This window comes from Pyrgilauda ruficollis, unplaced genomic scaffold (assembly GCF_017590135.1).
Source record: "Pyrgilauda ruficollis isolate IOZ18807 unplaced genomic scaffold, ASM1759013v1 scaffold55, whole genome shotgun sequence".
In the NCBI taxonomy this organism is placed as follows: Eukaryota; Metazoa; Chordata; class Aves; order Passeriformes; family Passeridae; genus Pyrgilauda; species Pyrgilauda ruficollis.
The window spans coordinates 1,418,594-1,490,682 of record NW_024527155.1 but is presented as its reverse complement, the minus strand read 5'-3'; positions in this window follow the sequence as shown (position 1 = coordinate 1,490,682).

Sequence of the window (72,089 nt, the reverse complement as noted above, 5' to 3'; positions counted from 1 at the left end):
TTCTCTTTCAGCAAACAGACAACCTTTGGTAAGCTTATTCAGGGGCAGGGAAAAGTTAATTTGGCCACATCATGTCTGCCACTGGATTCCATATGACACGGGGAGTAAGAACTTTTGGTGAATTTGTATTTCCAAATCAGAACAGCATGTTTTCAGACATGTTTTGTTGCTCCACTGAATGGGGCTTCCATGTGAATTCTGCATTAACAACACATTGAGTGAGGAACCTCAACATTTCTCTTCTGTGCTGCTTTCCTTTGCTTAACCTTGTCTTCATGTGAAACTTCAAAAGCTCATCTGAATTTCAGGTTGATGACATCTATGAGACTGAAATTACATCTTGTCATTGAGTATGGATGGATAGAGACACAGTGGGTGGTACAAAGCATATTCAGTGCTAGGGGCTGCTATTAGTCTAAGAAATTTTCTGCTTGAGTTCTGTGGCTGAGTGCCTGCCTCTTTATGCTTGTGAAATAATAGAAAACAGCCGCAGACCAGCACAGATCCATTATGCAGTCTCTTGTGGGAGTAGACATTTTGTCTAGTAACAGAGTTCGTTCCTTCTTAGAGCAACCCTATGCAAGGTTTTAATAATGAAAACACATCTAGATGTCTTTGCCAATCTTCGCTGTGTGTTTATCTTAAAAGGAGTTAAGAATAAAATAAGTTAAGGGAAGGAAAAAAATTGATAGCACAAGAATCCCATTTAAGTTACTGCTATTGAATCTCATCTAAGCTAAATAGTGCAGTAATTAAAGCAGTATTTACAATGCTATAAAGACAAAGCTAATTACTGGGAAATATGAGATGGATGATGCTTTTTCTTAGGGAAACTAGTGAAGAATCAGGCCAGAACAATAAATCCTTCAACAACCTCATTTGTTAATTATGTTCATAATCCTCCTGCTTGTAATGATCGTCTAATTTATTACCACCAAACAGGAAAGTAATGTGAGGTGAAACAACTGAGGCAGTCAGGTCAGTCAAGTTTGTACTGTGTGCAGGAAGCAGGGCTGTGGAACAGTGATTTTGTATATTGACTTCTGCCAAGACAGCTGAGACTTAAGCAGAATCTGTCAGAAGGAAGAGGCTTCATCTTAGATAAAGCTGTGAGTTGTTGCTACACAGCAGATATTCATGGGGATCTTCTCAGAAGACCTTCCTACCACAATTTAAAATAATGGGATTCCTAACTATTCTGAGTTTCAGGAAGGACAAATAAACCAGATTATTCTATCAAGCAAATGGCAAGAAATTATTTTAAGTACATAACTAGCCCTTAATTAAATATGGTACATTACTTTTCAAAAATCACACCAAATTAACTCCGAGCTTACATATTGGTTTCTATTGTCTGAAGGAGTCATTTGGCTGTGGGTCTGAAAGAATAATTTGAGAAACTGATTTTCTTGTATACCTGTTTTTTTTCAAAGTAAGTGAACAAGTTCCTTTTTTGATGGGTTCTTAACTAGGTAGGTAGAAGCAAAGGTCACCATAGAGTCAATTAACTAGTTCAAATAGAAAAAAATGTAGGAAGGAATGGTCAGTGTTGGTAGTAGAATGAGGTTACCCAATAGAGTCTTCCTATGTCTTGTACCTTTTGGCAATTAAAACACAAGAGAAAAGGCAGATTTTCCCTCAGAGAGCTTTCATGTCTGATGTTGAGCCTTTACTGTCCAAGACAGAGTTTCCTGACCTGACTATTAAGTGAATTGAACTGCAAGTGGAGACTGTTACAATCCCATACAGATGTTATCTTAAATCCCGAAAGCAACTTTGCTGCATCAGTGTGGCTTTGCATGTAGACCATCGTCTACACTGTCCTGCTCATTGGTTGAAATTCATTTGTGAAGCTGCAATGCCATGGTGGCATGGTTATACAGCATTTGGTGGTGATCTGTGGCAGCACAGGACCCCTGTACCAATTCCCACTATGCTTAAATCAGATGGATCTTGAGAGAACAGAAGGCTGAGATGCCCATGTCTGGGAACCATTGTGACCACCTGAGAACCACTAGTATATATTTAAATCTCAGTAGAAATCTAAAATATAAAAAGGAAACAGGGCAAACTAGGAGGACAACGATGTAGAAACCAAAAAATGTCTCCAGAAAAATAGAGCCTTGCTTTTGAAACTCCTGAACAAAACACAGAGTTGTTTTTTTATCAGTCACTGTCTATGAGCCCCAAGTTCCCCAGGTACACGTTATAGCTTTCAGCCACATTACTGAGGAAAGCTTGCAGCCAGTGAGAATTGCCTGCAAATGTGAGGCTGAGTAGGACCTGCTGGTCACAGAGAGCATCTGGCACAAAGCTAGGAGAACAGGTAAGGGTGGGAACAAATAGAAACAGAATTAAAATAATTTTTACAGGTCTGAGAGCTGAATGACTGATTCTTTCCCTGAGCTGTGCAGACATACCAGGGTAATAAAATATATTTTCTAGACATGACATACCAGCAGTGAATCACTGATGGTGACGACTGTTTTATTCTTTCTGCTTTCTAAGCTCCACAACATTATTACCCTTTTGCACTGTCAGATATTAAAATCATATTAACGACCAGGAACTGTATTAAACTGTCTGAAAATGAAATAATATGGCAGCACATTTGAAGGTTAGAGAGAGCCCTTGGGTGTAATTCACTAAACTGTAATCTACCTGCCTGCTACTCCGCAGATGAAGCAAGAAGCATTGTTTGTGGGAAACTAATTACCACCAAGATATATGTTGCCTTACCCCCAGACAGGCACACAAACACTACTCTGTGCACCTCAAGCTGCTGTTGAAGCTGGACACCAGGGAAAGGATAGTAATGCGTGTACAAACCAATGTAACAGAAAACTTCTTCATTGCACCATCGCAGTCTTCTGTAGCATGACCATGAAGAGGAATGTGTTGCTCCAGTTACATACAAAGGTATGTGGGAGAGGGAAGAAAACCCATTGTCTAATGATCAGAGAAAGAATTAGAGAATTAGAGATACAGTCCATTGCCACAGCAAAATAGACAGTTACCAGGAGTAGTTTAGGAGCTCTTTGAGAGGTTACTGAAATCCTCTAGAAGGAAATAGTTTAGTAAAGGTAACAAGACTCTCAGCCAATTCTGACTATTGGTGCTTGTAAAAAGAGATGTTTGTGCCTTGCCCTTACATAGATGAACCAAATTTAATTACTGTTTAAACTTACTCTTCTCTATAACACAGGTGTGCCATTAATCCAGATTCCAAAGAAAATATAAATCAATCAGTCCCTTGTGGAAGGGTTGTACTGTCATAGATGTGCCATAAATCATGTTGAAAGGTGATGCCCAAACCCTTTCTGAATTTCCATAATTTCCATCTAATTTTATCCTCACCAAAATGAAGACTGTCTTATCTGGCAGACGATAAAATGGAGACAACTTCATTAATTATGTTTATAACATAACTGAAATGAAAGTGTTTCTATAGAATTTAAGTTTGTTCTAAAAGGGTCAAATAATTTTTTTATTTGATTTTGAGAACACAGTAGAGGGAAAAGGCAGGGAAGGGAGAAAACCATTTGAATATTTCCCCCCATGTCTTGAGGGATTTTTAAGCTCTTGCTTCTTCATGGTTCTGAGTGACAAAATCTGTAAGAATTAAAGATTTTGTAAATAAGGGTGTTTTACAAAAAGCTTGGTGCTATCCACAGACTCTTATTAGGTCTCATTGCTGAACAAGGTCACAAGTCCTACAGATGCTGTGCGTCAATGAGCTTGCTGCTGCCTTACTGATCTGGAAGCAACTACATGATGCTTTCTCAGTGACAGTTAAAGTGACAGGAATATTCATTATCATCCTATTTTTCTAATGTGGAAATATGAAGATTTGAAATACTTTGCTCTGCAATGATATCAACTACAGAGAAAGGACAAGACATCTGAGGTTCACTGTAGAATTCATAGGCAAAAGAGGCAAACTTGTTCAGGGAGTAGTGAGAGGGACCCTCCCTATACTGAATATATATAAACTTTGACAGGAATGAATTCTATGTGTTATTTGATGTAAATAATCTAGACAAAGAACATCATCAACTGTCCGGATCACTTACAGTTGTAGAGTCAATGCAAGTAACACATGAACATTTGTGATCAAAACTCAGAGCGCAGTACTTCAGTAAAATGATTTGCTAGTTAATTGTGCCAATTCTTTGTGTGTCAGAACAGCATTTTAATTTCACTTTTCTCTGTCCATCCGAGTGCCAGCCAGACATGATGTTCTTCTACTAATGCACTCAGGTACTCATGGATAACTGCTACAATAGACAATGATGCATAGGTCTCTGCACTTGCATTAATCTGTTTGGCATTATTGGTATCTCTTTGGTACTACTTACTGAGAAAATATATGTTTTTCTGAGTGAAAGATATTGAGAAATAGCTTTTTCTGGCTGTTTTGCTACCCCCTTGTATTGTTTAATATGCCTGTCAAATCTATCAAATTCTCAATGCTCATATCTTCTCTGTTTCTCCACTGCAATTGGCTCAAAATGGCAAGCAAAAAAATGCTGAAAATTCTAGCAGCACTCTCTGTCAATCACAGAAGTTCTTGATTATTGTGTAGCTGCTATGGTGGATGCCACAACCCACTCATCTAGTCTTCTGTCTTTCCTAGAAAAAAAAGCATTTGTCTACTATTTCCTCTTCTTGAACCATGGGTAGCTTCTGCAAGTCTGGAGGTATTAAATGGCAGTTACATTTTCCCTGCTAATAGAAGATTGAGGTATTATGGTCATGCTAAACAGAGGTTGAGTGAAATGTCTTAAAGAATTGAAGTGTATCACTTTTGAATGAGGAAGCATAAGTCATTACATACTGCAAGAGAGAGTCACTTGCAGCTAATAAAATGCAAGGTTTATGTGCACTGAGACAAGGATATACATGGTTCTGTTCTCTAGAAAAAGTTTTATTTTGTGAAATCTCTCTTAGATGGCATACACTGCTTAGTGGATGTCATATACTTTTGCTTTCAGTAATCTCAAAATACATTCAAACACTTAAAAAACCCCATTCTCCTGAGAGGTAAAATTTGTATTTCCTAGTTGAAAATGATAATTTTAAGTCCAGCTTCATGTAAATCCAATGAGGAAAAAATTACAGTGCTTTTCTGTTTCATGCAGATCATTGAACTAAATATTGAAGTACTACTTCAGATATTGTTTGGGTGTTAATTAAGGTAAGCTTTGGCTGAGGTCTCCGGGAGATTAAAACCCTAGTTCTCAAAATATAATCTAATTGCAAGTATACAGCAAATGGATAGTCTCAAAAGTATTTGTAAGATAGGTGCCAGAGAATCAGCTTATGTTTTGGATTTCTGCTTCATTTCCTGCTGTTCAGTGTCATGCTCCAGTTAACTACAGAAGGATTATTAATATGTGAACACAGTTGTTATTTAGAGTGATATTGATAAGTCATTCCAATTCATGAAGGATCATTTGTGATACAACAGCATTTGCATATTAGGTTCACGGACCTAAAATGCCTCACATGGTCTTCAGGACTGAGGCAAATAAACTCACATTTTGGCAAAACCCTGACATTTGGTATATGCTTTCCAGTCAGAATTAGGGTCCTGGGAGAGACTTGCTTACACCATGTGAGAGCATCTCTGGCCAGCAGGGTCTTAGGCAGCAGTGGAAAGGTCTCAGGGACATTTAGTTTCCCACTTTGCCACCAACAGACCCAACAGTCAGGAGGCTGGTGGAATAAAACTGCGATTCATGTGGAGAAAAAACCCTTCATTTATTAGATCAAAGACCCATTCTAACTAATAGCAGCCTGGCATCCTTTTGAATGAGGCATATCTCTTCTGCCTTTGAAATCATAATGTGATGCTGTTTTCTGCAATCATCAGAGTAATCACAGTATTTGACATAAACTCTCCCAATATTTCTGCTGCATTCAGGATTCTGTTTTTTCCCCTTTTCAGAGTGGTTGATTGGCAGACACAGCTCAATAGCTGCTGCATTGCACCCTGTAGTAGCTGCTTTTCAACAGTGTCTGTTCAGTAGTTACTTCAGACATATATACATCATTTACTTTATTGTGAGCAATTGATATCTTTTGGAATGATGGTGACATGATAAATCAGAGTTTCACTACAGGGATGTTTGAGTGAGAGCTGTCCTGCCTTTTGAACATTTCATTTTATGCTGCTGCTCTTGTAATTATCATCCAATGCTTTTCTAATTGCATTTTGCTTTTAACAAAAATGACTATAAAATAGATAGAAATTATCCATGCCAAATGACTGTTTTTCCTGCATGCTAAACCTCTTCATAATTGCTTCCTCTGTGGGAACATAACTTGGAGGATTTTTATGTTGCTTCGAAATTCTAGGTCTTTCTGATTTGAAATTAAAAAATGGAGAGCTCCCCTTCCTGTTTAGCGCAATTTCGGGACAGGCTCAAGGCTCTGTTGAGCTATTCAGCATTCAGCCTCAGCATTCAGAAGGTTGGGGCTTTGGTGTAAAAGCTCCTCCAAACATAAATGTCACTCCATCTCCCTGAAATCATGCTTGTAATCCATGATTTATGTCAAATACCTAATACTATGTCTCCCTTGCGAGTCAGTGTTAATAGAGCATGGTTCCAAAAAAAAGAAATTATTTTTCTGTCAGGTCCTTAGGACAAAACCAAAAACTGCATAGAGAGAGGCCTAAATAGAGTCCTAATGTCCTGATGTCCTGAATCTGTTGTGTTTACCAGCTGCCAAAGAAACGATAATGAAAAAATAGTTCCTCTGAGTCTGTAAGTTTATAGTTCATCTCAGCAGGAGATTGAACCTCATGGGTTTTGCAGGTAATATCTGCAAATGAAACCAGACACAATGCAAACTCCCCTTCACCTCTGTGTTTGAAAGAGATTCTGGAAGGCATTCACAGCCCAGTTGGCCATTCTGTACCAGCACTGTCATGCTGGTGCCACATGACCTGTAACATCTGTTCCTTCACCAATTAGACCAATTCTAAAGGATAAATTAAAAACAATTCTAATTAAACACAATAATGGAACCATCAATCTGTGTTACTGAGGCAGAACAAGGATGTAATTAGTTATTGATACAAAAAGATTTGCTTAAACTGGTTTGGTTTGCTGTCAGCCACCACAGGTTTTTAGCGAGTTTATACAGTACCTGAAAATAGCCACCACTGTATCTTTCTTTTAATAGAAAGATACACACAGGAGCAGATTCTTGTAAACTACTCAGTCAGTAATTCCATGTTCCTCATGCTTTAGGGAAGATGTTTGCACATTTACTTTAATACTATCTCTTTTGACTGGCAATGCACTGCTTCCACTATTCAGATGATCTATTTAACATATATTGTATTCAGAGTACAAGCAGCCTTTTCTTTAAATATCTGAAAACATGGAGAATAATTCTTTACATTTCAACATTTACCAGCCATTGCTATCAGACTAAATGGTGTTTTAAACTCAGACAAAATAATGCACAGTCAGATTTAAAAGGAGAACATAGAGAAAACATGATGACTGTATATGAAATGCAAGAGGATGTAGGCAGTTTTATCTGAATGGGAAATGAATGTCTCTTCTTTGTATCACAGAAATTGGGTGTGGTTTTTCTGTTGGGGGGTGAACTGTGATGAATACACAAAGTGCACAAGATTGCATTGATCAAATTCAGATGTTTTACTAAAATGAAATATGGAAATAGCTGGAAGTCAGCTGGCCCTAGTAAACCAATGTTGCATTTTATTTCATTTTCTTTTAATGGTTTTAATTAGTTTTCCTTCACTATTTGCTCTGTAGCTGTCCATGATCTTATGATAAGAGTAGTCCCTATGCTTACCCACATCATATTGTTTGGACTCTGTCTTAAACAGAATGAATTGTGCCTATTCCTCAGGTATTGTACCAATTCTGTTATCATAGATATTTATTAAGCTGCCATATGTGCACCATTTTTAGAAGTGTGCCTTCTTCATACATCTACAGCTCTCACAAAGGTTGGACTGTTCATCAAGGAAAAAAGCAGAGAAATTCTTCCAGGAGTCTACTGGAAATAGTTTGTAATCTCTGCTGTAATTTGCATCTCCACATCCACTTCTACTTCCCAGGAAACAAAAGTGAGTTCTAATGGAATAAAGATGTATATATTGCAATAGGGTAGCAACTTCCTCTGAGTTCTTCTAAACTGTGAAAAGTACCTTTTCCCCAAATTCATTTTATTACAGGATGAAATAAAAGGAGAGTGTAATCTGATAGTAGTTTGTTTCTCAGTAAATATAAAAATATAATAAAAATATTTTTAAAAGTATAATAGCTTTGTGTTTTGGTGTAGATTTTATTCAACCTTCAATTTGCCAAGGTGTCCATAAGAAGCCTAATAAAAACTTGGACATTTAGAAAATAAAAATATAAAATTCTTTTTGAATAGCTGGGGGAAATGGTTTGTAAAATGAAGGCATATGGGGTTATTTTGTTCTGACATAAGTACACTTCTACTGAGACGAACACTGTACTCAGTCACGTCCTTAATGGAAAGCAAAGCCAGCACCAGGTCTCTGCTGCATAGAATTTTTCACCTGCTACCAGAAAACAATTAACTCTTTGTACAACATGGAGGCTTATTAAAAAACACTCTTCCATCAACCTGGATTTATTCTATTAAATCAAGACCAAACTATTTTCCTTATACTTACCTCTGTCAATCTGAAGGAGAATTGCAACTAATATAAGAGACATTTCATTTACAATCATAATTTAGGCACAGAGTCTTAGTTATAATCCACATATAAGAAGCCAGTGAATGACAGATACATCATACTAAATTTGTGGCATGGTCATATCACCAGCCTGTTTGCTGCTGTTCATCTATAAAGCTGTCAGTTTGTGACCACTCTGGCTACAGACAGCTTAGGCCTGATTTAAAATTAAAAAAAAAAATCTACTGAATAAAAGGCTGTTGTTAATTTTAAAAATCAATTCCACTGCTCAATATATTGGTTAACCCACAAGCGTTCTAGTCTGTGGGAGCAATAGCAATTGCTAACACATTAAAAGACCAGCATGTCTCTGTTGCAAGGCTAACAAAGACCCTACTCTGCTGTGTTTTTCATTTTGTTTTGCACTCCCTTCAGTGAGGCTTAACTGTGTAGAGTGAGGCTTAACTCAATCTGTGTAGAAAAAAATAATGTAAAAAACCATCTGTATATGATTTAGATCAAAACAAAGATTTATGGCCTTATCATTGCTTTTTGTAATCTAACTCTCTGAAGTTCATTCTTGCTTCTTTCGGCCTCCTTTTTTAAAGAGTAAAAGGAAAACATGGCAATTTTATTCCATCAGACTTAAGGCTATGATAAGTGCTAAAGAATAACCAACCAGCTAATGCATCTGAGATATCGTTTGTTTTATTCATACTAATGCATTTGTGTAATAAAAACCTGTGCTTTTGCCTGCCTATTAGAGAATAGTTGGTAGAGCACAATAGTCTCTCAAATTAACTGCAAAAATAGAATTTAAGAATTTAACTTTTTATTCAGTTTCTGGGTATAATCTTCTATAAGATTACTTTCAAATTTATAATTGCACTTGGACACAAGAAAATAAGGAATCATGTTACAAATTACTAGAGAGGGAGCTGCTTGATGGGAGTAACACTTGTAGCTTCTTTGTGCCATTCACATTGCATTTTAATCCCAGAATTGCCAACCATCAGTTCTAGTGAGTAGCAACCACTGCTTTACATGAGTGTAGACCAATTTTTAAGCTTTGGGGGAACAGGAAACCGCATACATGACACCACATTTGTCACAACATACAAGAAAACCAGGCCAAAACATATCATTAGAAGCAAGTTAGACATGTAAGTAACACAGGCATAGCTGCTTGGCTAGTTAGCAGTGTCTTCATAGTGCCTAGGAGCCTAAAATGAATCATTGTCCAAAACAAATGTGAGTTAACTCAGCTGCTCTCTATTGGCATAGATTATAACTTAAACCTATCACCATTCAAACTGCATTTCACTAACAAATATTTTCATGCATCCAGAAAGCATTACGATTTTATAAGCAATTTCTCCCAGGTGTTGTGCCATTGCATGCCATTCATCATGAATTTCACCAAAAGATATGAAAAGTGAATATTCAGAAGGAAAATGTTTCTGAGCAGATGTGCAATTCACAGGGGTAAGTATTTTGGTGAATGTTTGGATACAGTGAAAGCAGCAACATAAATTTTTATTAAATTATAAATAGAATTTCCCTCACCACCAAGAAAAAAAAAACATGTTTTGATTCAATTGGTAATTTGCCACAAAACAAAATTAGATCAATTTAATTATTAGACCAGAAACACCATTATATATATATATAGTGATATATATATAATGTATAGTGCATATATATATACATAGTATAGTGATGTTTCTAACTTCAAATACAAACATTTTAAGGAAGAGTTCATTTTCTATAAAGTAAATATCCCTTTGTGTTGACAGATGATATGGTGGCCTTCGAAAGAAAAAAAAAATCCTCTTTGTTCTGGGTACTGGACACAAGTGCAGGGTTTCTGTGTTTGGAAACATTGAGGATATACAGCACTAGGAAAACAGTCCTCCCTTGTTAGAATAGAAAATAACTTTCAAATTCTGCTCCTCTACTAACTTGTAGAACTGTAGATTGTAGCATATGAAATACAACATGGGAAAAACTGGGGACTTTGCTGGTGTTCACAGCCAGCTTCCATTATCACACTCCCTTCTAGTTTTGCCACTATTGCAGACTAAATCAAGAAAGACTAATATTTTAGAAAGATGCTATTGATGAATGTCAGATAATTTCAGACTATCTATGAAATGCCTTGGTGACTTTCACAAAACATAGAAAATGGCCATAGGGGCTTTGTAAAGAGTGTACTGTGAATAAGGGTCTGTAGCAGTTCCATGAGTTGTGCCCATGCAACTATTATTTACTGCTATCAATAACATGGTTGGAACATTAAAGGACATAGATGAAGTGACAGCACTTGCTACAATAAGGTTAGAGCTGAAAAGCCAGCTGATTATGTTGCAGAACCACAGTGTAGGGGGTAACCAGAAGAGAATTTAGTGTAGATTGGTACCATTCATTTTCTTGAGATAATGTCACATTAATATTTAGCTGGCTAGATTAACTAGATAGGTAGAACTTAGTTATTTGGCTGTTAAGAGGACTGTACATAGTAGAATTTTAAATAGGAGCTCAAATTCTGAATCAAAGGCACAACTTTTAATAATTACTTAACAATTAATAAACTATTAATAGATACCAAAACCAAGTTATAGACAGGAATATAGGGGCTCTGGATTTCCAGTTGGAAAGAAACCAGATTGTCATAAGCCATAGTTCCAAGCAGTGAGTTCACTGCCTGGCTTTGGATCAACTGAATAAATATCCTGTTTGCTAACACACTGGAGTTTTGCTTTGGTTACTTTCTGTATACTTTGTAATGACTTATAAGGGAAAGATAACACATTTCGGTCCATAAACCTGAGTGAGAATAGACCAAAGTGGTGATTTGGACTGTTCAGAGACTTTTTTTATTAAGGGTCATTTACCAAGAACTGCAAGTGTAGCCTCTATACTATTCCCTCCCCTGGAAAGAACACCCAAAGATGCAAACACCAGAGCAAAGCTTGGCTGCAAAGCTACCAAGAGTAATGCATGCTGAGTTATGATTCCCTTAGGATATTCCGCTGTCATATTTTCCTGTAGAATAAATGGGAATTTATGTCATAAATCCGTGGCAATTTGGCATTCAATGCTCAGTCATGGTTCAGAACTCTATTCTGGGAAGGTGATTTGCTGTCATAAGGTAAAGTGTGTAGTGGAGTTATGTACAACCTACTCCTACTTACTTAAATCATTATCTAAGACTCAGTGAAATGATTGGATGTATTTACACTATATTAAAAAAATAAATTGGATGAGGTCCTCCTCATCCAATAAATTGGTTCCTGTAAATTTCAGTATATGAACAGACTGATAGGACTGTGATTTAATTTCTCCTTAATTAGTGAAGTCCTTTTGTTAACACATCTATCTCTCCCTTGACAGAGCAATGAGGAAGGTATGAATTCTGTACCTGAGCTCCCTGAGAAGGATCAGGTTTCTTAGGCTGGAAATGACCTGGAGATCATGTTTCCAAGTACTTTGGTGTTTCATTAACATTTTGGCTTATAGACAGGAGATTTTCAAGAGCATCAGCCTGCTTCTATTATGTGGTACCTTTGTTATATAATGACGTGATTAAAATGGAACTTTTGTAAAATATAGTGTATAATTTCATGAAGAGGAAGTTGCTTTGCATTTTTTTCACTTTTCTTACAATTCTGAAGCAGGATGTGGACTGGAACTGCAGTTTTCAGCCTGTAAACTGGGGACAATTGGCTGGGAGGTACCAACTACTGTTTGGTGTTGGGTTGAGCATTGGTCATTTGTTGGTGAGCAGTTGTCTTGTGGTTCTCTCATCTTATTTGGGTTTTATTCCTATTTCCCTTTTTTCCTTTTCATTATTATTACGATTAAATTTTAATTTATTTCAGTTCTTAGACTGTTCTTATCTCAGCCCATGGATTTTACCTTTTTCTGGTTCTCTTTGCCATCCCACTGGGCATGGGGGAGTGAAAGAATAGCTGTGTGATACTTAGTTGCCAGTTGAGGTTAAACCATGACAGTATTTTATAACTTCACTGCTATTTATTGTGTCTGTCAGAATGTCTTAGATGCTTCATCTCAGATCTAGACCCCATTGCTTTATGCAGTGTAAAAGGGCTGAGTACTAATTTGCACTCCTTGTCTTGACATTTAGTACTGTGTTCACCATTTAATTTCCTCCATATACCATACTTGAAATGGCTGTTTCCTGATAATTTTTGAAGTAAGTTCTCAATGTATAATTTGAAAATACTTTGGAAACCTGCATGAATTAATTATGTAAATAGCACTATATAAATGATAAAGGATAAAGGCCATATAATTTAATGTTTTTTGAGATGCTTTCCAGATTATTTATAAAAGTAGAGGTGCAAAGTGGGTTTAATTGCAACACTGGGTTCTAGCTGGTGTCCCTACCCATTCACAGTATGGAAGTAAGTTAATTTTTATCTAGTATACAGCTTTTAAAAAACCCAAACAGAATGCACATCACATTGAAGCACATACCAATTCTTCCAAGAGAGAAAAAAAAAAATCTCTTCTTTCAGTCTGATTACTTCTGACTGTCTCTGCAGTAATTACAGATCAGATCAGCTAGTTGCAGAAGATAGAGCACTACATTTCCTTTAATTCTTATTTTAAAAGGAAATCTTCTGCAAAAAATATTACTTGCCCTCCAATGCATGGAAAGTAAAAGGCTGAATTTCTTTTTGAAAAATGCTTCTCTTTCTTTACCACCAGATTTCTGATATGTAAAATATATCCCTGCAGGGCAAAGAACAGAAGAGCCTGCAAAGTACTCTGTAGGAGATTCTGTGCCAAGGGTTTGGGGGTTTTTGTGCAGACTGTGGCAAAATCTGGGCAGATAAATCTAAGTGGGAGCTATGGGACATAATTGAGTTAGCAACCATATGGGTTTGGCAAAGAAAAACAGGTTATTTAATTATACGGGAGAGAGGGTTTATCACAAAGGGTTAGCTCACAAACAAAATGGCTTTGGTCAAAGATTTATTGCTTGAATTATTTAACTGGTTTCAATGAACGTGTGATAGTGCATTGGAAATGAACTGGGCATCTCCTCAAATTTCTGAATGGCCTAATTCTCACCTCAGCTAGAGAACCTTTATTGCTACCTGGATGTTCCCAAAATAAAGGACCTGTTATCCCTTATTTATTAAAACTCTTTAACTTAGAAGAAGAGAAGAAATGTATTCAATATAAATAGTTCAGTGTAAATGCTTCTGTATCATCTGGAGATGAGAGGAAAAGTGAATTATTTTTAATGTGAAACTTCCAAGCAGAGCACTCTATCTCATTTCTTTTTAATTATATTAATACCTAAATCCCACACAAACCAAGAATATAAATCTAAGCAATAATATGGTATATTAAAATCGATATTGATTATTGGGAGTAAAAATGCTTTATGAGAAATAATAACAACTCTTTAGGATCCCTAAGGAAAAAACATTGTAATAAAACTAGAATAAATTACTACTATCTAATCACTTTTTAAATAACTAAAATTCTTTAGTGGAATTTATTTTGTCAGAAGAGCTGTTGCTTTTAAGCACAGAGCAAACATCTGCTGCTGCTGCTGCATGCAGTTAGAGCATGCAGGAGCTGTGTCGACAATCTGCTCTCCTGATTAACTGTTCATTGACTCATTATTTCTCTCTCTGAACTATTTTTTCACACTTTTGCTTTATCTTGTGCCTTCTACCTCTGTCTGTACAATCCAAGATTGCTCCTAAGGACCTGAGAAGAGTGGGGAAATTCATGTGGATCAGCTGCCCTAGAAGTGGCCTTTGATCTCACTTGTGCTAACAAATTAGGATTAGATTGCCCTTTGAAATATGTATCTTGTAGTCTTGCCCTTCTTCTGTAGAAGGAAGCCCAGAATGTCTTATTTTGAATGGTGCATTACTTTTCTCCAATATCTGTTAGAGAAGATAAATACATTAGAAAAGACAAATCAAAGAATTAAACCTTGCATTTTGACTGGGAAAAATGAGATTTGTGATGGCCATTTGCTGCTGGGAGAGTTCAATGACAACTTTACACTAATTTCCAAGGCAATTTCATCTTCACTCATGAGCTTTCCTATCACTGAGAATGGTTCAAGGTCTAAACTGTCATTCCTGCTCAAACTTCAGATATGTCAGGTCCAGACACTTGAATGGTTCTAGTGGAAGGTGTGACTTTGAACTCAATTCAGTATTTTATAATAAGAAATTTTAGTGAGCAGAGGACAAACTTGATATGTTTTCAGTAGCCTGTGTTGCTAGGGAGATGTGTTATAATAGAGTGTTAGGAATCCAAGTGCACAAAGGCATCATGCCTTGGTCATCCTGTCATGCAATGAAGACATGAGAAAAGTATGAATACAAAAATCCCATTTCTCACCCATTCTAAAGTGACTATTTGATATCTATTTAGTCAATATGAGCCCTTTTGTTCCAGAGACCTCTGATTAGTTGCTAATTAAAAGTTGCACCAAAATAACTTTTTCAAAATCAAGTATGAATTATTTTGTTCCTTCTAATACTTGTAACAGATGAGAGATAAGAGCTGGCTACTGTACAATGTTATGGCACAGGAAGAGGCTGTCCCTAAATAAGTTAATCTGAAATGAAAGCTGGCACCAAAGGACTTGAGTTACTTAATGCCACCTCACCCATCTTCACTCTAACCACTGAGGCCTAAAGAAAAAGCGGTTGAGATTGTCAATGTGACGTATGAAATACTGATATTGCAGGGTATTTTGACTTACACACTTCTGACAGCCTTGCTGAAATGATGGAATTCTGAAAGAGTAATCTGTATTATTTATAGCAAGAGAGATCTTTGTTATTTTTACTGACATGTTATGGGACAAATTGAATATTCAGTAGAACTTGCTTTTACCTTCAGATACAATCTCTGCTGACAGGACCAAATACTTATCTGTGGCTGCAAAAATTATGCATTTCTATCTTGTTTCCTGGCTATACTCTTTGTACACATGCATGCTTAGGTACACCAGTGAAAGGTGGGAGAACTGAAGAGGTGTGCCCTACTGCAGATTATTATCAGGAACTACTGACTGGCTCTGCAAACCTCATCTAACCATATCCCAGCATAGTGAGGTGCCACAGGGGAATGTGTCCACAGCATGCAAACAACACTGGGGCATCACCTGGTCAGCAGGCTAAAGACTCATCAGTTAGCACTGGGACTACACTCAGCCTGGTGTTGTACATCTATAGCTTATCTTATGACAGTCATAGCTCAACAAAACTAACATCTTAAGCAATAGCAGAAAATTTCCTGATTTTGAAGGGTCTTGCTTTTTCAGAAATATGATTGACTTCTATTACATAAGAACAGATTAAAAACCACACCAGCTTGAGGAGAAATCAACAGGAAAAATTCCTGTGTAGGTAATATTTATGTTCTACATATACTTCCCTCTGGTTTGGTTTGTCCCTCAACAAAGTAATCCAAACAGGCTGCATCACAGCATCCCAATCTGTAATTCCTAGGTAATAATCCAGCCTTAAAAAGAAGAGGAAATATTCTTTACCACTGGCTTAAATTCCTCCATTTACTTGAGCAGGAGGTCACAGACACCTCTCAGATGCTATAAAACACATTCAGTGATGCAGTGAATTTTTGAGATAGATCCCCAAATAGACCCCTTATACCACTGTATGCAGACTATTTATGTTTCAAGCTGCAGTCAAAATGCACCACTGAATGGCATTGCCAAAACTGGATTCATGACCAACAGATACCTTGAGAAAATTAGTGACATCTTGAATTGGTTCAGATGTTATTGTTTTGCATTAAATATATATTATTTCATGCTTACATGTTTTGTATATTGTTTTGCATTAAATACATATTATTTCATGCTTACATGTTTTGTATATTTTTGTTTTAATGAACCAACAATTTGAATGGTAGGCAATAATCCACACTGGATCTGAAAGAAGCTTGTGTGGGTGCCTGTATTATTTAGACAAATAATTAAATATACCAGTCCACTCCATTTGGAAACGTGGAGTTCAGGCTCATCTCTGCTCCTCATATAACAAGCTTCTCCTCATGGACTTTTTTCCACCTTCCCTGAGAGTGTGGGGTACATGGTCATTGTCTCTGAAGGCCTGCATGCCTTAATTTGTTCATTCATTCATTCATTCATTCATTCATCATAACCATGTGCATTTCTGAACTACGTATTTATTTTGATGTATATGATACACTCAGACCCTTCTATGCTTTACAAAAAGAAGAGACTAAAAAGAATTTTTAAAAAACCCCTGCAAGATGGGTCAATGTACTGTAATTTTTAAAATTCCAAATTATATTTTCTTTTTTCTAGAGAAAAAAGATGTTTGAAGAACCCTCACTGGAACATTTTACCCATTACAAGAGTGTCACCACTGTCTGGTTGCATAGAACAGAACTTAAATCAAGGTATTTGAGTTGGACAAACTGTTGTTGGACATAAATGAGATTACATGAACATCGTGTTCCATGGTTCTATAAAAATTCTATTTCTGAGCAATCAATTTGCTCTTGGAAGCTCCCAGGTCTATTTTTGAGCAAGAACTGAGTCTCATTTTGCTAAGATTTCTTCTTCTTCTTGTGAGATAGCAAAAGGGAAAATTAGTACCTTGAAGATACAATGACCTTCACACTAAAGATTACTCATAATAGAATTAAAATTGTTGATGATTTTCATAATTGTCTTTTTGATTTTATATAATTTTCAATTCCTTTACTATAAAACATTATTCCCTTCCTCACCTTAGATGCTTCATTATGCATAATATTGCATATTAACTCTCAAATACTACATTATTTCTGTGTCATTTTAGTGCTCAGTTTGGGTTCACTGAGTTTGTAATAGGGAATCTCCTGTATTTTTCCAACAGTTGAAGATAGCATATCATATTCTGGAAGACTACTGAGGCTATTACTTTTGATTTGATTTCTCTATAACTATGAAGTATTTAACTTAGGTCAATGCTCTTAGCAGCAGAATTACCCCCTTACTACTCTTTTTTTCTATTATCTTTACTAATCGAAGGATAATTTCCATCTGAAAATTGTTCCATGTCATGTCTAAGAAGAATTGAAAATTCAGCTGTGAAGTGTGCACTAGTTGGTTAAAACAGTGTTTACAGCATCACTTTATGATTTCAACATGACAAATCCATCTCCAAATACTTGGAAAAGTAGGGTGAGATTTTATAATATGTTCTGCTTTTTGTAAAAGAAAACCCCACTAACCAGTCTTTGCTATGACTTCTTTATTATGCTCTTATCTTCAGTGTTCATCAGAGGACATTTTGATGCTATCCACCTCTCAGAATTGATGCTTGATTTTGCAGCCTGGATTTTCAAGTTAAATTACATTGATCCTTTCTTTGACTCCTGTGTTAAAAATTATCCTGAGTGGTTTTAGCATAGTGATCCAGGAAGATTTAAATTTAAAATGAATGACCAAGGGTTCAGCTTTAGTCCCTGTCATATTAAGAATTATACTGAAAAATCTCCAACAGCGTTCCTGTGTGCTGGAAAAATCTTTTGGATGACACCTTGTCAAAATCCTCACTTTTTTTCTTGCTAGTTTTATGTTAAGTTGCTGTCTGCTGGAAACAAGTTTAATCACAGCTGGAGTTCAAGCCAAGGTATATTTCAGAACCCCCAAGCAACCCTTCAGAGCTGTCACATTACAGAAATGGTGCTTTTTTGCCTCTGCCCCACATGGGCAGGGCCAAGCTCCAGGTCCTGCTGATGACAGATGCTACAGTACAGCCTACGTCAGCCTGCATTGGCTGCTGCAGTCAGAGCCATAGACTGGCTTAGTGACAGTAGCGTGTGACTGACAGTCACACCAGCCAGCCTGCAGAGATCATGGCTTGCCTGGGGGAGTTCAGAATGCCCTTCTGGAGTGCACACACCAACAGTCTGAGCCAGGAGCAGTGGTGGAGTCAGGAAGATCCCAGCCTGTAATTTCACCTGGCCACTCAGAAGATATTGGGGATGTAGGAGCTGTAAGGGCTGAAAAAGGAATGCCTTTTAATCAATTCTTCTTTTAATGGGGATAGTCAGGGGTTCACTTCTGTGGTGAAGTCTATCCATGTTCTTTCTTCTCAGTCAAAACTTAATAGATCAGGTTGCTCAGAGCCCCATCCAACCTGACCTTAAGTGCTCCCAAGGATGAGGCATCTACCACCTCCCTGGGCAACCTGTCTCAGTGCTCCACCACCTTCACTGTAAAAAATTTCCTCCTTTTATCAAGAAAGATCCTTCCTAATGTCTAATTTCTAAGATTACAAACTCATCAGTTCTATGAATGATAAACCAGGTTTCACCATTTCTACTCTCAATGTACCTAATGGAATCTGAACTTCTCTCTTTTTTTCCTACTTATTTTGTTCCCAGTCCATTGTCCAAAACTTAATTGAAAACTTTCTTTACTTCATATGCTTCTAAAAGTCTTCCAATATCAGCTTTCCTGAGAAGCAAGAAAAATTATCTAGAATAAGTACCAAGTCTTGTGGTAGACACAAAAATATCTATGCCTGCTTTGCTTCAGGAGGCATTTTTCTCATGTGAGGTCAATGTATCTTTTCTGCTGTATTTTTGACATTTCTAATATGCCAAGCCAGTATCTGTAGTATTATTATTCTTCATTAAAGTTTTTATAATTTTGTTTTAGCTTTTTAGTCCCTTAATGGCTTACAGGATCCTTTTTCATTAGTTTGCTCCAGTAAGCAGTGTAGCATGATAAAAGTAACTTATCATATAGGGATGGAACTTTGATTTCAGAAATGGCCAACCAATCTGTGCTAATAGCTTACATTATCTCCTGAAGGTTTTCAACCTGACCTCTTGTTTTTGAGTCACGGTTCAAACTGGCATCTTTCCACCTGGCTATTTTCAGTTAAGTATGAATTTCTCATCTCTGTTTCTTTTTCTTGTTTGTGAGGATGGTATTGATGAAGACCTCAGAATTATTAGGATTTGTCTGTGTAGCCCTCTGCATTAAGTCCAGGGTATACTTTTCCCTACACTTTCCTCTGGTTTGGAGTTGTTTGGGTTTTTTTAATCTTTAACCCAGCGCCTTTTCCTCTCCCTCAAGACTTGCCAGGATTCTCTAGATACTGGCTCCCTCCCAGATAAAAATATCATTAAATCTTATTAATCTCAATAACATAAAAATATTTTATATTCTACAGAAAAAGCTCACATTCCAAAGCAAATCAAAATAACAATCTTCACTAAGCTCCTAAAGTAGTATTAACTATTCTGAACATGTACACTGATGGTATAAGGGCAGAGGCTTATGTGTCTCTTTTAGGTAGCTGTTTGGCATCAGCCATATGGCCTAAATTTTATTCCTTGGCTGGTTATTGAAACATGTTTTCTTTTTTACATCTTTATGCAGTACTTTTGGGTCTCTGTATGATCACAGCATTCTGTTAGTTTCTTCCTTTGCATTAATAATTTCTCTGCTTGTTTGTCTATTTCCAAGTCAAGAAACCTCTACTTTCTTTCAGCCCTCAACTTTCAGGCAAAGAAAACTCAGGACATAAATAGTATATTCGGTGTGCTTTTTTGGCTTTACTCTGTTATTTCATTAAGAGCATCCCTATTGTCTGGAAGCCTACCATTAGCTCATCTGCAACTGCATGCAGCTAAACTCTACACTGTACTTACTGCATAACAAGGGTAAGCTGGCTCCTGGATGGCCTAAATTTTTACTTTTATTTTCCTACTGCTGGGTTCTTTCAGCACCGTGCTGTTTCTGGCCACATAATGTGCATGTCTTTAGGGTCAAGATCTCTTAAAGACCTAATTTGATGACATTTCTCCCTGGTATCCAGTGTTAGGATGTACATGAAAGGTTCAAAGCTACACCATGGTTGGTTTAGGTATTAGTAAGCATTTTTTTTACTGAGAGGATGGTCAAACACTAGAACAGGCTTCCCAGAGAGGTGAGCAGTGTCCCAGGCCTGTTAGTGTTTGTAAAACATCTGTAACATTGTTCTTTAACTTTTGGCCAGGCAGTTGGACTAAATAATCTTTGTAGGTTTCTTACAACTGAATCTATTCTATTCTATTCTATTCTATTCTATTTTATTTCATTCTAAATAAAGAAGTAAATAAATACTTATTGCTTTTATAATGAAATAAATACTCCTTAAATACTCACCATGAGAAGAGCTTCTTCTCTGGGGCAGCAAGAAAAAGTTTCACACACTCAGTGAACTTGTTAGTGACAGAAATCATACAATCCATTAAAGGTCTTCTGCAAACCCACTGCTTGTTGATACAGGTTCAAGGCTCTTGTCACAGTATTCCAGGCAAATTCAACTCTAAAACTTCCAACAGCTTTGTGTTTCTACGCAGTATAATTCTCTTCACAATTTATTTTCTTCAGACACAATGCAGTATTTAGGGTAAACTAGCCCCAAAAATACAAATTTAACTGGTTTTACATAGCAGTACTTGGGTTCCTACAGTCATTCTCCAAATATTGGTATTTGGGGCTGTACGATTTATGCATATTATTCACAATATTATACAAATTATGCTGTTGTGCTGGGAGGGAGAAGTGCACACAAGATGTTCTTCTAAAGATAAAGAAAGGATTAGAGACTTTTGTGATGCAGAGTCATCATGCTCCTCAAAGCTCTCGAAATTCTCAAAATTAAATTAGAATTCAGAAGAAAAATATGAGAAGCTATTTCCCAGTGTTCACATATTTCAAGATGTTCTTTTCCTTTCACCTTTTTTATTCTTCATCTTCTCCTATGGTTGCTAAATGACTTCCTGATCTCTAATTTTGACCCTACTCTGAAGTGCATGCTCCTAATTCTGTACTATTATTCCTGGATGATTAACTGGCTTGTCAAATAAATCACTATGAGCACTCAGCTACCATTATTAATCTATTAATCACTTTAGCAAAGAAGATGTTAATGCTATTCTGTCACCTTCAGACAATTCTAGAACTGAAACAGGTTGTGGACTTGAGGTTGCATTCCAATGTGACTCTGCACATGCACACCAGCAGCAATATAAAACAAAGATTATTGATAATTCAGCATTTTTGTAGAGAGATAAACTGGAATCAGGCCAGCAATAGTATATGATATGAAGATTTATTTTACAAAAAAAGCACTATTGCATGCTTGTCTGCCTGGAGTTGACCAATGATATCATCATCAGACCTCATGGTGAGAAATGGGGGTCATGGTGACACTTAATGCCACCAGGATGAGCAAAGTCTAAGAGCAATGGCCATTGTCACTCCCACAGTATCATTACATCAGAGGCATGGCTCTGAAAGGGGTCTGTTCCACCTTTCTGAGATAGGTCATCTTGTCTTGTATCTTTCAGCCCTGGGTGCCTCAGGATGCCTACCCAAGGCTTCTTTCTGTTCTTTGTTCTCCTCAAGTTTCTTCCTTGTTCTAACCTCTACTTAAGTCTTGCTTTTGCCTTGATGCCTTATTTAAGATCTGCATCAACCCTTGGTTTTTCTACTCTTCATACTCCCAATCCATCTCCATTAAGGCTTATTCACAATTAGAATGTTACAAATATTTAGTGAACTACTTTATCTTAAAACTAACCAAAATGCTCAGAAATAGATTCACCTCCTCTTCCCCAAAAGAACTTAGGCTTTATTGCTGTGTTAAATGTATTGAGATAAGGAAGTGAAATCACGTTACACTAAATTCACAAGAAATCCATTGACTTAATGTCACTGAGAGGGATTTACATTGTAGAGAGATGGAGAATTTTAAACTACACACTTTGTTTTCATTCAATATCTTCTCTCAATTCCACTGTCTGAGTCTGAGGATTTTGAATGACAAAATGGCTACACAGATTTAGACAGGTTTAACTGGCATCAGGTTTTGGATCTTTGATTCTTTTGTATATCTAACAAATCACACTTTTACTGGAAGATTGCACTTTTGGTCTATTTGCTGCAGGAGCAAAAGACATATTGCTTTGATTCAGTTTTATAACCCTTCCTAAGAACAATACATATTTCTTTATTTATACTTAGGCTGACTCTTTACAAATCTCAAGAGAGTGTGAGACATTCCAGAAGAGAGATGTTGAGAAAGACATTTCTGAATGACTGCATCTTTTCCCATTGAACAGCATTAATTTTGCTATTGCATAAGAAAAAGTAGTTCTATGATTCTCACTAACTTTTTCACCCTCTGTGAATAAAAGCATAACTAACTAAAGCAAAAGCCATATTTCATGACTAGTAATAAATGGGTCTTTTTACTTGGCTCCACTCTAGTGAATGAAGTACCATGAACTGACAAATTTAACTGAAATTAATAGTATGAACACATTATATTTGGATTCTTCAGTCCCTGGTTCTGGTCTCCTAAGGTAGAAATAAGACAAGCGCAAGAGATTGAATGCAGCATTCCTTTTATTTAAAATCTGAGACACTCAACTTCTCTAATAATTAAGGCTGGGATAAAATATGTTGCATTTGCAGTTTCAGGCTTTGCCTTTTTGTGTATTTGTTTCTACCAAAAACTTGTGCCCAACCCAAAGCACCAGCAGGACAGCATTAGAAATGCATAGGATTTGCTGAGGCAATTTTATTAGCAGGCATTGAAATAACAGAATTGCTGGGAGTCAGCAGAAGACCTCGGAAAGTCCTCTCTAGGAGCTCTTCTAACCACTTCATGGGTCATGGCAGATAGTTTCTTCTGTCTACAGAGCACACAATGTGTTAGGAATCCCTCAGCTTTTGAGACGCAGAGCTTGGTTCACTGAGCTCCCTCATGTCCGGCAGACCAAGTGCAAGTAACTTTCTGGCAATTCAGAAAAAGTAACCACAAAAATAAAAAGTCTCCTTCAAATCAAATAAACCATAAATAAGCTCCAAGGACAAAGGTCTATTTTGAAGACTGATAGCAGAATCTTATTGGCATCCTATTGGGAGGGGGATGCTAAGAGTTGTGCATATTTTTCTTTTTTAGACACATCTTCAGAACAATTTGTTTAGGCTAATAACATGAAGCAAAGCAATGCTTGATGGCAAAATAGTACTTGATTTGCTCGGGGACAGGTAACTTCAATTTTCCTTTGTCTTATGCATTTTATCAGAAGATTTGATATTCATTTTTTTCTATGTAGGAACTTTGGCTCATTCAATATCCAGAATGAGTGCAAAATTTTACAGATTCAGCATTACACATGCTTCTGAGGTTTTCTTTCATAAAAATTCTTGATTTATCTACTGGAAAAAAATGTTCCTCATGTAATTTTTCTGCATTTCGTATTACGTATACGAGATACCTATCCAGTTACTGGGGTGTCTACTGGAGTATCTTCCACACTCCAAGGCTTTCAGCCATGTGCTCTGACCTCAGGCTGTGGGGCAGGAAAAAATATCTTGAATCCTCTAGACCCTTCTCTTCTCTTCTCTCTTACATAGCCAGCAAATTTCTGAGGATTTCTTGTATCAAGGGTACATATTATACATGCTGAGGACTGCATGCATTCTGTGCTAAGAGCTGAGAGTCCACACAGAGCAAATCACCTCAAAAGTCATTGCCAAAGTATTTAGTGATCTGGGTTTTTTCAGTTGCTAGCAAGGTAAACTTATTTTCATACAAGAAAGCTGCCATCATAAGTGTCAGCTGGGCCACTGTCCAACAGAATTTGTAAAAGCCACAATGGAATAACTTTTTAAAAAAGTGAACATTCTGGAAATAAAGTCATAATAGTATAATAACAAAGTAAGAAGATTAACTGAGAATAGAAACAATGAAAAGGAAAACAAGCCTGTCCATTAGGAATTATAAAATAGCCTGAGTAGAGATCCCTAGAATATATACAGAAGGGACTTTGTGGGAAAACTCTGGATTTTTTTAAAGTAGATCCATTCCTTTTTTCCTACTGAAGTTGATTTTAAGAAAAGATTTTTACTAGCAATATTGGTAAGAAATACATTACAAGCAATGATTGCTGATTGTTTACATGAAGCAATTTTGCACTTATTGTTGTTAACCCAACATGTTAAAAGTGGTAAATCAGGCTACATAAATCATTGCTGTGGAAAATGGGACTAGATATGAACTCACTACACAACCTCATCACTATTCCATGTCTTAAACCAGAATCAATGAGAGCTTAAACATTCTTGGGTAGCAACCTGTCCAGTTTGCTCTTAGAAAACTTCACTGATTGAAAATCACAAGCTCTCTAGAAAAACTGTGCTACTACTTAACTATCCTTACAGCAGAAGGGTTCCTTAATGTTTAACCTCAATCTCCCCCGCTGCAATTTTAATCCCATAAAACTGGTTTAAAAATCATGAGATTTAAAAAGTAATATCCTTTGGGATCTCTATATTATTTGCCTTCTAGTGTTTGATCCTTTCATATTAACCTTTCCAAATGTCTCCTAGCAGCCATGAAAACTTGAAGTTTATTTTCTCAAAAGAAGAATGAAAGTTGGATTTCTTGTAAAATAATATAACTCAGTAAACTGGGATTTCAAGGGGAAAAAATCCCACCCAAAATTGCAGGACTTGTAATAAATGTACAAGAGCAAAAAACTGTCTGTGAGAAATACATTATGAGTGGTGCGTTATATTCTGTTAATCTACATCATAATTAGGTATGCATTTATACAAATTAATGCAAATTTAAGGCCTGTTTCAGAACTCCCTTAGACTGGTGAAAATAAGGAGAAACATTGTTAAAGTCAGTGAAATGTAAACTGACATAAAGTAAGAGTAGATATCATACTTAAGAATGAAAAGTTGTGGAGTTTCTTTTGTAAAAGAATAACTCTTTGAAATGATTTCTATGAACTGTTTCCACTAAAAGAAATGCTGGACAGAAATAAGCATGCTGTGCATATTTAGGTATTATAAACCATATCAGCTGGAACAAGAAAATTTGGAGCTAGATTAATTTTTGAAAACATCTCTAATGTTAACTAATGTGTGTTCCTGAAACCTATTTATTAGACAGCACTAATGCAAAGAGGTAATATAGCTTGGCTACATCTCTGGGAAATTAGACATTTAAGTTCATTCTCAGTGCAACTAATTGTACCTTTAATTTTCTATAAGTAAGGGAGGAAAAAATAAAATATGGCTTAGCACTTGTAATATGCAATTTTTAACCTAACTAGAGGGCAGCATCTCTCAATCTTGCATTCATTGTATTGTTAGGGAAAAAAATGCACAATGTAGTTGCGCATTTCTTTGCTTTTAGCAATCCTTCAGATCATCACTGTAGTGCTCTATATTTTCTTTATCTGACATAGGACTGAAGAAAAAAGGCTGTAAGACTTTTAGATGTGCTTATACCTTCCTATGCCAAAATTATTTCCTTTTGTATTTGCAGATGTGAGTACACTGCTGCTACTACCCATGTCTGACTTGGGAATTGGATTACTGCAATACACTGTGCATGGAAATAAAGTATAAATCATACTAGGAGGAGTGCTGTTGCAGGAGGCAGCGAGCTGAAACATGGGTGCTGTTTGTCAAATGCAATACCAATGATTGGCTCTGACCTATAGAGACTCTTGTGACTTCAAATCTGAAGACCAGCAGGACTTTGCAATAATGTCACAGGTCCAATCAGTGACCATGTTAAAGTACCCAGGTTTTAAACGGTCTTCCATCAATGAGTCCTCAGGGATTCATCCTGACTATCACCTACCAATCCACAGATCTTCAGGATAAACTGCAAGTCACCTTTTTTGCCATAAAACAGATGTCACTAGGGTATAGCAAATGGAGAAGCTAAAATGAAGTAATAGACTAGAAAGTGGAAGTGTTTGTCTAGTTCTGCCACTGACATATTTGGAGAAGACACTTTTCTTCCTTGTGCCTCTATTTTCCTTCTATAATTTATCTGCGCAGCTAAAACAAAACATGTGAACATCTATAGCTATTTTTTTTTTTTACTTTTAGATAGGCAACAACAAAAAAAGAGCTAGAGAAAAACATATATAGACAATCCTTAGAGTTATCATCCACTGAATGAACCTTGGTGCTCTTTTGCCCCAGTATCTTTTCTTTAAAATACATCCTCCTCCAAGTATAAAGCTAATGCAGCAAGAAGGAAACTGGGTTATAGACTGACTTTGTAAACTTTGATATCCATGTTGGACTATTCCAAGGAACAACTGGTCTGAGACACTTTTCATTATATATCCTCCCAGCTTTTGACAGTCAATAATCCAAATAATCATAAAATGGGTTGGGTTGGAAGGGACCTTAAAGATCATGCAGTTCCAAACTCCCTGCCATGGGCAGAGATGACACTGACTAGTCCAGGTTGCTCAAAGCCCCATTGAACCTGACATTAAACACTTCCAGGGATGGAGCACCAAGTTTTCCAGACAATCTGTTCCAGTGCCTCACCATGCTCACAGTGAAGAATTTCTTTCAAATATTTAGTTTAAACCTTTCCTCTTTCAGTTTAAAGCCATTCCCCCTTGTTCAAGCCCATAAAATGCCCCTCTTTGACTTTCTTGTAGGATTTTTTTAGATACCGGAAGTCTGCTTTATGATCTCACCAGAGCTTTTTCTTCTCCTGAAAGAGAAGAGGCTGAACATGAACTCTCTCAGTCTGTCTTGACAGGGAAGGTGTCCCAGCCCTCTGGTCATTGCTGTGGATCTCTTCTGGTCTTACTCCAACTGGTCTACATCCTTCTTGTGCTGAGACCCAAAAGGTGGATTCAGTACTTCAGGTGAGGTCGAGTGGAGGGGGAGAATCTTCTCCCAGAGACTGCAAGTGCCGGAGCCAGTACCTAAATGGTTCTGTGTTTTTTGCTCTTTGACTTACCCTCAACACAGTACTGTGATCACTTTTTGGAATAAATCCTGCTTTTGCTTTCCACTATGCTCTCAGAAAGAAAAGCACAATAGATATTGGTATCCATTGTGCTGCTTGTGGTTGGGGAAGAATTAATTGTTTTCACAGTGCTTGGTAAGGGGTTGTATTTTGGACTTCAGGTCTCATTTTATGTTATAATAATCACTCATTTTTCTTGAAAACATAAACCCCTGCCAAAGGTCCAACACAGAGAGTATGCAAAGTGAACATCTGTATTCTTTATCAGATGCCTAGCACAGGAATATGCTGGAAAGCAGATTTGATTGCTGCTATGGTGCTCTGTCTCTCGCATCTACTCAGTAGCGTATCTGAGAGTAATGGCTTAAAGGAATAAAGACAGGGCCTGTCTCCCTGTGTGTCTGACCCTTCCTTAGCTATGAATCAAAGAATCACCAGGAAAACAGAACCCAAACAAAAGCACATGCTCAAAGAGGAAGATTTTGATTGATTTTAATGAAAAGATCTAAATGTTTCTCTTCTGTTGTAGCATGCCTCTGACCTATGTCACATAATAAAAAAAGAAAAAACTTGGGCATTGCAGGCCACTAAAACAGAAGTTTTATTATGCTGAATTTATTAATCAACCAAACTACATTAATTCTCTTTTTGCTGGAGATACCCATTTTTAATCAGACATTAATATATTGCAGAACTGTATAACATTATTGTTATATTATATGATATTGTATATTATAATATTAATAAGGAACTATCACGCTGGAATGTCTCCCAGCAATTGTGATCTGATTTTGTAATAAAATAAATAAACCCAGATATTCTTACAAGAATATTCCTTGTTTACCTTGTGAAGCAATGCAAAAATGACCAGGACTTATACTTTGCCTCTCATAAAAATATGGCAGAGACCAACTTCTGTGACACTAAAAACCAGAAAAACATTGGTCTGGAAAGACCCCAACAGAGAAGTGAAACCCATTCTCTGCTGAAGCTATTAAAAATAGTGAGGCAAAACCTGACGTAGACCAACCTCCTTCTATACAGGCACTCTCCATTTGTGATGAGAAATAGCCCAATTATGCTCCATTTCAGCATGCAGAAAAATGATCCAACCAGGTAACCATAGATAATAAATCCAACATGAATGAATGGTCCCAGTGCCATTGGTTGCTAGACTGAGGGAACTCAGCCCAAAAGAAAATTAATGGTTTTAGCACTCATTGAGGAGAGATCCAAGACATTAGCGTAGCGCAATTTTGTCCCAGTTCAAACCCCGTTACTGAGAGGAACAAAAGAAAAATTATTTAATTTCTTGGTAAATATGTAACACAAACAGAAAAGCTCCTATGTAGCATAGGTAGACAGGAGAAAACCCCCTAACCTATTTGTTGACAAATCCTTCAGAGCTCAAAATCACAGCTGGGAAATGGGGTCAAAGTAAAGTCCTGTGAAAGGGCTCCCAGTTCTAACTTTTCCCAAGTAGCTGTATGTGACTAGCAGAAAGGTAGGCTGGTAATCTGGAGTAACAAAGCAGTTCACATCCTAACACACACGGCAGTTACATTTCTGTAAGTAGAAGCTACACCTTCAGTTCTCGATCTCAACAATTGTTCAGTTCCCTTCCACCAGTTAGGAGCTGAAGTGTGAGCTGGCTTCTCTTCAAGGATAAAAACTTCCTAAAATTAATGGCAAATGAAGGATGCCAGAGTTTTTATGATATGGTGGAAGAAAGGCTATTCAGTATATCTCTAGCTTTCTTATATAGTTTGTCAGTCACTGATGTGAGGGATTCTCCTACTATTTTGGAGATGCTTTCCTGCCTAAAGAATCTTTTCTGAAAAGGAACATAACATGAAGTTTGAATCTGAAAATGCTTCATAGTCATATACTTTGTGATTTAAGATTGCCTCCACTTAATGGAGAAGAAAGGAAAAGCCTGAAGAAATAATAAATGCTGTAGTGCAGAGCAGTATTGAATTAGACCCTGTAGTTCCCAGTCCTGCAGCAAACCATGCTCAGCAGAGGCACATTGGAGGCAGCACAACAAATACTGAAGAGATTAGAATTTTGTTAAAGGAGCAGAGACATAATTCTTTATCAAGCCCCAGAATTTACATAAAGAACTGTGACCAGGTGATAGATTCTGGAAAATGCAGGACAAGTAAGAAAACTCTCAAGGCTTTTCCTGTCTTATATGAGTCTTGCTGCTGAGTGACAAGAGATGACCTAATGTATTGATGGTTGTGGAGCTTTTGCCATATATCTGAGAAAGAGAGAAATAGAATGAGACAGAAAAACAGTCTGTCTGCTGCATTTTGATCAGGTAGACAGAGGAGATCTGATGTTTCTCTTTAAGCCTAGTGTTTCTGAAGGGACACATTTCAGATCTGCTATGACCCCCTGGAGGCACATTGGCATTTCTGGTTACATGCTCATCATTGTGCTTTTTAGTTTCTGGCTTAGCATAGCAATTACTGTAGTACACCAAATATTACCTAGATTACACTTTATCAAAGTGTTTGAAAAAGTAAAAACTCTACCATGTATGCCAGTAGTACCAGCAGTGGACATGCACATGTATGGGGAGCTGGAATGTCATAGAATCAGGTGTTCTGGAGTAATTTATTTGGACATTTGCCCCTGAGCATTTAGTAAGAAATTCTAGTTCTCTTTTGTTGTAAACTGCAATCCAGGTTATTGTACAGACCTTTGAAATGTACTATATATAATAGAAAAGCTACATTGCTGATGACCTCTCTCTGCAGTATTTCCACTGAATGCAGGACAAAGTGCATTTCCTTTTTCTTTCAGCTTTATTTAAAACTGGCGCTGGGGACTTTATTTTTGTGAACTGCAAAGAAAATGCCTCTTGATTATTCCATCATGGTGCTGTTCTCATGGATGCAGTAGAAAATAATAACTTCTAAATTACTGAGTGTCTTAGCTCATAAAATTTGACTGTACAAATGTACTGTATTCCATGCTACTCCTGTTGAGAACTATATAGATTATTCTGACAGAGTAGGTGGATGTTCTTCTATATACTATGATAACATATTGCATCACTGTCACACTGTGGCTACTGTTCTTCTCTACCTATTTGGACTTCCAGCTTCCTAAAAGGAATCACAGCTAGATTTCTCTTCCTTCTCTTCATTCATTAGCCAAAGAAAAATGAGCAACAGTTAAGAAGACGCAGGCCATATTTCAGTTAGGGATCCCAGTAAGGACTATTTGTCTTGTAAAAAAAGAAGAAATGCTCTTCAAGCAGATGAGTATTGCAGAATCCTAGATCTTTGGCATTTCACATTCAGGGATCCACTCCTTTGTCATTTGTTCTTGCTATGCTGCTGCTTTGGCCCTTATCATGTTAGTTATATCACACATTTGACAATTTATGTGGAGCTACTCAATGAGAAAACCAAACATACCACAGAATGTGATGAATTCTCTAAGATTATCTACATAATGCTGTGTTGTTTTGCTGTTCTACATATTGAAAAATTTTGGTAATGAGAAATATAATTAAGATTTCCAGAAATATTATCATTTCAAGCAGATTTTTAAAAATTACCTAATAACAGGAGGCATACTGTTCTGCAGATATTTATCCTCTGGGTTCAGATCTTTTCTCACTACTTGCTTTGGATGAACTTTGAAGTTCTTATCTTTCCAAAATGTACTTTTCTATTTCACAGAAAATGTATTTTTACTGGAATAAAACTATGTTCCACACATATATTTAAAATACCCAGACCAAAAATTTTTATTTTCCATTTGAATCTATCACAAAAAAGTCTACAGTTTTTCTATTGACTGACAGCTAGGGTATTTGACAAGAAACAAAAGCAGGCTGAATACCTTTAAAATTAAATATATTGTGTTTTCTAGTCATATGTTGTGATTTTTGGGAGACTTTCAAATACCACCCTGATGCCACGGTGTATGTCTCTGTCAGTGGCACAGTTTGACTTAATTAGCCTTACTCTAAAATCTTTTGATATGAGCTGTGATAATTGGAGTTGTTTATGCTGCATGAATCTAGGAGGCTACAGATCAAAACTGCCAGAGTGTGAGATTGAGCTGACTCAGAAGAAATGACTTCTACAAGACCAGCTGCCAAAATTGCTGTAGAAACATTAGAAATAGAGGCTATGAATATGCTCTGTCTGATTTTTTTTTTTCTCATGAGGCAGAAACTCATGTCACAGAGTTAGTAATGTTGATTCATGTCCAAGCACTTCAGTGTTCTTTTTTCTCATTGTGTTTTGTTTACAAACTGACTGAGGTGCTTATGGTACAGACCAGGACTAGAGGCTCTGAAAGGCACTGCTGTGGGGTTTGACAGAACCTGGTTCTTGGTGAGGTAAAAAGCCTTTGATGTCCTCCCTAGAGTCCAGGTAAAGGACATTATTGTCACCTGGGCCACAAAGCTCAGTTTTCCCTCTCCATGAAACCAGTAGTGTCTAGCATCAAAATGCCAGAGGGAAGGAGTATTCGTCTTCATCCCAGTACTTACTGCACCTAACGATAAGAGATCACCCAAGAAGGGGGTGGCTTTTGGACAACTTCTGCACTTGCAAAGGTTGTGGCTGCAGTTAACTAGATTCAAGGGTTCCTACAGAAACACATGGAGTGTTGCAAACAGCTAAATCTCTGTAACTAAGTTACTCCCTTTGGTTTTTAAAAATTAGGAAATTATATCTTTTGTCAACATGTTAAGCACATTTACCTGAATTTCATGGAAAATTGAACTATTTGAGTGTATTTGGGTTTGAGCTTCCAAAGCATTAGGAAAGAAAACCCGGATCTTTTGGGTAGTGAAGAAAACAGGAAGGGAATTATCATCTTAGATGACAGAAATCAGCATTTGGATAAGTGTCCCCTTCACAAAATCAACAACCACTAAAAGCCTCTGGAACCTTTTTCCCCCATATGGATTAATTTGTAAGCATTCTACCCCTAAAAATTGCTACAAGAGGGCTTTCTTTGTGCTTTGCATCGCCTAAAATTTTTGGTCTTTTTTTCATTTTCCTTCCTTCACTTTCAGGTAGTGTGAAGCTGTTGAATTGAAAATCTGGAAAGAGTAAGACACACGCAAGCAAAACTGAAAAGGGTTTTCTGACAAGACAAGTCATTGAGTAACTTTATGTTTGGAATGTTTACATATGAACATCAATATTTGGGAAAATACTGATGGGCTTAGACTGTCAAATCATACTTTAATTGAATGCACTCTTATTTTTCACAACAACGTTAGACATGACATAGTACACGAAGGGTGGTTAGTGGAAGCTCTGTTAAAATTATTCCTTTGGGAAAGTCATGTGGGAGAGCAGTGACTTCTTAAAAAGGCAACTCATTTGTAGTCAGCTGGATCTTACCAGCTCAACGTCAGCTGGGGCTGTAAGAGTTCTGGATGAATACTTAAGATCAAATGTTAATAAATCCAAACAAGGGCATTATAGTATCTTTGATGAAGTAAATCCCCATATGTAATAGCACACAGAAATTTCACTCATGAACACACATAAAAAGCAGATAAATCTATAACCATATACTATGCTAGTATAGGAATGGAGCCCAGAGGGAGTAATTTTGTTAATATCCTGGGCTGGAAAAAGTTTGAACTCACACTAAGTTTTATTGGCCTAGGATACAAGAGTCTATGAGTCCTCAGAATTTCAGGTGTTTTAACATTTTATTAATTTACCCTTAATTTTTAAAAAAACTATTTATTGCCACCAAGTGTCTGTTCCTATTCTTCTCACTTTTTAATTGTTTTTTTCCCCCTTTCATTGGTCCTCTACATGCCTCATCAATTTAAAAAATAATAAAATCAAAACAATTGTAGGTCAACAAAATACATTGGAGAAGGCCCTCATAGCAGAATTAAAATTAAGGAAACAAAATAATTTTTTGTGAGGAAGATGGATTATAAAAGAATTTTCACATAGAAAATATAGAGGAAAAATTAAAGTATGAAACAGAATGACTGAGGGGCAGGTGAGCTGAGGGAGCCTACAGGAGATGAGGAGCTGGCTCCCTCTGTGAAAAGAGCCTCTTCAATATAAAAATATTTAGGTGACATTTTTTGCAAATTATCCTAGTAACAATTCTCCAGTGTATCTCCAGAATTCCCAGAGAGATTAAATATGACTTCATTTGGCCTAGCATATCCTCCCTATCAGTTATCTCTAATACTAGAGCCTTTTACCCAGAGCTAATGTGTTTTCTCATAGCGCTGAGTTCATGTAGCGCTGAGTAGCTGCTGCAGGTCAGAAGAGAGATTTAAACGAGTCTATTTCAAAAGGCAAAACCTTATAAAGTAGTTAAATCTAATATAAGACTTCTAATAACATTGATAGGACAGCACGGCCTGAAGTCTGAGAAAGGAAAAAAACGGGTACATTTCAGTTGAATTTTTTACAATTTTGGGACCTGGCCTTCCTGTGGAAAAAAGATTTAATATTATTAATGCTACACATTTTTTGTGTTCTGATGTAGTCCTTGACAATACAAAAGTCTAATTCTCTTTTCTCTCCCCTTATATGGGCCTAATTAAATCTGTTTCCACAGGAGATTGAAGCACACAATTTATTCTTTATTTCAAAAGTGAAACTTGAAGGATTCATCAAACTGCATGTGGGTCTGTGCTTCTTGACCAGCCCCAAAATAGTTTTCTCTGTCTAGAAGCAAAACAGTTTTATTTCTGCATATCTATGTTTATCTAGCTGTGTAATGGCTTTCAAGAATGAATTCAGAAATGTGCATTCCAATCTGAACAGAAAGCAGTGAATGAATTTTGCAAACAGGCTTTTTAAAAAGAGGTGAAAGCACTTCCCTGTATTTACACTCAGCTAAAGTATTGCTTTAGTGTGATTTAACATTCTATTAGCCAGACAGTAATTGTACAAGAAGTCCTCTTCATCCTTTGACCTTTGGATTATTTGGTGTTGCTCTGACAAGACAGCTATTTGAAGCGAGATCTTCTGGGTCCTGCATTGTACATCTTCTGGATAAATCTCCAGTTCAGTGTGGTAATCAAAAGGTTAATGCAGGATGATTCAGAAGGGTTTAGTTGCAACAGAACACTCTGAGCATTTCTCCTTTTTTTTTTTTTTGTATTGCCCTGTCTGCAAATGTCCAGCCTGCTCAGCTCTTCTTTCACTACACAGCCTTTACCTGGCAACCTGTCATGATAGTAAACTTGGGCTGAAAGGGCAGAGGACATGTCTAGGTTATAACTTCTGCAGTGATTGGCTAGTGGAGTGCCACATATGTGTTCAGATCTGAGACCATCTCACAAGACAGACCGCTCTGTAATACCCAGCTTCTTTTAAATCTGGAATTTGAGGCAATAGATGGCAGTGTTGGTCTAAAAACTTTGGCTGGCAAGGAAGGTGACTTCAGGGTCCTGCTGATGGCACCCTCCATCTCTGCTGCAAGAAGAGTGAACCTCTTCTCTGTTGCGTGCACACCCCTGCTGAGGTCCCCCTCTGTCAGGGCTGGGAGGCTGCTCTGCACCCCTCCCGGGGTTCAGTGCCCACCTCAGAGCTGAATCACTGGAGAAATAGGCTCATAACTTCTCTCTCTCCTTTTGATCTTTTGTTTATAATCTGATGATTAATAGCTCCAGGTGAGTAATAACAAAAGAGAAAAGTTACTTGTATGTGCTGCTGTTATTGAATAGTAGACAGATTAAATGCTGCATGATGCTGAGTTTTCTAAATGAGAGTATTTACTTGAGTTTGCTTCCCTCTCTTGTGTGTGTATTTTTTTTTTTTATGCTGGTAGAGAGACTTCATTAATCAATAGGTTTTACAAGGGACTATGTATTTTAGCAGCAAATTGTCAGTTACAATTCTTTGCTGCTTAGTTTGTCCTCCAGCACTGTTTACTTCATTGTTCCCTATTAATCAAAGCAGCAGAGGTGAGGACAGCTAGGAAAAGTTGTGCTGGATGCTTCTGTTCATTCATTTATTCTCTGATTTGTTATTCTGCCCATTTCTCAGAATCTTCCTGCGCCTACTCAAGTGGATCTATGTCATCATCCCCAGGGTTACAAGAAGAAAGCACTGATTTTTAATTTCTGCTGAGGTGAAGTCTCAATTTTTTAAGGTACAACAATGAAAGCCTCTATTTTGCAGTTTTGAGTGGTTCTGCATCAAGATGTTAAAAATTGAAGCTCACAGCCCCCTCAAAGGCAGGTCAGCCTTGCCTAATTTGGCAGTTGAAGCAGTAAGTAATGGATTTTAGATGTCTTGTCCAAGGTCATGTTGCTGCTCCGTAAGGAACAGGGACTAGAACACAGAATCATCACCTCTCAATTTTGTTTCTTCTCTTCTTTACCCAGATTTAGTCACCAGGCTGCACTAGAAAAAACTGATTTTCTAGTACAACTAAATCTTAAAAACTGCAGGCAGAATTCTGTTTAAATCCCACTGATAAAAACACTCATTGAGCAATGCAGATCAATTAAATTTCCCAGATGGAAAAGCATTTTCTTCATCAAAATTTCTCCCTGTACAAGGAAGTCTATGTGTAGACCTCAATGATTTCTTTCCATTCTTATTGCCTTTCTAGATACTTTATTTCACTTTCAAATGTTTCTTTCACTTCCAAATAACAATGCTGTAGATGAAGAAGCTTCATTAATGTAATATGGAGGAAGTTCAGATTCTTGAAACAGAATAGTCATACCTAAACTTCCAAGGCTTTAGGCTCTTAGTATTTTGGAAACCTGGCAAAATGCAAGAGTTTTGATCAAGGAGAAATTGGCCAAATATCTGTCAGTTTATCAAGAATGCAATAATTGTACAGTAGCAATTTTTCTGCCATTGTTATTTCTTTCTTGACTTTTTGCAATGGTCTCACTCCTGGAGAAGAGAAGAAATATAACAGCATATTGTAACAGTCTATTTGGAAATTGCTTTGCTATGTAGCCTGTGAAAAAATGTTGTCTGGGCTCCTGCAATGTTATTGCTCTCCAAATCAACTAGAAATAGATTGAACTGATAGGGAGAGAATAGGGAGAACTGGTAGAAAGGTTCAAATGCATGGCTATGGAGAGAGACTTATGGTATAACAAAAAAATATTGTGATGAAAGCTACCATAGACTAAAGTTCTGATTAAGGTGGGTGTGGAAGGATTAGAGTGACTGGCATAAATATATATATATACCTGTGAATTTGCAAATTAATATTTTCACTCATTCTTTAGTCCACTTTTTCTGCATCTGAGACCTCCATTTTTGCCACATAAAATCATGTGAAACAATCACTACTCCATGACGTTTTTCAATTTGTCACAAAATTGGCAGCATAAACATTTGTGATCAAGCAGAGGTTAACAAAATTTACAGGATATCAAAATGTTCTATTTAACAAATTCAGATCAAGATCTTCTGGCCGGCAATCCCTGGCAAGGGGAAAAAAAACAAAACTGTTTGAGTGCGTTAGTTATTGAAAATAAATTGCTCAGCTCTTATTTCTGGGATGAAGATCTACCAACATGGTTTGATAACGAATGACTAGAAATGTTTGGGAAAGGGGAAGAAAGGGGTAAAGCAGGGCATTGTGGTTTCAGTCAGCTTGTTGGGAAAAGCAGATCAAAGGAAAATGACCAAAATGTTCTCTCTCTGTGTAGAAGTTAATGGTTTTTCGTGAGTGTGTTAGGAAAGAAAATAAGATTAATAAAAATGAAAAATATTCAAAAAAAAGGATCAATTTAGTAAGGTGATCTACTGAGTTGCTTTTAGAAATAATATTTAATGATGCACCAAAGAAAATGAAAGATGAAATCACAATCTGTAATTAAATGTTTGAGAGTTCTTTAGGAAAACTAGGAAGTATTTCTTTTCCCATTTCCCTAAAACAGCTGTCCATCTAAGTCCTGTGGGGAAGTGGGTCTTTCTAAAAAACTTTTACCTTTCTTCATGGCCAGAGTGGTCATTTAGATTTGGACAGTAAAACATTCCCAAAATATCCTTTCCCATTGAAGCCAGCAGGAGCATAGGAACTGCAATGCTTGTTTCAATGTCACATTCCAGTTTTTCTGTCTCCTTTTCAGCAATGACAAGTAATGGATGCATCAGAGACACAGGATCATAGAATGGTTTAGACTGGAAGGGGCCTTAAGAATCATCCTGTTCCAATCCCACTGCAATGGGGAGGGGCACCGGTTGCTCAAAGCCCCATCCATCCTGGCCTTAAACACTTCCAGGGATGGGACATCCACAACTTCTCTGGACAACCTGTTCTAGTTCCTCAACATCCTCATAGTGAAGGATACTTGGTCAGGCATTGCACACAATAGTATATGTATATAGTGCAATATTCTTCTCTATTTTGGGTCTAGATAAAAATAGGATTATGTCCCAAAGTGTGCAGCTTGAAATTTATAAAATTAATTGAAACACTAAGATATTAATCCATTTTTACCCCAATTTTTTGAAATGTAATGTTAAATGTGCCCTTGTTCTCTATACCTGCTGTGGGATTATTTATTAAAAAAATAATCAGATCTGTGTGTTTGTAGGCCGGGCCTGAGGTCTTTGAGAGTTCAGAGCTTTGTAAAGCTTTCTGCCATAACTGAATTAGAGGATAAGAATAATAAAATGAATATAAAGTTGCAGAATGGCAGAGAAACCAAGAAAAAAAATGGGATTTTGCACAGTCTAGGTTCTGGCAGGACCAGGCAGCCTGAGCATGACTGTGACAGTATATTAAATTTCATAGTAGCTTTGGGAATATTGTTTTCTGTGTTATCTTGTATCAGGAACTCTCTCAGTTTCCCCAACACTGAAAAGTTGCTCAATTAGTGAATTGCTTTTTGTGAAGATTTCTGGTAAATGGGAAGTGCTTCATATTGGCAGTCAAGGCTACAGAATAATCATCTAGGAGATTTTGTGAAGGTCACATTGATTTAGTAATTTGCAGCCAAATTGGACAAAGCAGAGGAGACTGTTTTGTCAGCAACAGTCCTGCACTAGGATGAAATTCAGCCATACACAGAGGATCAGAACAAAACTTAAGCAATCAAATCTTGTTTGGAGATGCTAAAGGGAATCTAAGTGAGGCACAAGGATTGTATGGAACTTTTATGGTATTCACAAATATTGTAGGGGAACATAGTCAACATCTCAACTGGAACTACTGATCATTTTCTTTCTTTATCTGAATTAATCAAGTAATATTAGAGGATACAGTTATTGGATAACAGTTACTGCAGGAAGATAAATGTGAAACTGCTATTGAGCAGGAAATAAAGTTTTGCATTCAATCTTACAATATAATCACTTGATGTCTCCACTGAAAAAATTCCTGCTTGTGTTATGTTCTATATTGTATTCCATTGTGTCTAGTCTTACATTCCACTGTCTGTCTCTCTATGGACAGGTGTTTTGAGGTAAAAGGTGAGAGCAGATATAGTAACGGAACAATGATTCAGGTTTACAAATGTAATTTCTGTCTTGATTCCAATCTTTGTGGGTAAATTATATGATTTGTGCTTCTACCTTACACCCACTAAATGAGATGTGTTTTTTCCAACGTTTATTTCCTTCTATCAGTACTTAGATATACTAGAGCAGACTTTGCTTGTCACTGGTCTGTACAAGTGCTAGTAGCTTGAAGTCCCAGTGTGAGTGCTGAGTGATTCAGTTCATAAAGCACCTAGAAAAGCCCTGTAACATTGTTTAGGGGCAAAATTTTTGGCCTGACATAAGTAATCATAAGAAGTGCATCAGAAAGTAGTGCGTATTACCAATGATAATGTATTTTCCCAGTAAAGAGAATGAGGACACTGCCTCTTCAAAAGTGAAGTTAATTCTGTGGAAGATCCAGCATTTTCTCCAAGAATAAAGAATAAGACACAAGTTGAAATGATCAGAAATCTCAGTAAAGAAGAAATCAACATCTATGAAATCACCAGTTTTAAAATAGTGATACTTTTTTTTCCTGTTTTGAAAGAATGGCTTTGAAAACCTTAATAGTCAGTAAACTCCTACTTGATTAAGTATGATTATTTCTGATTTTACAAACAAAGAAACAAAAAACTTGACTTTCACTGAAATCACAGGACAATGCTACTTTTTATGTGAAGAAGAGCGCATCACTCTGCTGCTTGACTCCGAAAAAAGTCTCAGTGGCACAGAGATCCCTATGTGAGAAAACTCTGGAATTGCTATTTCATGAAATTAACCTAACTATAACTTCTGACTTTGGGGTCAATCAGCTGCCAGCAATATTTCATAATCCAAACGCCTCTTTGGTTGTAGAGTTCACCTTTGACAGCATTTTTGCCAACTGAAATACCAAGAGAGACTAAAACTGGGCCTGAAGCACCCCAGAAGTGTCTGCTTTCTTAGTGAATTTAGAGGATTCTGTGTCATAAGCTGAGCCAGTGAGGTTTTGAAGATTGAGTAATCCTTCTTAGCCTTGTATCCTGCAGGGAAAGGGGCTTGGAACAACATCTAACAGCTCACACAAATGAAAAGACTCACTCAAAGGCAAAGCTGTTAGCTCAAGTAGTTTTTTTTTCTGAAGTTCTACACTGGTTCTTAGGACTTTACTATTAGAACAGAAATGGCCATATTAGGGTATCTAAATCACATTCCCCATGCTGGTCCTCTTTAAATTGTATAGAAATTCTTGAAAGAGGAACACATCATAATGAGATATTTAATATTATAATGCACAGTAATCTAAGAAAATAAAAGTAATACATGACAAATGTGACTGGAGAAGAGCACAAAATGAAAATTTGAGCTAGTATTTTTTATGTTTTACAGCTCAGATTAAAAATCTGCAGATGAGGAACAATCCTGACATGCTCTTGAGAAGTTATGCATTGGGTTTGTATGTGCTTATGTTTCTCTCTTCCTCTCCATGATTTTTTGTTTTAATTACATACAGGGTTTTCCTTTTTGACATATGTAAGGATAGAAAAAGTTCTGTCTCAGGAGCTCATAGTTTTTGCTGGTGTTATATTTCAGATTCAGGTATGGTTCTGAGAAGAAGTAAGAACTGTCATGATATTCCTGACTGAAGAAAATTTTCAGAGTTTCACAAGTAAAACAAAAATTTAGGTTCTTTCCATTTTCACACAATTTCCTTTAAAAGCATGGGTAGTTCTTCTTCAGGAGATGTATTATTGGTTGTTAGTGCTCTGGTATAACAACTAGACACAATGAAGGAAATCTGCCTTCAGGCCTTTCATTTTTGAAAGAACATATTCATGTTTTTCTCTCAAAAATACAATTTATCAACAGAGTGCTTACTAAAGTTACACATGGTTAAAGACTTGCTGGTAAAACTTTTACTTTAAAAATTGTGATTTTGAATTATATGTACCTCAGATTTTCATTTAAAAAAAAAGTTAAAAAATCCAAACCCAAACATCCAGCTCAAGAACCTTCTGTTTTAATGTCTAAACTATTTTTACTTTACAGTGATTTTCAAATGAATGTTAGTCTGACTACTGTATTTTGTTGCCAAAAAGCTAGCAAAAAATTTCAGAATACATGAAAGGAAATAGTTTCCAATTATCTCTTCATAAAGAAGAGGAAATTGCACCATGTCAATGCTCCTTATAAAGAGCTGTTCAGCCATCTAAAAGATTGAACATTATTATTAATATTAGTAGTCATAAGCCAGACTTTTATTAATTTTAAAATTTTAAACAATTTTAAATTTTTGAGAATTGCTGAAAGCAGCTAAATAAACAACCTAGCTTAGCCTAGCAAAACAATCGTGACTGTGGTAAATATAGAGGTATCTGAAAATGCATCAATACACCAGAATTGCAAGAGAAAGCACCAATAATGAGAAAGAAGTAGAAGCCTAACAGTTTGGAAAATATTCAGTGTGTGTTTCTTAATATTAAAAGATTTAAGAGCAATCCTTTTTTTTAATTTGTTTTGTATTTGTGTATTTAGGACTTTTCATCATGTTAGAAATTTCCCTACCTTGCATCACAAAAATGCTTAACTGTCTCTTCTGTAAAAAACACACTGTAGCACTCTGATGAGTTTTTGTGATTGTGTGAGGAAAATTTTGAGAACAGAATTCAAAGGCAGCTGAAACTGAAATCCAAATGTTGTGAACTTTGTCTCAGATATGTTAAAAAGTACCTCTGGGTGAAACAGTACTGTGCTTGTCCTTGAAGCATCATGTCTGGCTGTGTTCTTACAGTCTCTTTAAACACAAGAGGAGAATACAGTGGTGGCTGCCAAAAATGGCCCTTGGTGCAAGAGACAAATGGAACAGCTCAGGAAAACACTTCATGCTGAATCAAAAAAAAAAAAAAAAAAAAAAAAAGAAAAAGAAATAGTGTAGACAGTAGAAATATTTGCAGAAAAGAATATCTACCAAATAATTCAGACAGCTTTCTTCATATCACTTTTCTGACATTTTTCTTATCTAATATAAAATAGCTGGTAATTTTGAAAATTCTTTTTGCTATCAAAAAATTGTTCAGAAGTTTTTTTGTCAGATGACCATCAAAGCATTTCATCCATCTGGAAAGAAATTAATACTTCCATATTTTTAATATAATTTCCCCTTCTATTGGAGCTGAAAATATTCACACAAGTGTAGCTGAATTCTGCAGTTTCAGGGAGACTGGGATTTCATTCTACTGTTTGTGAAAATGTGTCTTCAAACCCTGGTCTTTAGCTTTGCATTTTAAAAAGTAGATGCAGGGTGTCTTCTGCCAGCAAACCCTGATACAGAGTCTCATATCAAAACAAAAGAACGTGAAAATTACTGAATTTGCCACTTGCAACTTTCTAAGATTAAAGAAAGGCTATTTATTGAAAACAATAACAAAACATATTCAGGAATAAATAAATGAACAATGTTTTTCTTAATTTGTAAGATGAAACTAAAAGGGACTGAATTTGTCTAAAACTACTCCACTGTGTGTTTCTGAGGTAAATGTCATTGCTTCTGTTACAGTTTTCTTAGCACCTTCTTCACAGTTTGATGTCTGTAAGTACAACGGGTGATTAATTGCCTGTAGAGGCTGACAAACACTGACAATCAACCAGTGCAATGTCATTGGCTGATTTTTTTTTCTGCATTGAAAATGCATCAATATTTTAATTAAATCTACTGGGAAAAGAACTGTCAGGTAAATGTTTGCAAATATGTTCTTGTTTTTGTACTTTCTGTTCTACTAAATAAATGGTATCAAAGCCTGCCTGCTAATCCTCAATCCTTCTCCTTATAATCACAAGGTCTCATTTCTTCCTGAATTTTAGGCCTTTCTGAAGCCTCATAAAAGCGTCCATCTCAAACTTGCAGGTTATGCTTGCAAGTGCAAGACCAAACTTCCACCAAATCTTATAGAAAATGTTGATAAAAATACTGCTCCTTTAATAGCAAAAGTGGCAATTGCTAGCAGCTAAGTTTCTTTGCCAAAAATTAACTGCAATATAGCTTAAAAAAGTGGCATATATTCACAACAATATATTTAATTGGAAATACATGCTGAAGAAGGAATATCTAGATTATGTTGAAAATACCCACATTTCTGCACAGCCATTGTAATTTTCATGCTCCTATTACGCTGAATGTACCTGACTGCTGCATTTCCATTAAATCAGGCATTAAAAAAAAAATCTCATTTAATAGCAGAAACATGTCTTGAAATTTAAATAGAATATCTTGATGCTCATTTGCAAGTAAACTTTGTTAGATAATTTGTTTGCAACTACACCTAAGGTCTGTATATAAGAATAGCCTAACTATATTTGTTTGCACATTCTGTAAGAAGCTGGATATTCATATTAAAATTTTAAAATTAATTAGAAATCAGAAGTAGTATATCACATCTACTTCAAATGTAGAAGTTTACAACAGTCCATAAGGGCATTAAGTATTTATATACATAATTTTATAGAATGAGCAAACAAGGCCAAAAGAATCCTTCTAGAAACATAACTTCTGATGAAATCTGGGCTCTCACATCAATTTGTTCTCTTTTTGTGCTTGACCCCAGTGAATATATTTTGATTGGCAAGATGAGTTTTTTGAATGAAATCTCAAGTTACAGCTAGTATGTGTGAAGCAGAGGTTGAAGTTCAGCTTTCCTAATGGTTCATTCCAAGGAAAAAGTTAGGATCCTGTCATTCATCATAGAAAGTTTAAAATCTCAGTGTTTTCCTATAATAAAGAATGCACAGTGTTAACTAAGCAGGAGAAAGTAATTTATGAACATCTGATGAAGAAAAGACATTCTGACCCTTATTAGTATCCCCAGAAACACACTACTATGCCCAAGAGAACTACAAAAAATGTGTGCCTCACTTAATAAAGCTCCTGATTAAGTACTGTGAATAAAATTAAGTATGCATACAGTTTCTTTTCTGCTTTTGGAAATCCATAAGATTTCCTACCAATAGCCAGAGGAAGTTTACACTGTGCATGTTTTACATAAAGGAGCTCTGATTTAAGATGTATATACAGCATTGTTTGTGTCTTTGTTTTAAAAAGAATTTTATTTGGAAAGAAGGCTGAATCATGGCACAAAGATGAATAATTACTGTTGGTTTTATACTGCCTCTTACAAGTGACATCACCCTCTTCCACTGAGCCTGCAGAAAGCATAGCTCTCCTTCCACTGTGAAAATGAAAGTGGTGTCTCAAACACCAGAGAATCCTGTTCTAAATATATCTTGTCAGAACAAGGCATATTAGTTTTAGATGTGGGTGCATGTGTTTCTTTTTCTCTTAACTTTCTTTGTAGTTTTTCTACAAGTATGATGTAGAAACTCCTACTAAGTATTCACAGGACTTTATTATATGGCAATAGTTTTTAAATGGGATTTTTCTACAGCTCATTAATTAATGACTAAGAAAAGAAACATTGCACAGGCCAACAAGTAAGAAGCAGTTTGAACAGACTTACAAGTAAAAGATAAGTAGGTGTACTCTTGATGTACATTTGCAGCAGAGCAGTCACTGAGATCCATTTGATCTTGTGAAATTTTTAAACCAATATCTGCTAAGATGAACTTAATAAAGCAGATGTCTCTGTCTCAATATTCTCTGCAAGAAAAGCTTAATGATTTGACCAAGTTAATCTAAGAGCTTTCTGGCAGCAAACTTTGATTTTTCCATGTCAAGTTTGGCTTCTTGAAGCACAAGAGAGTGCTCCATCTGTAAGCAGCACAACTGTAAATTTTACTCAGAAATGAACAATTCAGAATTATTTGTCTTCCTAATAAACACTTTCCTGGGTGGTGATGGTGTTGGTGGTGAGAGGGAGGAAGAAGAGAGAAGGGGAGTAAGACAGGAAATCAAATTGTTAATTAGATTCATATTCTTGCAGATGGCTAGAAACTGGAAGTAAATAACTGCCTCAAGTGTGACTACTTTGAAGTAATTTATTCTCTTTAGTGTATTTGTTAAAGGTTACAGGAATCTCCAGGGCACAGGTCTTTTTTTTTTTTTTTTAAGACGAGCTCAGTTTAGGGAATTAGCTCATATAGGAGGACTTGATCTGTTTGTCTTTTTCATAAAGTGAGTACCATTGCATTGTGTGAGCAGTGTCAGTGATGCATGATGCTTGAATAAAATGTCACTTTGGCTGAGGCCATATGTCTCAGACTAGACATTTAGAGCTATAACTCTCCCATTGGCTTTTACTGTAAAAAAAAGAAGATATCTACATAGACATAAATGACAGATTACTGTTAAAATATGAGTGCTGATTATCCTTCGTAACTTGTAGGGTGAGGCTAAAGATGTTGGGCTCAATTCCAAATTTTTATACCAGTAAAGTATGTTTGTGGAATTTCAGCTGTCTGAATTTAGTGAAAGAACTATCTCTGTGTACATGTTAGTTATTTAGTATTCTATCAAGCCTACATTCTCAAACACATCACTGATTTAAGGTAGATTTCCAAGCAAATGAAAGGTTTTCTCTTCACTTGAGTACTTAAAGGAAGGAAGAGGTTAACTTGTTCCTTCCTGAGAAAGTGTCCTGAATGTTTTAAGACACAGACCCCTGGAAGATATACCCTTTGGATTCAGAGGCATATCATCCTTTTGGCAGGAGAAGGCTCAAACCTGCTCATTTAGCTCTGCAGTATTTTCTTACTCAGAGTTGCTTTCCCAGCAGTCTGTGAGTCTCTGGGGAAATAAGAGGTGGAAATCTCTGAAGCCTGAGGAGAAGATGCTCAAACTTCCCACTCACCAGGAATGCCATCAATAGCAGACCTGGCTCTGCAGCCCAGGTTTGCATGACCTTTCAGTTGTGACTTCTGTGGCTGGGGATGTGAAAGCCACTTTAAATCATCCTGGAATTCAAGTTATGCTCACAGAGTTGAACAGACCCAAAAGAAGGCCGTTGAAAACTCTCTACACCATCCTTTTTTATCCCTGGGTGAAATGAGAAAATATTAATTAATCCTTTATTTGTAGCCCTTAGATAATCCTCTGGCAAATAATACAATTTTAAAGTTGTACTGACGTCTACACCACAAATGCTAGGTACTGCTCCAGCATAAGAATGAAAGCCTTTCACACCTTCTCACTGAAAATGAAAGCAAACTTGAGTGAAAGACTAGGGATTATTTGCCCTAGTTTGTCTCACTCTACCACTAAATTTACGTAAAAAACATTCCCTGAAAATCCATGTATTCACTGGACTGTCCACTTTTACCTCTCTTATTTACTTCATATTTCCGAGAGAGAGAGAATGATTTCCACATCATACACTGGCACAGCCCCTCTGTGTAAATACAGAGCCTTCACCTGAGCCTGCATAAACGTGTTCACCTGTGGTTCCTGTCACTCTGCAGCACTGTGGGAAAGTGTGTACAAGCGCTTAATGACCACTGTGACCACTAATCATCTTCACTGATTTGTGGAGATATTTAGAGTCAGATATAATTTATCTGGTGACAGACGATAGCCCAGTGAGAAAAGGCAAAGACATTTCTGTCTAAGCGCAATGGCTGACATAATATCCATAAATCTTATTGGGCTTTGTTCCCGATGACACCTGCTCACCACCACCAATATTAACCTCATTCTAATTTTACATTATTTTTGATACATCTCAGGGATTATAGAGGTGCTCAGGTACAGTTGTACAGCTTAAGACATATAATGAAATGTTATTTTTTTATTTTTGAGTAATTTAAGACAAAGAGAACAGCACAGTTTTGGTGGTTTTGTTCAAACAACCACAGGAGATAGAAAGAAAGGGTGATCCCTGATTATAAAAAGCTTTGGAAAACTTTAAATCATCTTATTCTGATTGATCTAATCATTATGGTAAAAAGGGACTACAGAGTTACTGTTTCTATAACAATGTTATGTCAGCATGAGTTGCAGAGAGTAAGAGTCTGGAGGAAGGAAGTTCTGAGTATGCAACAGTTGTAGCCTTGCCTTGAATGGTGTAGATTGGCATATATAAATATATACCTGCAAATAAGTTAAGACACTATAACACTCACAGCTTTTAATTCCAAACTTAAACAATCCAAAATACATGGGAAGTTCTCATGACAAATGCTTCCCTTCTAATTTTCCTATTTTTTATCTGCCTTAGCTATTCAGGGATGAAGACAATGCGACATGAGAATAGGAAGGAACAGTAGACTCTTATGTATTGCAAAAAACTTTCACATATAAAAATAAACAACAATAATAATAGACCCACCAAAGCTTTGTGAAAAAAAAACACAAATCAGGAAAAAACTATATACTCTGGCACTACTCTTAAACCTGTGTGAAGTTCCCTCTGCAAGCATGAGAATTTTCAATTTCTCATCATAATGATGCTTCAATGCTTGGGACTTGCAATAAGGATTTTGCGTCCACTACTGGCTATTAATAACATATAGTCTGTGCCCAAAATAACAGGTGGAAATAAATGGCCAGTGTAAAACCTTGTTGCTATTCCTCTTTGAAAGAAAATAATTAATTTTTTTATCATCAGCCGTCAACCCTGCATCAAAAACTGAATGCAAGTCTTAATGCTGTGATTAATTTTTTCAGTCAAATCAAGAAAGAAATAAACCTGCAACTAAAAGTGTGAAAATACTGAATTGTGTTCCTTGGAGTAATTAGACTTCTTCTGAGGGAACTGCTAGAAGAAAAAAATTCAATGTTACATCAAGGTCTGGTTGAATAAAAAGAATTGTATTCTATTTAAAAATCAGGATCTTCCTGTGGGTGATTGAATATATGTATGGAAAGGAACATATATGGGCAATTGTTTGAGAAATTTTTGAACTCTACTTTTTAAATTTTTTTCTTTGGGACAGACTTTAGTGCTCAAAGTTTCTTAGCCATTTGGAAGTTGATTCTGAAGCATTTTATTCTTTTCTCATTTGTATATGTTAGCAGTACCACTGCTGTTACTTGGTACTAGGTATGTGGTGTAAGATCCATTTTCAGCTCTGTTCAGCATGCTGCAAAGGTTATTGTTAAAAATCCAACATTGATCCACTGTAATTGAATCTCAGATAATATAGCCACTGGATCAGTGGTTGACATTTTAGTGACAGCCATAAAACTCTAGCACAGAGAAATATGTTGCAAAGCCCTGTTCTCTAAGTGTATCTCATACACTACAGTACTTTAGATAACAAAGATTTTTATTTCATTCAATTATGAAAAGACCTTTAGAAGTATTAATGCTACATGCAAGAGTGACACACAGTTTTAACACTGCTCAGAACAACTATGGTTCACCTAACTATGTTACTCAGAAATATTTTTGGAAAGAAAATAATTTCATGGTTTTAAGGGTGTTTATGAATATTAGTTGGCAACTGGTTGAACATGAGACAGCAGTGCCCAAGGTGGCCAAGAAGGCCAATGGCATCCGGGCCTGTATCAGCAATAGTGTGGCCAGCAGGACCAGGGCAGTGATTGTGCCCCTGTACTGGGCACTGGTGAGGCCACACCTTGAGTGCGGTACCCAGTTTCGGATCCCTCACAACAAGAAAGACTCTGAGGTGCTGAAGCATGTCCAGAGAAGAGCAATGGAGCTGGTGGAGGGTCTGGAGCCTAACTGCTGTGAGAAGCAGCTGAGAGAGCTGAAGTTGGAGAGAAGGAGGTTCAGAGGAGACATTACCTCTTTTGACAACTACCTGCCTCAAATCCTTCAATTCTTCTACTGTGGTTATACTTTAAAAGGTACTCACTGATTTCACAGACATTAATAATTCTGTCATTTATATCCAGAACACCTAAAACAGATGATAAAATCTCACGTATCACTGTATATTTACAGGTGAAGTGTAGTCTATTGAAGAAAAATGACCTTTCATTAGAACATAGAAACTATTGCCAGTGGCAATGAAAGAAACCTAAGATTTGGTAGTTCAGTGACAGGATAACGGAGAAGAACTTATATATTCCAAGTGTTTATTAAAGAACTTAGTTCTAATAAAATGTCCGTCTTAATCAATGTTATTTTCCAGTGACTGGGAAATGAAGAAGCAAATCAAGAGCTTTAGTTATCCATTCAGTTCTACCTGCATAATGTTTCATTTCATTTGTACTATCCCTTTATCACAACAAGCAAAGAAAAAAAATGAGCAAAAAAAGGCCAATAAGGCCCATCAAATAATAAGGGTAATGGGGGTAATACCCTATAAGTATGTGATGTTTGTGATTGTGCTACACTTTCCAGTTAAAACACCTATCTTAAAGTACTGAAGCACTTCAGAGCAGAGGAATTCTGGTCCTAAAGAGTTCCAGTGACTATTTTTCCTGTTTCTTGTGGATGAATTTTCAGTTCTGGAAATTGAAATAATGATACTGTTGTTATGGTTCCCCAGTGAACAGACCTCACAAGACATGGGAGTTTTTATGGTACTCTGTCTTATTTTGTCAGAATGGATTGCAAAATATTCTTCAAGGCTTGTAGGGTAGAAAGCAGAATGCAAAATATTTACATCTTTTTAGATATCACTTAGATAACACTTGCACCCACTGAGGGGCAGAACTAAAATAAAACTAAAATAAAGACTTCAAATGTAACATCTCTCTCCCTCTACTTCTGAAACTGCACCATCTGATGAGATATGACACTAATGTCTGCTAATATTGACTGAAGAGCAATTTCCAGTAACAGTAATAGATTCATCTTGACAACATGTTATTCAATGCCAAAAACATGCCCTTGACTCTGTCTGGAGGGATCTTTCTGCTGTTTTGGGAAACAGTACCAGAGAGAGAGAGTCAGAGTTAAAGTGGGTGTAAATGTGTTTAGCAGGCTGATCTGGATGTTCTGCCTTGTTAATTCTCCCATTGCTTCAACAGACTGGAAAAGTTAGTCTCATGTGATGTGGAAAATCCCTGTGTATGCATCCATTAAATATAGAGAAAAACTGGACACAGTAACACAAGTGTGCTTAGACGTGTGCAGAATAGAAGGGAATAATCTCTCTCGTCAAACTACAGTTCCTGCTAAACCTGTTTTCTGGGGCTTAGCAAGAAGGCAAGAAGGCTGGCCTTCTTTATCTAAGTCATTCCTAACTTAAACTCAGCCTGTTCTTCAGGAGCAACCCTCTGCCCATTTCTGCACAGCTGCTTTAAAGCAACTTGCCTATTGCTTGTTGCCTGTTTCTTACACCTCATGCACAGGATTCTGCATTTGCTTTTTATGGACTTTATGTGGCTCCTGTCAGCCCGTGACTCCAGTCGTTTGAGGTCTCCAAGTAGTTGCTGTACACTCCAGTGCATTAACAACTACCCACAATTCACGCTGATGGTACATCCATCTCATCACCAAGATGGGTAAAAAAGAAGATAAATACTCTCAGTTCCAGTACTGACCCTTGAGGAATGCCAATAGTAATGAGCTACCAGCTGGTAGGGGAAGTAGCTGGCACAACAAGCAGAGAATCAATCCACAATTCCTTGTAAAACAGGGATTGTGCCAACAGAAATCTTGAAGTTCAAGAAGGAAAAGTGGAAAATTATGTGTTCAGGGTAACCCTCTACAACACTGTGGGCTGAGAACCAGCTGGCTGAGTATCAGCCCTGCTGTAGAAGAACGTGGGTCTGGCGGTGGACAGAGGGTTAAATATCAATCAACACAGCAGTCTTGTCTGAGTAAAGGAAACCACACACTAGACTATGAGAGGACTTTATGTGATAGGGGGACACTGTTAGGGGATTGTATTGAGCTGCTATGGAACATATGCCTGTAACACAAAGGGACAGCATAACAAGCAGACCAGAGGAAAATATCAGCTTTCTCCACTCAGCCTCACTGATGCTGTACCTGAAATACTGTGGCTACTTTTGGCTCTCCACCTCAGGAGGGATGTGCAGATATGGACACATTAGTTCCAAAGACAATGAAGCCCAACTCTTCTCACTAAAGCCAATATAAAGAGGTAGAAAAACCACTTATCATTTATGCATGATTTGAATAGACACTGGGAGAAAAGAGGTGATCAGGAAACTGGATTGCAAGGGGAGAAACTACCCAGAGAGAGGATGCATATTTTCCATCCTTGAGATTTTCAAGGCCCTGCTGAACAAGGTCATTGATAGCCTGATCTAGAGCTTTACATGAGTAGCTAGAATCTAAAACCTCTCAGAGGTCACTTTGAAACAGAATTCATGCAAGTATTTAATTTTCATAATTAAGAAAATATGAAAATATGTTTTCCTTCTTAATGTTCATTACCATAACTCGGCAAACCTTAGGGTTCTAATGGAACTGTCTCCATCTCATACTAGTCTTGCAATTTTGTAGGGCATTGTGGCTTAATTTCAGATGGCAGCTAAGTGGTTATCCACTCTCATTACAGACACACACATCCTGGTGGGAAGGGGAGGATGATCAGAAAGAAGGTAAAACCTGTAGGTTTTGATAAGAACTGTTTAATAATGGAAATAGAATATATATAAAATGAGCCCACCTGGATGATGGCTGAAAGGTTTTTGAGTTGTACTCACTCAAGGATAGAGATCAAGTGGCTGCCTCTTGTTCTGCCTCATCCTCCTGAAGCAGGTGGTCCTGCTTCATCCACATCTACTAAACATGTTTGCTTTTGTTGTCATTTTTTCTTTTGTATCAGGGCAATTGATACTGGCATGGGTTGGTTCTCTTGTTCAGCCCTGTCGCCAGGGCTGGAGTAGCCCCAGTGTCTGCTGCAGGACATGCAGTAGCTGCAGTGTCTGTCACTGTGTTTTCAGATACAGAGACCTTCTTTTCCACTTGAGGGTATTGAATAGTATTGAAAAAGGCTTGGTGGGCATAGGCCAGGTCCCAGCACCTTTGAATGATTTGTCTCTCTGGAATTGTCAGAGTGACAGCATATTTTTTCCAAATATTTTACTAGTTTTTTCAGATTCTGGACTTGTTCAGGGATAGAGTTCCAAAAAATTGAAGACATCCAGCTCTAGGCACGTGCCTGTTCTATCCCTTGTCCACTACCACTCATAGTTACCCAACCTAGCACTAGGTGATATTCTTAATACCTTAGGAAAGCTCTGGAACTCATCCAGCAAAGCATCTTAGTTCCCAGCAATAAGTTCATGTTGGTTTTAATAACTCAGTGGTATTAAGAAATTTCCAACCTCTCAAATGGGGTTTCCCCTTTCCCATTAAACTTATGGGAATGTCTCCTCCATAGGCTGAACCTCTGAGGAGAAAAGTTTAAAAGTGTAATTAATAATAGTTGCAGATTGATGTCTCCCAAAGTATGGAGACCACAGCAATGCTGGGTACAAATAGCAGACTGGTTTCATTACTGGCAGTTCTATCATATCATAAGCCAGTGTTACAAAGTACAGCAACACGATAACCTTAGCCCTGTTCCCACGGGTGGTAAATTCCAGCAGGGAGCATACACTACAAATAAGAAATAAGAAAATTAATAAGAAAATTAACTCTATCCCAGCCTAAACTTGGACAAGACTGGACCAGTCTTCAGGGAATCCTCAAAATGGTTGAGGCAATATCGGCTTCTTAGCAACATAAGAAAAAGGCAGACTTTGCTCATTTCATCAAATCCTTGTTATTATAAGCAACCATGTAATGACTATATTTGGCAGATTTGCTGCCTTTATGAACTGAAGATACTACACTGAATTCTCACAGGTGCAATATTGAGGTCTTCAGGATCACTGAGATAGGAGTACGGTTCACCGAAAGTAATATTCTGTTCTTAAGATTCTGCCTGCCTTCTAAATTTGATGGATTTACTTTTTGCTCCTACTCAGATAGAAAGCATTCTAATTAAACACTTTTGGCATAGTTTTATTTGGTTAATTCATTGTGAGTTTGGTTTCAAACAAAGGTTTCCCCAGGAAAACAGATTCCTTTTGCAATTATTCAGTGGCTACTTGTTTCTACGCTTTCCAAAGAGATGCTTCAGTATCTTGCAAAGCCATTAATTCTTCCAATATCTTCAGGCATCTCTAAAAGCAAAGTCTCATAAGTGAATGTCTTCTGCATGAGCTGAATATGAGCAATATACCCAGAATCTCTGAATTTAGAATACAAATCTTAGTTCTGATTTGACCTTCACAGCTGACTTTTTCATTTTCATATTCAAGAGCAACAAAGTCCCTGTGCTGAATACCATGTACTTGGAGACCATATAAAGTAGTAAATTTTTTATCTGAGGTTCAGTGTTTTGATATCTCATTTTACATGACAATCTAATGATTTTATTAAGTGACTTAGTGCTACAAAGTAGTTCAATGTAAAAAGTTCATCTGTATAAAAACATCTGTAACAACTGTAACAAAGTTTTTACTGCAGGAATCAAAGTGTATATGCTATTTACCATGCAGCAAGCCAACAATTCCAGTTCCTCATTTATATGACAACAGAAATACAACATAAAATTTGAGTTTTGTATGATACTTAGATTTTCCAGTGACAGATAAAATGGGAAAACAGAAAGACAAAAATTATTCTTCTCCTAATAATAATTCCACAAGTTTTGCCATAGGAATACCAGGTTTACATATTTGGTTCAAGCTCAAAACAAAACAGGAATAGAGGGAAGTATTTTTGCAAAATAAAATAGAAATAATATGCAGTTTTCTCTCTAATCTCTTGATGTTCACTCATTCCCCCAAACTGTGGGAAAAAAAAAATCTATCAAAATACAGGTAAAAAATCTCAAGAGAGTGACTAGTCCCCTCTGCTGTGCCCTTCAAATACCTGATACAGATATGTGATTAGTAAGTAGAATACAAGGCTAATAAAAACTGTTATTATTTATTCTGCAGTGCAGTTTTTTTTTGGGGCATGTTTTCTTAGAAGATTGATTAGTCTATTTATTGTGCAAACTTGAAAAATGCAAAATGATTAGACACAGCAATTTTTTTAAATCCCCCTCTTTACATCAACAGTGTTGTGTTCTTTCTGGTATTGCCTGTGCTAGTGTGAAAGTTGCAGTTCAGCCACCAGCATGGAAAAATATCTTGAAGGACAACTTGACTGCATTATAGTGAGGGCTGGGAAAAAAAATAAAGCTTTCTGCCTTCACAGTGAATCACTAAGTTTACAAGGAAATAGAGGAAAAAAGACTGCTTAATGCACAGAGTATTGCTATGTAGATTAACTACAACGCCCTTTGCTCCCCAGCCTGCTCAAACTGAAGAGAGTGACAAAACTCTCTGTATTTGTAAACTCTGTCTGAGAATGGAATTCCTGGGAAGTAATTACTTAAAATAGTGGGGACTGCCTTAAATTTTGCCCATTTTGATCTTCACAGGTGGAGGAGTACTTATGTTGACGTAATCTGGAGTTCTGTTTTCCCTTCACACCTAGGGATCAGCTGGCTATACTGGGTTTTGACTCCCAAAAGCTTTTTTTTAAAAAGTAGGACTTCGGTAGGACCATGTTTGTGACAGTAGCTAGCAAAGGTCTGATTACAGCTATTCTGTATCCAAACTAATGAATCAAACAAATGCCCTCCTATCTGGAAACTACATTAAAATTCTCATCAATTGCCTTGGAAATCCTACTTATACTGAGGATTCAGGATCAGCAGTTGGTCAACAGAGAGATGAATAAAGTGCTCTTCATCCCTTTTGTTTCTTTTTTGGGCTGCTTGGGAAAAGAATTCTTAAAAATGCCATAAGAACAATCTGCCTTCCAGACCTGTCACTCTTCTCAAGACAGAAATTTCAGTATTAACAATACCTCTAAAGCAGAGTCGAGAAGCAAACCATAGGGAAAATGTACTACTTGTACTTTCACTCATATGTTTTCTACCTAAAACCTAAGTATGGAGGCTATAAGAAATTAATTCTTTGCTTATTCCTGGGAGACAGAGGAGTTGTGATCTGGAATCTGCCTTAAAAATTATTAAAATTGTTATGTCTAAGCACCCAAGATTTAGTGAAATGATTTAATGAAAGAGAAATACTGGGCCCTGTACAACATCCAGCTTTTCAGAGGACTTGTGTGTTTCTATATCAGGAGTGAAAGGCCACAGTCTAGAAGACTCCTTTCACTGATTTCTCAAAAAAGGGCTGTTGAAAGGTGTACAAGCTTATTAGATCTATTCTACTCCACCATCTCTCAGGACAGAGAGGTGAATCTTTCACACATATTTGTAGAAATAAGTGTAGCAGAGTTGACTAGATCTTGGAGTATTAATTTTGATCTGAAGGCATGAAGATGTCTTACATTAAGCAATACCATAGTCTGGAACTCTCCAGCACCTCTTTCCAGCTCCATTTAGTTTAATGGGCACCACTGATCAAATTGTTTCCATAATGATATATAGAGAGAGAAAGATGAGGAAATGCCATGACATATCTGAATCTGATCCCACACAAAGACAGACCAATGCCATAAGTACACAAATGGAGCTTCAGTAATTTCTGATGGCTCAAGGCTGGGAGTGGACCTCACTTAACAATGGCGAAGATAACAGGACCAAAGTCCAGTGTGCTGCCCCATTCATTTATACAGCACCAGAATAGAAATCCATTGGCATTGCAATGCAATGCCTGTTCAGGGCACCCAAACATTTGACATCCAATTCTGTGAGAATTTTAGAGGGCAGAAGCACACACTAGCACTTAGTGTGCAAGTAGGATAACGAGCTCCGTGGTGGTTTCAGCTGTGTCAGGCCCTTTTTGCATTCTCTGACCTTAGACAAATAATTTTAACTTTCTCCGTTGATACTCAGCTTTTCACAGGTACAGTGAGAACCTTGTAAGGGTACAGCTACAGTCAAGCGTATAGCATTTTACTCACGAAGAAAAGATTCAAATCTTCCTTTCAGAAATGGATAATAAAGTAAATTTCTGACAGTAAACCAAGCAAAATCTCTTGAAAATACAGTTTGATAGGAATTTACATCTTGCTTGATGATTCATTTGAGAGATGAAAGCTTTTTATTATAGGAAAAAATGAACTTAAAAGACAAAACTACTGAAAAATAAACTCTAAAAGCCTCAGTTCATGCTTTCCTCTTCTTGAGCCCTAGAAAATAAATATTCTGAACACTCGTTTTATCAGGGCCTCTTAAATGGAATAATTTAAGGGAAAAACAAACAGCAATTGTATGATTGTAAAGAGAAATTAGCATTTTGCTCAAAAGGAATAGCAATTAGCAATGATGACATTGTGATTTATACTAATTGAGATTAAGTCAGACAAAATGGCAACATTAGTAATCATTTGAAGTACTGTATTACTCATTATACTGTGCTTTGTAAACATCTCTCTTGAAATTAAAAAGTAATTAGTAGCATTTTAGTAATTTAATTCACTGTAATTAGGATTTAAGGGAAACTACAGCACTGCTGCTAGAAGCCTTTAAGGTTTTGAATTGAAGGAATGGTGAGGTTTCTTCAATCAGCTTTTGTGGTGGCTCATTTTCTGTGGTCCACAGAGGGAAATGATATTATTGGAAGTAATATGAAGGTATTCATCAGAGATGGCTGGGAATGGACATATTTATCAATCTTAATCCAGTGCTGTGAATTCACTGGCTTAGAGAGGTGTTAGTAGGGTTACAGGGCCACGTCTAGGTCTCAATTTAGTCAGTCTTGACAATGGGTAAGTAAAATTGTTACTTTCAAGGGAGCCTAACTATGTCCAGTGCAAAACAAATTGTCATCTGAGCGCAACATATGGCATGAAATTGTCCTTCTTATATAGGATCCAGTAAAAGGAGACACTTGGGCCATATATCCACCAAGTGCTTTAAACCAGCAAGCATTCATCCCCGAACTAAGGTGTGCCTTCAGAATTGCCTTTCTAAATTATAACAGGACACATTTGTAGAAAATGCAGCTTATTTGACACCCTCTAGTGTGGCTAGTCAGCTGGCTCAAGGAAGGTGTGAAGCCCTTACCCTACCTAATATATCCCATGAACCTTCATAGGACTTCCTGTAGGAAGTGCTTAAAGACAGTATATTAAGGGGCTGAGAAAACAAATTGTGTAATTCTAACACACAAAACCAGCCTCATCTGTACACAAAGAAAGTGGGATAACACAGAAAGACTGGTTACCAACAATGGCTGCAGCACTACAGGAATGCTGCTTGAGGAATCCAAAGTAGGAGCTTGAAACTCCAGTGCTGCACATCCAGCTCAGACCTTTTGGTTTATGGAGACAAATGTTTTGTTTTTCTCACTCGCCTGATGGGGCTATTTCAGTGGTGCTAAATAATTTAGCACTTACCAGGATACAAAACTGACTCACTCCTCTGAGTCATACACAAGAGGGAATGCAAGTTCAGGATTTGAAAGCTGAGATTTTAACAGGTCTCATTATTATGACTGAATACCTGAACAACCAAGAAGTTGTTTAGCAGGATTGGCCTTCTTTCTGTCCCACTAAATATTATATAAGAAGCTGTAAATCAGTTTCTCTTAAAATAATAAAATATATAATCTGAGCCAAAACTGTAACCAAATATACTAAAAACATACTGTCATCTCAATGTATATTAAATTGTATTATGGCAATTAAAATTGCTTGTAAGATCGTGGAAAGACAAAAGTGCTGAAAATCTAGTTCTGACTGTCCTCACAGGAGTGTTCAAAATGGTTCAAAAATGAAGATTCAGTTCCATTGTATTCATTACAAAATAATCACAATAAGGAAATTTACTTAATGAAGCACTGTAGTTTCTTATAAATATACCAAAAAAAGCACATAATTGTAAATGTCTCTGACATAAGTAAAACACAAATTACCTCCCCACAAAAAAGGATTTCTTTTTCTCACAGATGGGTTGCAGTAAAAGAACAGCAGAACAGCACAAGACAGGGTGGAGGAAGAAGGTAAGTGCCTGTCAAGCTGAAGTGTGTTTACTTTAACATGACTTCTAAATGTAAAAAATGGATTTTATCAGAAGATTCCTATAATATTTGAAGCTGTACAACCAAAGTAGTGGTAAGCCCAGAAAATAATTTATTCTAAGAACTGATATTCATTTTTTCTTTACCAACTAGGTTGTTTTAATTTTCAAAAAGTCATCTGCAAGTGTTACTTGTGATCTACTTTTCACCACCCTTTTATAGGCTTTAGGTCACATCCTTTGATCAAATCTTCCTGGATTTGCTCCAACTCAGACTCCATACCTCCTTTGTGCAACCCTTGCCTCATTTTCCTTCTTAGACATTTCTTCAGTGTATCTTTAGGCAGGGGACAGAATGGAACGAAAAGGGTCTGATCTGTGGAGCTCCCACTGCCATCACAACCTTGTGCTGATCTCATTTTAGATGTGACACCTTTTTACACTTATTATCTCTTTATTGTTTATTTGCAGTATTTTATTTTTTTAAATCTACCTAATCCTCTAGTTTGGTTCCACAGTTTGAAACCTGCTCTTGGATGTCTTGTCATCCATTTGACATGCCATTTGGGCAGAATCAGGTTCTTAAATAATAGTTGGTCCAACATTTTAGTGATACCACAAGGAAAGTGAAAGAAGAATCACCACTCTGACATCTATTTTTCTGCCTGAATTGTGTCTGATCCCTGCAGAAGCCATATAACCTAGTATATGTTAACAACAATAGGTTTCCCTGCCATCTTCTGGGATTATTTCTCTTATTTTGGCTTTAAGACATGAAAGATGTCCCTCCATCAAGAGACATTCTTCCATTTATAACAGATGCCTACCTGATTTTCCTGCTATCACTGGAAGAGGGGTGAGAAGTTGACCTAGAGTGTTTTATACATGCCTGCAGGATTCTGTAGGAAGCAGGAAGACTGCATTGCAGCTCAGGGTACTGTAAATGAGCATATTTAAAAAACACATTTCTGAACTAATTTACTGTTAGAGGCTCCTTCTATCACTGCACTCTCCTGGAAAAAAGGACTTTAGGAATTTTTTAATCCCCACAGACAAGATAGAGTTTGAGTGGGCTGACTATGTATCAAACTAACATAAACAGTTTTGTCCTGATTTTAATATTGTTGTATCGCACCTAAAAATGGGGACTGATTTATGCACACCATTCACTCTATTTATTATTTAGACTTCTTTTCTGTGTTATCAAATTAATTTTTGACCTACCTTAGATGCTTAATTTTTATCTTTTAGTTTTCTCTGCTGTGTTCAGTTCCCATCCATCACCTAAATCTACTAGATGGAACACAAGCTTTACAATTTGAAATCAAGCCACCTCATCCCCCATGATTATGTACTTTCAGAATCAGATAAAGTTAATCAATCTATTTTCTCAGTGTAAAAGAAGTGTTGATATTCTTCCTTATTCTCCTGAAAGATTGTTGCTCCCAAAGAGTTACAAAATCTGTAGACCTTGATCTTATGAATAGTAAACAAACAATCCCACACCACACAGTTGCAACCAGCTTTGGAAAGGCAATTCACTCAGTGACAGCTGAAATCTCTCTCTTTGTTAATATGTGCCTTGCCCATCTGTGAGAATGTGCAGATCTGTAGCTGGAGGGTTTTGTATAGAAACATAATGCCAGGAAGACAAAAGCTTTATGCTCCATCAGGGTCATTCCACAGGATAAAGAATTTGGTAGTTAGTGTATTGATAGTGCATTGGAATTAATGAAGGCTGACATGCCACTTGAATTTACATCATTTGTTCCTGTAATCACTGGTGATTCTACTGTCCAGATTGGTCTACTACTTCCTCAAGCTCCATTAGCAAACTTCCTTTCTTCTTCACAGGTGGTTTCTTTTCTCTTTTTCCTTCCTCTGCTAAAGAAAATAATCATTGCCAACTTACTATCTAAATAAGGAATATAGAGGAGGACGGGCTCCAGCTCGATCAGGGCTTTAATTGTCTTTAAATCAACTATCTGTTTCCTCCACAAGAACAGCACTTTTATAATTGCCACAATGCCAATTAAACGAGGGTTCAACTCTCCTCTGGTGCTTGTGGGTAAAAGTGCCAAACCCATTTAGCAGCTGCCAAATATGCACAAACATACAGAGAACTAATAAATACTCCAGTCAATGATACTGGAATACTGGGAATTAACTTAAGAAGATGCAGATCAATGACATAATATGAGGGTCTGGCAGCTTGGAAATCTCTCTTTAACAAGATGATGTTTCTGTTATTTTAAAAAATAAATTAATAGCTGACAGATGTTGATAGTTTTGTGAGGGATATTAATGTCCCCATTGCATTCCACTACTTTTATACATATTTCCTCTTCATTAGGGAAAGTTCTTTATATTAAATATGCCTCCCTTTAAGTAAGAGGAGCTGGAGATATCTCCTAAGTCAGGAACATTTCTAGGTCAGCTTTGCTTTACTTCTGTCAAGGAAAAAATTGTGCCATCTGTATTTAATTCTGTACACTTGTCACATTTGGCTTGATGTGAACAGGGCTCCCCTGACAACTACTGCTAGAAGGAGATGGGGTGGGATTCTCCCCATGTCACTTTCCAAGAGACACCCCAAAAAAGTCAACCCTATATTGAAAAAGGAGCTCTAAGTACTCCTTGAGAAGGATATATGTGTGACAGGTCTTTAAACAAAAATAAGGGAGTGGGCTGGATTTAAGAAATACTCCATCCCAAGACATAAACTAATATTCTAAGATTGTAGTTATTTCTTTAGAACAGACAACTTTATGAGGCTTCCATTATACTAAACTTTTTTTGTTGTTACCTTTAAAATGTATTATTAGGCTACTGAACATAGCATAATTACTCTGCAATTACAGTGATAAAAATTGTAAACCAAGCAATTAACCTTATGATTACATAAGTGCATATTCAGTACAAGTAGCAAAACATGTTAGTTCAGAATAATGACACTGCCACATACTAAGTATGAAACTCATGAGATGATGAATTCACTTCTATAGTTAATCTCCCTGTTACATGAATTAGCTGCAATTACCAATATGAAAGCATCCATTATATAATAGCATCGCAGTTCAAGAAAAAGAATATCTCATATCAGGGACACACGCTTGCATCTTGATTTATATAGTAAAGCCAAATAATGTCATTGTATAGGCAACAGAAAAAGAATCCCCTTTCTGAGAACATTTCTAAGACCTTGCCACAGTTTTGAATATTACATGTCTATGTTTATGTCCTAAAATTTCAATATAGACAAATAAGTGGGCAATGTGCACTATCTCCATAGTAAGATTATCAGCCCAGATCTCAGTGTGAAGGACAGGTAGCTTCATCAAAGCTCTGCCTTGATTTAACTGCCCGACATGGCAACATCAGAGAAATGAATGAATTTTCTTTTCTTCCATTCACAAAAACTCAAAGCAGAAAGAATGTATGCGTGTTGAAATTCCAGGTGGATATTAGCACAAAGAGTCAGCTACTGAACCCTGGCTAAACTATGTGCTTCAGGAGATAACAATTTTATTATTTCTGTATTAATTTACTCTATTATTTTATGCCAAAAAGCAACAAGGAAAAGAATTTCTCCTGTGTCACAGAAATTAGATCTTGAAGCTTACAGTTGGATATGAGCCCTCTTGTACAGTGCAAGGTTGAAGAAGTAACAGCACAGAAGTGTCAAGAGGTTCAGCAAGAAATCTGGCCTACCATTGCAGAATAATGTTCTGTTATTACCTGTAAACTCTATGTGCTTTTTAGCTTATAAAATCTCTCTCCACTGCTTGAATAGAACTACCAATACTAATACACCATGACTGCAGCTGTTGACAATTCTCCCCCTGTTCCCAAATCAAATTTTCATGTATTAGGGAGCTGGGTTTTGTTTGTTAGTCATAATGAGAAACATAAACCAAACCCATGTAATTCTATTTTGTCTTTCTACAATCCCTCAGTATTATTTCCTCAACTCCTAGATTGAAGTATTCCTGAAGTTATTACACACTGTTGCACAGTTTCATCCTTGTCTGTATTAGTAGCTCTTTTCTAGTCATGAGTAAAACTCTATTTTATTCTTTTAAAATAAAACACAACACCAAGTAATCTTAGCTGATAAAACACAAACTATTTTCCAAAAGAACTGTCCTGTTTTTCTCTTGAAGAAACAGAGACACAGACTTGTGAAATAAATTTCCAAGATTTTCAGGAATCTTAATAATATCAAGGAAGAGAAGTTCTCTCTTGAGGTGAAGGGCAATGATAATTTTAGTGTTCTTTATAAAGATATAATATAAAATACTCTGTTCAAAAGCAGGAACACATGTATACAGTTTGTCAGGACAAAATATTTAAGAAAAATAGAACATTGCCAAGTTCTGAATCCTCCCTCTCTAGCCCATGGTCAATGATTGTAGCAACATGCAAAGACAGTTACTCATTTTGCATCAAGTACTCTGTGCTTTTGACAGTGAAATTTATTTTGAAGAGATTCAATCCCTTAGATTTTATAATCTAAGAACCTGAAGGAAATGAATGATTAATGTAGTTTCTTTTATTCACAGTTAAGATCAGAGTAGGAAGAATCTCTTGCTTCTCACAGACAACTCCTCTATCCTGTAATTAAACTTTTTCTACTAATCTGTACAATTATAAAACAGATCACCGAAAACAACCTTTAACTGAGGTATTTAGTCCCTTCATGTCATAGGTTTCCACCGGGTCTTTAAAAAAATGTAAATAAAAAATACATTATACAATTAATAACTGGTATTGGCAGAAAGCCTGTGAGGATTAAGCACAGATAAAATCAAGAAGTGGTAAATTTGAGAATAAAACTCTTGTCATGAGGTGTACATAGTTCCTGGAGATTCAAGTTAATAGGAAAAAATGGGAGGAATTTTAGATGGGGAATTATGAAACAGAAGGTAAAAGGGGAAAGTAGGTCACAAACTTTTAAGCTGCATAGGTGATTAAAATAATACTGTGGGAATTATGTCAGAGAGCGCACAGTCCCAGAAACAAACTGCTAAGAAGTAGTAAGAAACCGCTGCATTGGAAGACAAAGATTTAAAAGAACGAATGCAAAAAGGAAACCCTGCCAGGAGGGAATTTGTGGATTTCAGTTGAATGCAAAGTCAGAAAATGACTTTTTTAATCTATTTACCTCTTCTCCTGTTTTCCCAGGAATTAAAAAAGCACTTCAGACAACTCTGATGGACAACTCCTTAGAAGTCCAGTAGGAGGCAGAGAAAAAGGTTAGAATAAGATAAGAAGTAATTTTCATGTCTTTATTAATCTGCTATGATAAAAAGATACAGATACTGAATAGAAGCTCTTCAAAGAATGAATTGAAACACTATCAAACAAATAAATCAAAGGGAAAAAAATCAAACTATTCATAAAGAAACTCTTTTCTTGAGAAAATATGACAACTGGAAAGCACCAAATCTTCTTGCAATCTTCTCCTTAACGCTGAGTAACTTTCTTAAGTCTTAAATTTAGTCGTTTGGAAGCTGTTTTTTTCCAGCCAGGTAGAAGAGGCTACCTTACCCCTCTCCCTGGAGTCCCACTTGTTCACTTCTACTTTGTCACCTTTGATTTATCACCTGCTAAAATGGAGGAAGAATGGAATGCAGCTCTTGAGGCTAGAATCAATACATGTTTCATGCTGAGAGGCAATAGAGGAAAACTTTGGGGAACAAATGTCATTTCTGTTGGAATTGTTTGCATATTGCAAAGTACATTTGCATTGTGAAATGATGTTTTCTAAAAGCATTTAAATATGTAGTAAAAGTATGTAAAATACAGTGAAACAGTTTTTAAAATCAGGGAAATTTTTACGAAATCTATAACATAGAAGGAAGGTATTGTGTGGGTATCTTTAGAAAAATTTTCTAGTGCTTTATTTGTATCTATAGTTAACCTATGAGAACTACAGATGTATTTTTCGATGAAAGCTTTATAGGCCTTACTGTGGTAAAAGTACAGCAAAAGTACAGAGTTTAAAATCTCTTTTCACTGATTTTCCCCCCATCACTTGCAATACTATGCCTTCTTTAGGTCAACACCTCCATGGACTCTCCATTAGTAACAACATCAAGATTTAGTGTCCCTACCTGTACTATGCATTCTGCTTCAATTAAGTCTTCTCACATCTTTACATTTCAAAAAAATAAAAGACGATATATCATTTAATCTTTTTTCTTCAATGACAGTTCTTTCATGTAATTCCATCTACCGAGTTCCCATGTTTCTCTAGGCTTTCCCTCACCTTTTACACTTTGAAAGCACTTTGCAAATTCTATCACCTTCAATCACGTCGGAATTAGGCTGGGGAATAGTTTCAGTTTGTCTGTCAGCTACATGGACGCTTTATTAGTTAATTTTCTTTTCCAACCAATTCTTTATACACAAAATTAAATAAAGCCATTCCAGTTTTGTCCTCTTTATTCTCTTTTTCTGTAGGTTACCTCCTGTGCAATTATTTCCAGATCACAAGAATTTCAGGAGAGTGGTCTCTCTGTCTTTGCCAGTAGTTCTGGGCATACCAGAAGTGCTTATACATTAATAGAAAGGAAATAGAATTCCAATCTTCTTACAAAACTGAGAATATATATATATTTTAATCCCTTCTTCAGAGAGATAGGAAGAAACTAGGATTGAGCTAAGCGTCATTAAAGTCTCAGGGGATTTATTTGCCAGAATGTATCCATGTTTGGGTGCCTATACACACATATGGATGACTCCCATACATTTTTACACAGATGTGGTTTTTGAAGTGGAATACAAATCTATATGGTGGTGGCTAAAGCACAAGAGTCTTCACTGACAAATTGCTATCTAAAGTCCTGATGGAGGGGAAGCACTACGATGTACATGCATAGAACTCAAGAGAAGCTACAGTAACAGTTTGTGTTACCTTTTCTGTGTGATATCATATAGCATTTGACAGACACAGAGAGAGATCAAGACATTTCAAGGTTAGAGGACTAATTGAAGCAGGGAAAAAAAAATCAAGTTGCAGAGTATCTTTTCAGCCCTGAAACTTTATTTCTAGTTTTGAATAGAAAAGCTTCTTAGTGGGCTGAATATTGTCTCTGTCAGAAAATCTGTGATACTTGCACTCTCATCCACTGCATGGATGAAAAAAATGAAAGAAAAAAAAGAAAGTCTTCACATGCAAGCGGCATAAAGCACAAGCATTTTAAATTCTAGAATAGAACTTACAAAGAATTTTAACAAAGGAGCTATAAAACGTACTATCTCTATTATTCAAAAGCTCTATATTAAGAAACTTCCTTAACATTGAAGACTTTTAATAACAAAGACCTTTGTTTTGAAGTGCTCAGACACATCCTAAAGCTCAATGTGTTACAAGAGATATTCTCACCTGCTAATATACTCATATTTCAAAGGCCATGCCACAATACTAGTTCTCAATCAACTGGATGTACTGTCTGCTGCAGACCAGAGGACAGTTTTAAAGTCTACAATAAACTAACAGTTGGTAAAAATCTAATCTTAAATCATGACCTGCTTTGAGTAGTTAATGGGTAGCTGATCTTTTAAGATTCTTGAAATTAAAATAATATTTTTCATTAGTATTTACTTCTCAATCCAAACCCCAAGAATGGACTCAAATTTCAGTTCTATATTTTCAGATATGAAATAAACTTTCACTCCCTTCAAGAAATTATGTTAAAAATGTATTTTACCTAATGAATTTACCTCGTCAAGATTTAACATGATGAAGGTATGAAAAGACTCAAAATCACCGAATCTTAGAACCATAGAACCATAGAATGGCTTGGATTAGAAGGGATCTTAAAGTTCATCTAGCTGTAACTGTCCTGCCAGGGACACCTTCTACTAGACCAGGTTTCTCAGAGCTACATTCAGCCTGGCCTTGAACACACATCGGGGGGGTGTCCACAACTCTGGGCAACCTGTCCCAGTGTCTCACCTTCCTCATAGTAAGGGATTTCTCCCTAATATCTAATTTAAACTTACCCTCTTTCTGTTTGAAACCATTCCCCCTTGTCCTGTCACTCCATGTCCTTGAAGAGTGTCCCTCCCATCTTTCTTGTAGGCTCCCTTCAGGTACTGGAAGGTCACAATTTTGATAATTTCAACTAGCTCTCGTTTTCCATATTTAAATAATAGACAAGTTTTTACGCATTACTTTTATTCTGTGACTTAATTAATTAAAATATACCAGGATCACCAAAACTACTTATACTGAAATTTTATCATTCTGAGCTTGATTAATTGTGTTGAAAATACCTAGTCTTCCCAGTTCTTAAGTCAAAATACCTTAAATTCATGCGATTTATTCTTGCTTCATTCATATGTTTCTGGCTAAACAAAGTATGTCTCCAGCTAAGGTGAGATATTGCTGACAACACTTAGTAATATGTGACCAGGTTGACTTATATACCCTCTTATCTTTCAAGATATAAGAAAAAAATCTAATTCCTTTGACACTGCTAATAATATATAAATATTTGAGCATTGTTTCTAACTTGGACATAAAGTCTGTATTGAGTAATAATTTGATGCACACTTACAAATATAAATTTTCTTCCTTAGACAAAGGTCCCAAAGAATACTCAAATAGAATTATTCTTCTCTCTCAAATAAATCTATACAGATTATTTATACAGAATGACAAAACTAGTCTGCTGGATCAATTCTGGGTGACTTTTTCCTCATTTGTTTCTCTTAATTCTGATGCTTTACTTCAGTGACTGGATTTTGAAAAATAATTATTTATAATAATTATTTATAGGGATTTCGTTGTATCTGACACGCAGGATTTGAAGTTTAAATTAGGCTAAACATATTTCCAATAGTGGCTTCCAACTGGCAGTTCCAGTATTTACCCATTTATACTTTTTACTCTTCCTCAAAATGGAAAAAAACATGTTATCTTTTTATTTTCCAGATAATATCTGTATTTTTAATACTCTACAAAATCAGGAAATCTGAAAAAAATAATATATTTATAATTTCCTTGGAAAAAAAATTAGAGTTTTGAGTAACACTCTTGAAAATAAAAAATCTTTTTTTTGTCCCACAGCCTTTTGATTTTTTGATGTTTTGATGTTTTCAATATGAAACGTAAAAAAAAAATAATTTTTCAAAAGCAGGTAATTTTCAACCAGTTGAAAAAATAGATTCCACTATCAAAACAAATCCTTTAGAAGAAATTTTTCAGTGTAAATAAAAACAGGACATTCTCCAGGTCTTTTACCCAACACTTGACAGGTGCACTGAGTTTATCAAAATAATTCCAAGAAAAACAGAACAATGGCATTGATATTCAACATCTTTCTTCTTTAGGTGCAGTTATACACCTAGGAGCCGCCACACTGATCTCTAAACTCAGGCAATTTAAAGAAAATTTTTCAATAAAAAACGTCTTCAGTGATAGTCTGCCTCTCTTGAGGAGATTTCCACAGGACTAAAAAGGCCTGAACACACCTAAACAAACATGAATAATTGCAACTCATATGAAAAAAAAAAAAAAAGACAAAAAACCCCATTCAGAGCTCCTTTCATTAAATTTGAGCTTGTCACTTATGACTGCTCTAATGATACATTTTAAAGAGAATAATCTCAAGATATTGTCATTGGTCAGGGCAAACCTCCAATTCTATCTTTCCTTTCACTTCTTGGCATTCTTGTTCTCTTTAGTGCCTTTACTAAATATTGACTACATATTGAATGTGTTAATTCATCTCAGTGAATAAAATAATTGTTTATACAGGTCATGTTTTTTGCTTCTCCATGTAATATTCAGGGACATGAAATACAGTGCTCAAAATTGATTTATTTCTGAAAATGATAGCATATAATCCAAAATTAATTTTTATTTTAATCTGGATTAAATATATCACTGAAATTTAATTTTTAATCTGGATTAAATATATCACTGACATTTAACGTGAGGTTATTGAAAGTTTTGATCATCATCTTGACAACTACTGGGGAAGAAGACATTCAAGTTAAGCTGATATTTTTAGCATTGACTCTAATATATTTTTACCTGAACTGAAAAAAGGGGTGAAAAATGTTTAGATACAATCTGGCCTTTGAAGCAAAAAATGCTCTTCAAAAAAATCTAAAGACCTTTTTAGAAGGCTGTCTAAAGATATTTTAGAAGATATAACACAAACGAAAGAATAATCAGTCTCAGCTAAGTCATAACTAAATGAACCAGTTTTGCAACCTTTAGTCTACATCTACTATTGTTCTTGTCACCTGCTTCAGGGAATAATTGCGTTAACCTAATTCCTGTTAACCTAGAGCAGTGTGCATCCTCCCTATTCATGGCTAGCTCTTTCTGAAACCAATTTGCTATATCTTCACTGCAAAGAACTTGGAGCATCGCTGGCTGGGAACATATTCCATAATCTCTGTGCCTACTTAACGCAAGTACCCTTCAGCACAGTACACTGACCATCTGTCTGCCCTCATGTGCCACACTCTTGCACCAGAAAATTTTGGAAACAGCCATAAGAAGCCAAACTCTTTTCAGAGCTCCTGGAGACAATGGGCTGCATCTGCAGCTGCCACTGCTGCATTCCCAGTGTGATAAGTGTTACCATCATGTCAGGTCTGCCACTGCAGACGCTTGTGGGCCCATTACCAAGGTCAGTCTTGGGATAGGATATCAATGATCAAAAAATACCTTTGAGGAAGAAATGAAGAATGGAGTTCTTGGTTAGGTGTGGAGACTCACAAAGTTGCACTGTGGCTCAAGGAGCCCAAACCTGGACCCAGGCCTGGTCTTCTCAATTGCGGAGTTCAAGGATCACTTCTCTGGACTTGGTTTTCTTTTCTGCCAGGGTGCACTGCTGGCTCACATAGATTTTGCTGCCTGCTGGGACACTTGTGTCCTTTTCTTCAGAGCTGTTTTGAACAGACAATTCCCAAATGCTCAGGTGTGCAACACTCGGGTTATTTTTCACCAAGTGTTGCACCACCTGCCTCCCTCACACAGGTTTTGAGCCCAGACACTGCTCCCACACAACGTGCCAGTGGCGGCCAGCAGCGGCTCTCCTTCTGGGCCTACCGCCTCCCCACTCGGCCAGCTCCTGAGGGGCTGCAGCCTGTGGGCAGCGTGAAGGAGCCTCATGAGGGAACCTCCAGCAGTACCGAGGAGCACTGACTCCAGTAATGGGTATGTGAATCCCTTGGGAGCCAGTCTCATACCAGGTGGAGACTGAGGTGAGAGAGGGCTGGGGAAGTCAGGCTGCTGCAGGGGGCTCTGAGGGCAGCTGGTCCCGGTCCCCGGCCCTCACGGGCCTGCCGGATACGAGCCGCCTGTGGGCTGTCCATCTGGGATTGCTTCCAGCCATCTTGTGAGCCTGTACACCACTGCTGTGACAGGCAGCAGCTCCTGACCTGCTGAGGAAACAATGTGCAAGAGCAGCAGCACCATTTTTCATGGTGCATATGCTTGAGGACTCTGAGGGAATAGGGGTGAATATTTGTCACTCCTTGCAATGACATTTTGACAAATCATTTATTTACTTCACTTGTAGCTGCCATTAGAAATTATGACTATTCTGTTGTTGGACCTGACCAGTTTAAATTTTATACATCTAGTCCAGCAAAGAATTTAATTTTTCAATAGAAATGTCTGTGCACTCACTGATCTTATTTGTGTATGCTCATGGTTAAGTGTCTTACAGAGACAGGGAGAGCAGCTATCTATTTTAATTTGGGTTTTTGTAGATTGGTTTGGCTTTTTTTGGACATTGCATACTTTCATTTTGCTGGCAGAATTCCAATCCCAATTAGGTTCTCACCTCTGGTGATGCTTGCTTGAATGTTCAATCATCACCACCTCAAGAACAAAGTGAAAGGACTGTTGAAGTGACCTGACTTAGTCTGAGGATTTGTCAGCAGCTGAAAGGGACACATTTCTCTCAGGTCTTAGTCACTAACAGTGCCAAAGGCTAAAAATCTTTATGAAATAACTATCTGGTTTTCATATACAGATAGTTTTGGATAGAACTTTGCCATTTAACCTTTCAAATTGTGTTCTGCATTTTATTCTCTGACAGAATTTTCAAGGTAGTTTCTGTGACACTAATGATCAAATACCATGAGTGACAGCCTATCACAAGCTTTAATATATTCATGGCATATGGCATAGACAGTCACTTACTGTAACCTTTCTTTACATTCCTAAACTTACATTCCTTTTCTTTGAAGAACCTCATGTGGCCCTCATTTCAGAAGTAGATTTCCTCTATATTAGTAAATACAATTGGTTAGTTTATAAAATCTTGCCAGTGAGTAGGCTGGGGTGCACAAGAATCTGGGAGAAGATACAGCCAGCATAGTTAACCACAGCTGACCAAAGGATTATTCCTTATCAGATAGTTTCATGTCCAGCAATAAAAGCCAGGGAAAAGGAGAAAGTAAGAGACTTTTGGAGTTATTGCTTTTGTCTTCACCATTAACTATTGCACAAGGATGCAGCCCCGCTTTCTTTGGAAATGGTTAAACATCGGCTTGCTGATGAGATGTACTGAATGAATCCCTTATTTTGCTTTGCTTTTTTTTGTGTAGCTTTTGCTTTGCCTATTACACTGTCTTTAGCTCAACACACTAGGTTGTTTTTTTAACTTTTACCCTTATGCTTCTCTTCACTTTCCCACTGAAGGGAGGAGAAAGTGAATGTGTGGGGCTTAGCTGCCTCTTGGGCTTAACCCAACAGAAGTTGTTTTAAAAGGAGTATAGCAGTTTAAAATCTCAATAAACAGTGGAATCAGTACTGGATTGGACCTGAGAATAGTAAAGCAAGTTCTTCCTAAAAATTATCAGTAGTGAAATACTCAATATTAACATATAAATAGTCATTTTTATGTTTCAAAGTTAACAAGCAATAAAATGAATGAAATTGTTTAGCTGCCTTGCAGAAAATGCAGTAGATTAGAAGCAGAATTCCAATTTTTTAGAAAATCTGTGTATTAAAGTAATACATCTACTATGTATTATGCTGCTCTTGAAAACAGGAAAGCTATCAACATACTTGTTATGTTCTGAACAATTATTCTTACTGTGAATACTGTGATTAGATTTCTCACTAATAACTCAAAAATGTGCAGGTTATTTACATATTAAAAATAAAGATCTTTCTTCATGTCAGTGCTTCTCTTCATCAGTTTAGTTAAACAATAAGATTGGAATTCATGGATATGCAGTTTGCCGGTCTTTACAGTATTAACTAGGAATTTTGCTCCATTTTTTATAATGTCTCTGGCTAAAGACCCTGGTTATCTTCATTGGAATTCCTGCCAGGATTTCTCCATAAAATACTCCATAACAAGAAAATTTCAAAATTAAGTGTTCTTTGGGGACCTCATAGTCTCCAAGCCCTCGTTAAATTGCCATTTATACAATATGCTTCCTAACCACCAGGGTCACTTTGCTGTGAAGGCACATCACAAAGGGAAAGTAGTAAATCTCAGTGAATATTTCACAACCCTCTCTGGCAATTAAAGTTTTAAATGGCATCTTCTCTGCATAGCCAATAAAATGAGAATCAGAAGGCAACTGCAGGATAGCCCAGATAAAATGAGCCCACTGCTGTCTCATAATATTTCACATTGAGAGAAAGAACACACACTAAACTGAAAGACAATAAACATTGTTATGGCACCTCACTGTGGAGTTCTACTGACTCATAGGGCAAAAATACTTACAGGAGCTAATTTCAAATACACTGAATATCTTTATCATCTAAGCATTTAGAGAATGAAATTCCATTTTCTTTCTCTCTGTTTGAGAAATGCAGTCTGTTGCCAAGGATCTGCTCTTTAGCTGTGAAAGGCCTTCATTGAATTCAGTCTGGACAATTTCTTCAGTGCTTTCCTTTTCCTTTAAATTTAGAACAGGATTATATGGTATTTCCAGCCAATTTTAGAAGTTTTCCATCCACTGATCATGCTAACACTTTTTTGCAGGAGCACCATAAGTGAATGAGGCTAGACTTGCAGAAGCTGGAGGGTTGAATGTATTTTGGAAAAGTAATTTTGCTCCTTGTATTTTGGATACTTAAAAATGCTGCAGAGAGCTGTGTCAATGCACCTCTCTGTTTTAGTGCAAAAACAAGAAAATCCAACAATATACTCAAGAATTTTATATTTAGATACTTCTCAAATACTAGATAATTCTCCTATTCTCTGTGAAACCCAGAGATATTTTAAATTACATTTTGAAAAATGGGGAAACTAGGGAAGAAATTCT